This window comes from Spinacia oleracea, chromosome 4 (genome assembly GCF_020520425.1).
Source record: "Spinacia oleracea cultivar Varoflay chromosome 4, BTI_SOV_V1, whole genome shotgun sequence".
NCBI classification, from domain to species: domain Eukaryota; kingdom Viridiplantae; phylum Streptophyta; class Magnoliopsida; order Caryophyllales; family Amaranthaceae; genus Spinacia; species Spinacia oleracea.
The window spans coordinates 92,513,931-92,586,019 of record NC_079490.1 but is presented as its reverse complement, the minus strand read 5'-3'; the positions used below and the strand labels follow the sequence as shown (position 1 = coordinate 92,586,019).

At 37.6% G+C, this 72,089-nt stretch overlaps 3 protein-coding genes across 4 annotated transcripts; 1 reads left to right on the top strand and 2 right to left on the bottom strand.

Annotated features, from left to right (window-relative positions):
- Positions 1–14,052: 14,052 nt before the first annotated feature.
- LOC130471707 (pectate lyase 1-like) lies at positions 14,053–14,742 on the bottom strand. The gene is made up of 3 exons (XM_056841975.1): positions 14,453–14,742; positions 14,237–14,372; positions 14,053–14,094 (listed from the first exon to the last, which is right to left on the bottom strand). The coding sequence occupies exons 1-3, from the start codon at positions 14,740–14,742 to the stop codon at positions 14,053–14,055; spliced, it is 468 nt and encodes a 155-aa protein (XP_056697953.1).
- A 53-nt stretch (positions 14,743–14,795) lies between these two features.
- On the bottom strand, positions 14,796–15,360 carry LOC130471706 (probable pectate lyase 4). Its single transcript, XM_056841974.1, has one exon. It carries the CDS (start codon positions 15,333–15,335, stop codon positions 14,796–14,798), a length of 540 nt encoding a protein of 179 aa, XP_056697952.1. The 5' UTR covers positions 15,336–15,360.
- An 18,274-nt stretch (positions 15,361–33,634) lies between these two features.
- LOC130459187 (uncharacterized) lies at positions 33,635–37,919 on the top strand. 2 transcript variants are annotated; one of them, XM_056826389.1, is made up of 2 exons: positions 33,635–33,968; positions 34,502–37,919. In XM_056826389.1, the coding sequence occupies exon 2, from the start codon at positions 35,953–35,955 to the stop codon at positions 36,949–36,951; it is 999 nt and encodes a 332-aa protein (XP_056682367.1). In that variant the 5' UTR covers positions 33,635–33,968; positions 34,502–35,952; the 3' UTR covers positions 36,952–37,919. The 2 variants fall into 2 exon arrangements, with proteins under 2 accessions (XP_056682367.1, XP_056682366.1); XM_056826388.1 differs by having other exon boundaries at positions 34,502–35,952.
- The last annotated feature ends 34,170 nt before the right edge of the window (positions 37,920–72,089 follow it).

The following is a 72,089-nucleotide window of genomic DNA, read 5'->3' as shown; positions in this document are numbered from 1 at the left end:
ATGTATCCTAAATTATGCTAATTGTTATGTGGTAATTAATTTGGATTCCTGGCTTTATGGTTTTTCCGCATGAAATATATATGCTTTATATTTGTCATAACCTAACAAGGATTTCTCGCAACAGAAGAGAAATTTTTTGAAAGAGAAAGGGTGAGATAGTGAGTGAAAGAGTTAAAAAAAACACTTTCTCCTTATTTCTCTCTAAAAGTCCTTTTGAATTGTTTCTCCTTAGTTGAAAATGAGTGAATTAAGCAAAATTCTACTTCGATTTATGCAATTTTCGAAAAAAAGTATGATCAACATCAAGAGAATCGCAAGAGTGCATGATATTTCGATACTCCATAATTTTTCTGATTGAGATCAGTTTTTGAAGATTTTAAGATATTCATGATGCTGATGAGTTTTGATCTAGTGCTTACATATACTGTTCTTTTCAAATTGTAATGTTATTTTTAATAAGTTGATTTTTTCTGTCTCACTCCATATAATTTGTTCATAGGATGTTCTTTTAAATCTATAAAGAGTTCTTTTTTATACAGGTAATAATAATAATTATTATTATTATAATAATGTTTTTAATAAATCTATGTGTAACTAAATTATTAACTGAAGACACCTAAATTGTGTCTCCCCTATGGGATGATGACTATACTGTTATCCTTGTTAGGTGGTTTGTAACACCACGACCTCTAATTCAAGTATTAAAGCATAATTAGCAGCGGAATTAACCTAATTTGGTCGGGACATTACCTGCCGTAACTCCCTCTTGGGAATTACAAGGCAACCATCATATTCTAAGCCATTAAAACTCCAAATTAACATAATAATCCTTTATATTCCCAAAATTAAGGTACATCACTTACTAAAAGTCTTTAATTAAACTATTAAAGCATTAAGCATAAACTAGGTGAATAATATTAAAGTGAAATTCCTCGCAACTACTCGTTTCCATCGTTCCCCGCAGTACATAAAACAGAAAACAAAAACGGTGAGCCGAAGACTCAGTAACGAACTATTCTAGCAACGTAAATTCATTTCAATTCATTTTATTTAATAACACAGGGAGAATAGAATAATGTAAAACATTTTATAAAGTCCTATATTTAATTCATTCATAACTTTAGAGTGCACATGCTAGCCGTGGCAAGTATGACATGGTGGAACGTCTTCCACGATGGACCGCTGTCCATAAAACATGGGGCCTTGGCCCGAAAACATAAGAGCCTTGGCTCAATGAGCGGATGCCCCATGGGTACATGCATGACCGAGAATCGTAACCTGTGAACATATACTGCCAAACGGACTAGGTCTTTCACTTTCATTTATCATGTTTCGTTTAATTTTACATTTTAGCCTTTTTACTTCAGTTGAAGTAACATGTTTCCTTTGGATCATACGATCAAACATCCTTTCTTTCATGGTTTCTTATCAGCAGCATTTTATAAGAAATTCAATCAATCATTATAAGAAATTCAATCAATCATCTTATACGAAATAATTCCATCAAATCATATTATAATAAATAATTCAATCAAAACATAATTCATTTCCCGCAATTCAATAAAACATGTCAAAGCATTCAGTTCATAAATTCAATAATATTGTCATACTTTCATAAACACATTTAGAAGAGAATTGCGGGTACTAGCAATAGCCGTTACCTCACTTCCACGATTTTGCTAAGGATTTTCCTTGGTTCATTCGTCCTCAGCTCCGAGTCCAATTTCTTTCAAAATATTAAATAATTGAATTAGTACTGAATCCACAAATAATTTAAAATCAATATTTTATAAAATCTTAAATTTTATAAGTAGCGAATTTTGTAAATAACGAATTTTAATAAAATGTAATTCCGAAATTTAATGAAAATATCATTAATCTAATTTTCAATCAAAATATATATATATACATATATATATATATATATATTTATTTCATAAATCGTTTTTCATGAATATTATCTAAATTTCGTTTTTATAAATAAACTTAGTAACTTATTTCTTTAAAATCAATAATTAACCTGAAAAATATTAACAATTTATTAGTAAATAATTATATCTTAAAAAAATTATTAAAACATGCAAATTCATAATTTGAAATTCAGAAATTTACAACTTAGGTTTAACTCACCAAAAGGCCCAAACTGAAATAGCCCAACCTTGAATTGGGTTGGAGGAAATTGGAATTTAAAGTTTCATAATTGAAACCAAATTTTGGTTTACTACTTTACTGGGAAGGGAAACGAATAGGGGAAGGGGGTGAAGCAGAGGAGGGCACGAGGAGGAGGAACGAGAGGAGGGAGGAAGAAGGTGGCCAGGATGGGCGGCGCATCACCTGGAGGCCACGGTGATGGTGGTGGTTGTTCGGCGGCATAACAGTAAAGGGAGGAGGAAGGGGTGCGAACAAGGAAGAGAAAAGCAGGGGAGTTTGGGGTTGGTTTTTCGGTCAGTTTTGGGTGAAGACAAGGGCGGCTCGCCGTGGATTTTGGGGCGGTATTGGGTTTAGAAGGTGGTGAGTTAATTGCGGTGTGGTGGTGCGTGGTGTTGGTGGTGGTGCGAGCAAGGAAAGAGAAAAAGATACAGGGGAGGGAGCAGGGGATTCGTGGGAGAGGAGAGGGGAGACGGTGGGGCATGTGGTTGTGCTGGAGGGGGTCGACGGTGGTAGGGGTGGTAGTCAGAGGTGGTTGGTGGTGGTGTTGGGCGGCTGCGACAGTGGTGGTTGAGCAGTGGTGGTGGTTCGATTCAGAGAGAAACAAAAGGGGAAGTGAAGTTGGTTTTTGGTTTGATTTTTGATGTTCAATTTCAGAATTGAAACCGAATTTTGTAATTGAAGAAAAGGAAAGCAATTTGGACTTTGCAATGAATAGAACTGGTTTTTAGGGAAGAGGAGGAGGAAGAAAAATTCTCCACTCATTTGTACGTGGAAAGCAAGCAGGAAAAGAGAAAAGGGAATTTTGACTCTTTTAAGGGCAATTTCGTAATTTCACCAAATTAGGCCAATTTCAGAATTTTGTTGCTATTTTTGGAAACTACTAAAAATAGAAATGTTTAACTAAAATAATTCTTTATATAAATATCGTTAACGAAAAATAAATAAATTTTCGTTTATAAACTTATCGTTTAAATAAATCGTAAAAACGTTTAAATTAACGAAATTCGATTATTCGTAATTATTTAAAACGAAATCAAGCTAATAAATATATTTAATTTTAATAAATCAAGTTTAAAAATTTCGGGATATTACACTCTTACCCCCTTAGAAAAAGTTTCGTCCTCGAAACTGGAGCTCAGTCGAACTTGCCATTCTTAGAAATCTTAAATGACATACTTAATCGTTCTATTCGTCATTCATTGAAAACATACATGCCATAACCAATCATTTGATCTCAAGCATAAGCATGGTTGATACATTACACATTCACAGAAAACATAGTGATTCTTACATCATATCGTTCTTAGGCAACTATTTGAAGATATTTCGCTTTCATTGCTATTGGGCGTCTTTGCTTCAGGAACCTTGTCGTTGAGTTTCATTACTTTATTCGTTTTGATTTCGATATTCGATCTTTTCTTCTACGTTAAACAACTTCATTGACCACGTTTGTTGCAGGGGTTTGAGTCCAATCACGTGACTAAAGATACATCGCTAGACATGTGACGTTGCTACTTATCCTTTATATTTTAAGTCAACAAACCTCAGATTGTTTGAAGAATGCTAAGCCATCAAGCGTGCCTTTATCAGAAACAATCTAGCTCCCAGAAAACTTAGTTCAGACTACCTGGTCCTATATACATGTCATATGTTGATTCTCTAATCTCAACCCCATTGCATTGTTCAATCATTCATAATTCTTTTCAAATTTCTAACATTCACCGATATCATCAACCTTATGGAAAAATTAATTCCCGAATACTTATTTTGGTAGAATTCCTCAATATTCATGTGTCAACTCAGATGGGTCTTTTATCATAACTCATGTTGGGTTCATAACATTTCTGTTTAACTTCTTAGCTTCCTTTATAGAGGCATATCAATAATCCTTTAGTCCTCCAACACACGTTTCTTTGATTTCACTTCAAAACAATGATGTTCAACATTCTCTCTGCTAAGTCAAATTCTTTCAACAATGGAGGGCTCAATCCAAATTACGTGACTTGATCCTTGAACATAGCCTGGTTGAGGTTTCTACATATACTCAAAATATGCGGTAGATACTTTAGCATAGATTTTTTTTTTTAGGTGGTTCACTCTACATTGTCATTTCATATCTTTCGAAACTACTTTCTTGCCAACTTGACATTTTTCGAAACTTCCTGAACTCCTGTATTTTCCTCAAATTTTTTTATTGGGTTCTCCATAATTCTTAAACTATCCATAGGTAGGTTTACTAAATGTATCAAAGCACGAGTCTTAATTGTGATTCATCAAGATCTCACATATAATTGATAATCCAAAAATAATTTCAGCTAACTTTATGGTATTTGGTTTACAATCTCTAGTATGTTCTTAATAGTTCAACGAACTCTCAAAAATACTTTTGCACCAATTCCATTGGTACTGGATATATGACGCATAATAGTTTATCTTGATCCTCAATAATACTCATACATCATCGTTTCCTTGCACATAATATTGGGGTTCCCAAAGTAACACGTTCATGTTATCATTATTAAAACGATTTCCTCAAATTCACTCATCTAAAATCTAAAATCTTGTTCTCTTATAATAAGTCTATCATGTTTCTTCTCGAAATATATTTGGGCACTTACGACAGGCAAGTAAAATTTCCTTTCCATAACTGTCTGATACTTCCAACTTCCATCTTTTGTCTCTTAGCCATTGTAGAAATCTACCCTCCTTTTGCAACAATTAACTGTCAATATTCTTCATATTTGTTAACCTATCATCCTTACATCACATCATTCCAACATGCTTGAACCTCTTTAGGTTACCTAGTACTCAACAACTTACACATATCAACCTATTTGGTACAAACTCTAAACATGTATGACAAATAATAAATGAAGGAATATCAACGAGTATCATACATAATAATTAGAAGAGAGAATTACATGGACCATTGGTATCATTTCTGCATTTCTCATGTAGTTTCGTCATAGGATCTACTTCAGTCATGGATTTCTGAGGCATGCTAACAATGTCATTGGTTCTATGGTCGTTGTCAATAGACAATCTTTTAGTACGTGTGGCTGACGGTGATAACTCGGACTAATCCTGAACCTAATGGTCATAACTTCCACAACGATCATTTGTTCTTAGGGCAAATCCTTAATTCGTACTTCCTTAATCTCATAATTTAAAGTTGGCCTCGCATTCAAGCAAACGTTTCCTTTGTCCTTAAGGAACTTGACTTCCATAACAAATATTTCCTTAGTCTCATCAATCAAAGTTGGTCTCGGTACTGACTTAATGCATTTAAACAAACATTTCCCTTATTCTTAACAACTTAATTTCTAGGTTTTACAGATCATCTTGGTTGGCTCGCAGAAAGGTGGGATCGAATTTAGGTAAGATTTTGACTCAAGCATCTACAATAACATTAGCTTTTCTAGTAGGGTATTGTATATCAAGATCATAAGTAAGGTAGTTCTATTCAGGGACTTGAAGTTGGCGAGAGAATCATCTTTGACCTTCCTGATCCATTTTTACACATCATATTCCATGTTTAGAAGTATTACTATAAATAACAAATCTCTCAGTTCCGGATGGAAGACAAGGATATAGGCAATTGTGATACGTCTCTTAAGTTCTCGAATTGCAGATTCACAATCATCGTTCCCCATAAATTTGATATTCTTTCCAACCAATCGGATTGTGGGTAAGGCAACCTTAGAGAAATCTTAAATAAATCTTCGATAATCTTCAGCTAAACCCATAAAATTTCATACTTCAGGAACATTGGTTGGTCTAGGGTATTCCACGATTGCTTTTACTTTCTCATGATCAACAGATACACCTTTCTCAAAAATAATATGACCTAAAAACGATATTTCCTTAAGCCAAAATTTACACTTTGACAACATAGCACATAACTGGTTTTCAATCAACATATCTAACACTTTTCTCAGATGCTCCTCATGTTCCTTATTACTCTTAAAATATACCAAAATATCATCAATGGAAACAACTACAAACTTATCAAGGTATGGTTTGAAAATGCGGTTCATTAAATCCATAAATACAGCTGATGCATTAGTTAACCCAAAAGGTATTACAACAAACTCATGGTGACCATAGTTGGTTCTAAAGGTTGTTCTTGAAATATCCTCAAGTTTATTATAAAGTCGATGGTATCCAGACCTCATATCTATCTTTGGAAACACTTTTGTACCTCGAAGTTGGTCAAACAAATCATCAATGCGGAATAAAGGATACTTATTCTTGTCCAACTCTCTATAATCTATGCATAACCTCGATGTTTCAACATTTTTCCTCATAAATATGACAGGGCTCCCAAAAGCGATGCACTCAGTTGAATATACCTTTATCTAAGTAAATCATCTAATTGATTCCTCAATTCTTTGCAACTCAGTTGATGTCATTCTATAAGTGCTTTAGGAATAGGGGTGGATCTTTGTGATTACTTTAATGCTAAAGTTTAATTCTCTCGGTGGAGGCATACTAGGTTTCTTTTCCGGGAAACATATTCACAAACAATAGTTGTGTCAGTGAGTGGTGATCGACAACACTACAAGGATAACCAGAAAAATTTACCATCGGAGCTTTCAAAGCAGTGACAATTTGCATCGTTGGTTTTCTTACTAACTTATGGAATGCAATCCTATCCTCATTTGGTGTTTTGGTCACACTATGCCTCAAACAATTAGTGTTAGCTTTATATTCAACCAACTTATTCCCAAAATTACATCAGATCTAGATGGGTCAAAGGATACTAAAACTCAACTTTCTCTAACATCATATGACAATTTCTAATTCACAATCACTAGGAAAGAAAACACTCATAATTGCATCGATATGGCATAATCATTGTGAACAGATTGCTCGTTGCGAGCCCTTGGTGACATCATTCATAGCCTCGATAGACAACATTTAACAAATTGAAGCAAATAAATCGTAGAAAAGAAACCCATTCATCCCGTTCCTACACTCACACTCATATTCATTTTAACTTAACAAAGTTTTAAGAGTATCCCATTTTAAACTTATTCTTTAAAACTCTTTTACTTAAAGCCTAATGAATTCTATTATGTGCAAAACCCGTAAGGTTTAGCACTTATGCCCAGAACCTTGGCTCTAATAGTAACACCCCGACCTCTAATTCAAGTATTAAAGCATAATTAGCAGCGGAATTAACCTAATTTGGTCGGGACATTACCTGCCGTAACTCCCTCTTGGGAATTACAAGGTAACCATCATATTCTAAGCCATTAAAACTCCAAATTAACATAATAATCCTTTATATTCCCAAAATTAAGGTACATCACTTACTAAAAGTCTTTAATTAAACTATTAAAGCATTAAGCATAAACTAGGTGAATAATATTAAAGTGAAATTCCTCGCAACTACTCGTTTCCATCGTCCCCGCAGTACCTAAAACAGAAAACAAAAACGGTGAGCCGAAGACTCAGTAACGAACTATTCTAGCAACGTAAATTCATTTCAATTCATTTTATTTAATAACACAGGGAGAATAGAATAATGTAAAACATTTTATAAAGTCCTATATTTAATTCATTCATATTTAGAGTGCACATGCTAGCCGTGGCAAGTATGACATGGTGGAACGTCTTCCACGATGGACCGCTGTCCATAAAACATGGGGCCTTGGCCCGAAAACATAAGAGCCTTGGCTCAATGAGCGGATGCCCCATGGGTACATGCATGACCGAGAATCGTAACCTGTGAACATATACTACCAAACGGACTAGGTCTTTCACTTTCATTTATCATATTTCGTTTAATTTTACATTTTAGCCTTTTTACTTCAGTTGAAGTAACATGTTTCCTTTGGATCATACGATCAAACATCCTTTCTTTCATGGTTTCTTATAAGTAGCATTTTCTAAGAAATTCAATCAATCATTATAAGAAATTCAATCAATCATCTTATACGAAATAATTCCATCAAATCATATTATAATAAATAATTCAATCAAAACATAATTCATTTCCCGCAATTCAATAAAACATGTCAAAGCATTCAGTTCATAAATTCAATCATATTGTCATACTTTCATAAACACATTTAGAAGAGAATTGCGGGTACTAGCAATAGCCGTTACCTCACTTCCACGATTTTGCTAAGGATTTTCCTTGGTTCATTCGTCCTCATCTCCGAGTCCAATTTCTTTCAAAATATTAAATAATTGAATTAGTACTGAATCCACAAATAATTTAAAATCAATATTTTATAAAATCCTAAATTTTATAAGTAGCGAATTTTGTAAATAACGAATTTTAATAAAATGTAATTCCGAAATTTAATGAAAATATCATTAATCTAATTTTCAATCAATATATATATATATATATATATATATATATATATATATATATATATATATATATATATATATATATATATATATATATATATATACATATATATATATTTATTTCATAAATCGTTTTTCATGAATATTATCTAAATTTCGTTTTTATAAATAAAACTAGTAACTTATTTCCGTAAAATCAATAATTAACCTGAAAAATATTAACAATTTATTAGTAAATAATTATATCTTAAAAAAATTATTAAAACATGCAAATTCATAATTTGAAATTCTGAAAATTACAACTTAGGTTTAACTCACCAAAAGGCCCAAACTGAAATGGCCCAACCTTGAATTGGGTTGGAGGAAATTGGAATTTAAAGTTTCATAATTGAAACCAAATTTTGGTTTACTACTTTACTGGGAAGGGAAACGAATAGGGGAAGGGGGTGAAGCAGAGGAGGGCACGAGGAGGAGGAACGAGAGGAGGGAGGAAGAAGGTGGCCAGGATGGGCGGCGCATCACCTGGAGGCCACGGTGATGGTGGTGGTTGTTCGGCGGCATAACAGTAAAGGGAGGAGGAAGGGGTGCGAACAAGGAAGAGAAAAGCAGGGGAGTTTGGGGTTGGTTTTTCGGTCAGTTTTGGGTGAAGACAAGGGCGACTTGCCGTGGATTTTGGGGCGGTGTTGGGTTTAGAAGGTGGTGAGTTGGTTGCGGTGTGGTGGTGCGTGGTGTTGGTGGTGGTGCGAGCAAGGAAAGAGAAAAAGATACAGGGGAGGGAGCAGGGGATTCGTGGGAGAGGAGAGGGGAGACGGTGGGGCATGTGGTTGTGCTGGAGGGGGTCGACGGTGGTAGGGGTGGTAGTCAGAGGTGGTTGGTGGTGGTGTTGGGCGGCTGCGACAGTGGTGGTTGAGCAGTGGTGGTGGTTCGATTCAAAGAGAAACAAAAGGGGAAGTGAAGTTGGTTTTTGGTTTGATTTTTGATGTTCAATTTCAGAATTGAAACTGAATTTTGTAATTGAAGAAAAGGAAAGCAATTTGGACTTTCCAATGAATAGAACTGGTTTTTAGGGAAGAGGAGGAGGAAGAAAAATTCTCCACTCATTTGTACGTGGAAAGCAAGTAGGAAAAGAGAAAAGGGAATTTTGACTCTTTTAAGGGCAATTTCGTAATTTCACCAAATTAGGCCAATTTCAGAATTTTGTTGCTATTTTTGGAAACTACTAAAAATAGAAATGTTTAACTAAAATAATTCTTTATATAAATATCGTTAACGAAAAATAAATAAATTTTCGTTTATAAACTTATCGTTTAAATAAATCGTAAAACGTTTAAATTAACGAAATTCGATTATTCGTAATTATTTAAAACGAAATCAAGCTAATACATATATTTAATTTTAATAAATCAAGTTTAAAAATTTCGGGGTATTACATGGTTGGTACAACTCCGTGTGGAAGTCCCGATTGCTAAAACACACTCCAAAGTCCAAGATCCAAAGTCCAATTCCCGAGACCATTCCCTTACGGAACTCGGTACAAAATTTAATTTCCAAAAATCAATTTCAAAATCCAAAGATAATCTCACCCAATGGACCTCTCCATTGGGTTTACAAGGACTTTTCCAATCAAAATGACACTAAGCAATCCAAATTCGGGCCCCGACCTACAAAACCGAGCAAGCCGGGCCTCGTCCCTTAAAACTGAATTCAAAAACCTGAAAACAACTAGTTTTTAGTCGCAAAATCAAAGCCTTAATCATTAAGCAAAAGCTACGTACCAAAGTTCGTACATTTCGTACTATGATACAAAAGACAAATGTAAGGACAACGTCATCGTCCTTGCGTTGGCGTTTCCTGTGCCACGTCAGCGGCGCCAGACGCCAGCCCCTGCGCTGGGCGCAACTGGCATTTGGCGTTTAGCCATCTAATTTGCTATTAAAACCCTGATTTCCAAGCATTTTAGGGCACCAAATCAGAATCAGAACGTCGTAATTTCGAAATTCAATCTCAAAATAAAAATACAAAAATCAACTTTCAATCCTCAAATTCCTATACAATTCCAAGTGTTCTAGCAATTGGGAGCTCTAAAAGGAATTCCAACCTAACCCTAACTAGGTAATTCCGGATCCCCACTCAAATCTACAATGCTTTCTATTCTTCTACCTTTCTAATACAAAAATCCAACGATGTTACCATTTAGGGTTCATGCCTTTTGGTAACTAGGAAAATCATACAAAGGTGTCATCTTTGGGGAGGTTTCACTCTTGAAACCCTCTCCAAATGATTGTCCAAAAACACCATTACCATTATGCCATACAAGATTCAATTTTTCTTCCAAAATGATTAGTAAAGTTTACACTTTTGCTCTCAAAAGTGTCACTTACTACAATCACATATTTTTATAAAAAACCAACACTTTCTATTATTCAAGTACAAAGTTATGGATATATTCCATGATGTTTAAGGTTGTTTGTAATCACTTCCTCAAACTAGAATCACTTTCAAGTTATGGAGCAAATTAAAGGTGAAGCCTTTTCAACATTAAAAGGTTTAATCTTTGAGATTCAAGACTCCACATTTCAATGTTCAAATACAAGTTTCATTTTCAAGATTCTATGATGCTTAAGGTTGTTTGTAATCACTTCCTTAAACTAGAATCATTTTCAAGTTATGGAGCACATCAAAGGTGAAACCGTTTTAACATTAAAAGGTCTAACCTTTGAGATTCAAGACTCCTAAGTTCAATATTCAAGTTCAATATACAAGATTCAATATTTCCAGTTCAACTTCTATAACCCAAAATCTAAGACACTTTTGGATGAGAAACTTGTCCTAAAGTTGAGATTTTAGACTTGAATCCGTGTCGGACGCACTTATTATTAAGTAGTCGTTTGACGTTCGGATCTCAAATACAATAGTACAATCTCAATACCGCAATTTCAATATCGTCATTTCAATATCGCAATTTCAATATCGTCAATTCAATATTACACCTTTCAATAACGCATTTCAATATCGTACCTTTCAATATCACATTTCAATATTGCACCTTTACTATTGCTATTTCAATTTCGCACTCTTTACTCACCTTTTTTCAAGGTGATGTGGTTTTGTACACACTTTCAATAATTCATTTACTTATTGTGATGGTACTTTACTTGTTTATTGCTTTCACCACCTCACATGATAAATCCAACAAAATACAAAGTTAGGCCACGCTTAACAAAGATAATTTCTTAGACAAACCGGCCTTAGGTTCCCTCAAATTAACTTTAAAGCAAAGTGGTCACAGTACAAGTAGAAATTCTATGTGCTAAATTCAAATTAGTTCAAACCCACATAGTGTCATGACTAGGGTTATTTGAAAATGCTATTTTCCATGTACTCAAATACAATTTTTAAAGCTCGCGGAATAAGCATTTCGTTCCCTTGCCCGGATCTCACCCATCAGTTCCTAAGATTCAATGCCTTATCCACTAAAGAGTCAACTTTGGTCTTTCCAAACGGGACCCTTAAAATTGTTTGGTGGCGACTCCTTCGAAATCCAAAAACGTACAAAGCCTTCCGTAGGGGAAAATACAAAAAATGAAAGTACGAGAAAAAAACCCCCTACAATTCTGGCGACTCTGCTGGGGAATTCTGATTTCAAAATCGATTATACGAGCATGCTTTGAGCAACAAGCCACTGCCATGCTCAAGTTCTGGATGCCAGCTCCGGCGCTGGGCGCAGACCCCTGCCCTAGACGCCGCTGCCTGCATCCAGCACAGTGGCTTCCAGTGGCTGGTTGCCCATGCTGCCCAAGTTTTCGAGTGGGATTCCGTTCTGGTTTTAAATTTCGAAGGACACTCCCAAACCTTGAGAACGAATGTCGAAAAACGAGCTTTTCAAATACAATATTCGAGTACAATTTTAAATTTTCAATTTCTAGGCATGTCATGCATATTTCGAAAACCATATTTGTGCAAAACGAATTTCTACCTTGCCCAATACGGATGTGTTCTACATTCGGGCTAGCCCCGGGGGCAACGAGATGGTGACTCTGAAGGAAATAATGCCCTTGGTCTAAGTATGCATTCAATGTTAAGTATAATAAATACGGTTCAGTATTAATTAATTATACAAGTTAATAATTTAGTGAGAACAAGTGAACTGTATGCCTAGCTAGAGGCCGCTTCAGTTCAAGTGGAATTAATAATATTAATCCACAACTTACTCTTGACTGAACTCTTAGGGTCACACAAATAGTACGTGAACGAATCAAGTATTTAAGTGAATTAAATACTCCATTTATGGATATTCGGAATCGACGGATCTCGGTTCCAGTGGGAGCTGAAATCGTCAAAAGGCAAATTATGAATACTCCGGAAACGATGATATTGCCGGAAACGGAAATATGGATCGTATCGGAAATATAAAATATATCCAAGTCGTAGATGTTGCCGGAAACGGAAACATGGTACGTATCGGAAAATATTATCGGAAATTGAAATATTGCCAGAATCGGAAATATTGCCGGAAACGTAAATATTGTCGGAATCAGAAATATTATCGGAATCGGAAATAAATTCCGGAATCGGAAATATTAAATATTTGTTCGAAACGAAAATTAATTCCGGAATCGGAAATATTCAATATGTTAGGTTATGATACATATAAATGAATATAAATCATGCGGAAAAACCATAAAAGCCAGGATTCCAAATTAATTGCCACATAACAATTAGCATAATTAGGATGCATACTCTTTGTAGCGCGCCCTCCCTTGCTGCGCCCGAACCGAACAAGAACAAGTCTTTAGAACTCCAAGTGTCGTCCCTCCGTAGAAAGTCCACAGCACGTCCGGATCCGCCTTAAGATTGACTAACTAGAATCTCCCTTAAGATTCTAATATTTTCGGCAATATGCACTAGAGGAAAACTCCTTATAAGTGGCTAATCAAAAATTGCCCTTATACAACAAGAGCAACCTTTGACAAAAAAAAAAGTTAATTTTTTTATTTTAAAAAACGAAAATTTGGAACTAAGTTTAACAAGAGCAGCCTTTAACATTAAACACAAACTCACGTAATCTTAACACAAACTTCACCATTTTCTCTCTCCTAATTTTGATTTTTCTCACTCCATCTGTAGTTCTCTGCAACTCCGTCGTTTCCATTGTTCTCGAGAGCTTGAATTTCGGCGGTGAGTTAAAGTTTAGTACCCTAATTGGGCTAAAAATGCTCCAAAAACTGAATTTAAGGGGGAATAACTTCACTGTTAGATTAGTTCCACCCCCTTGTCATCTCCCTGCTCTTTCTCGTACCGGCGAGCTCTCATCTCCCTCCTCATTCTCCACCGGCGAGCACGCCCACTTTCTTTACAACCTTGAATCAAACGATTTTTTATTCTTGAGTTTTTTCCCTAAATTTTAGGGTTCTTGAAGATTGTTCTTCGATTTCTTGCACCTGGTAATGGTAGAAAATCGATCTTTGGCTCATATTCTTGGAGTCAATGGAGGTTTTGGCCAAGCAACTGGACATTGTTCTTGAGATTTCCATAATTAAATTTCTACCGAATTCTGGTATAGTTCTCTTGTTCTTAATCCTTGTTTGGTGTGGATTGTTCTTCGGATGTTGCAATCTGGTATTTGTAGAAATTTGCATATGTAGAAATTCTGATATTGTTGCCATTTTTGTTGGTATTTGTTGGAGTTTGTTTTTGAATGGTTTAGTTCCAGTTTTTGGATCCAGTTGCTAGTGCTCATTTAAGTAAAAGGGATTACCTCTTTAGATCCAATTTTTGGCGCAACAAAGAGGTTGGACTGGCTCTTAACGCTAGGGTTCATGCTTCCTCCTATAGCGTAAATTTCCCATCCTAGGTATAAGTTGTTAGCTACATGAGCATAACCATGACGAACTCTGCAGAAGCATAAAATGACATTATATTAAAAAATGCATCCCAAGATATTAATAGAAGAAAAGAAAAGAAAATGTAAGACCTTGGCATGCGTTGGTTGAAGTTGGGACCAAAACGGTAGTAGACAACAATGACCTTCATGTTCTTGTCGTCATTGTAATCATCATCATGGCCCAGGAGCATGACCTTGTCATGGTCGCGGAACCAGTTGTTGGAGATGGTAATGTTGGTGGAGCCAAGGGTTACATCAATTAGACCATCCTCACTCCTGTAAAGGGTGTTGTGGTCTATCCACACCTTTGTTGAGCCTAACAACCTAATGGCATCCCCGTCCATTTGACTAATTGGCATCAACTTTGCGCCAGGTCCCATAACTGGGCCTGCTGGTTGGGTTCGACAATGGTGAATTCGCAACCCGTGGATTATCACATTAGTAACCTAACAATGCCATGGACATTTAAAATATGCGTCAAATTTGAATCATTAGATAGATTCCAAATGGAAAAAGAGTAGTGTAAGTAGAAATAGAATACCTGGTAGAGCAAGAGGCATCCATTGGTAATATGAACAACAACACCTCGGCCATCAATAGTTGTATAGTTTCCAACAAGAAGAGTCCTTTCAAGTTTAATGTACATGTGTTTCTGGAAAGAGATCCATACTTTCCCAGGTATCATGGTCACTCCATATCTAAGAGTTCCCAGCTTAGGACTTGTGGGGTTATCAGTAGGATCAGTGACCACATATTTCTTTACGTCTTCCCAAATGTTGTTGATCTTCTTACCTGCAAAGCCTGCTGAGCATTTTGCAATCTCTTCCCTGTTGTTCAACCAATTAGGGTTCCTTCGCCAACAACCGTCTATGGAATTAAATGCTGCCCGTCCTGGTCTCTTACCCAAACAAGACTCTGGTCCCATGGCTAGTAAAATTGACAAAATGGCTATATAAACCATTTTACTAGCCATGTTTTGTTTGGGTAAGAACCAGTATCAGAGGCTGTTTTGTTTATTATGTTGGGCGTTAAAGAATTATTATGAGATATCAGGTATTTATTAGATCAGGTAACCGGTGCTTAATAAAGTTTGTTAGTTTATTAGTTCTAAATAAGCTATTTTAAGTAAATTAACAGTTGAATACTAAACTATATTATAGGATAAACTGATTGCTATACTACGTAATCATTTTATTTTTGTGGTTGTATTGACAACTACCCAAAACTTACTAGCTACATTCTAGCACCTGTCTCGTCTAGGTATTATTATGTTAGGACCTAAAAGAAATTTATCAGTTAAATTTAGGTCGGATCTGACCGTGTTTAAAGAATTAGAGAAGACTTATCCATGTTTGTTTTCCGTGTATGAACCTTTTTACCTCAATTTATTAATTTTTATAATCAGACATTTATAAGTAGACTTCATAAACTAAAGTTATATTATGTCTTGAGCATTTTATGGTTCATCTAGCTTAGGATTCTCTTTGAATAATCTGGAAAGTTGCTTAGTTGGGCTTGAACTATAAGTTTGTTTAACATGTTCATTGTTTCTTTTAGAATCAGATTATGTAGTAGATTATGGCTGATATGTGTAGCCGGCTAAAATGGCTGATATGTGTAGATTATGACTGGTACTATTATTCTGACCAGGTTAGAGAATTTGTTTGACTGCCTGTGTTGTTTAATATTTTGTTAGGGTTTTGTTTTGTTTTTTTGACAGTTGATACAAACAGAGTAAAAATATTACAACCCATTCCTTATAGCCCCACAGGCCAGATCATGAGCTCTAGCTATCCTATTTGTATCACACTTGACATCACAACATTATTCATACAACTTGTTGTCTTAAATATGTCACTACATATAGAAGCTACTTCAAAGGAGCAATTAGGATATTAGCGTAGTTCTGTAACTAGATTAACACTATCAGTACACATAGTCACATCCATAAAGCCTCTTCGTTTAGCTTCTATAATTCCTTGCAGCATTGCTAGAGCTTCAGTAGCTAGAACATTACAGCTAAAAACTCGCGCAGCTCCTTCTTCAACTACTCTCCCATCAGCAACTATATTCCAGCCTATTGCCGCTTCAATACTTGCTTTCTTCTTAATCTTCTTCCATGCTCCATCTACTGTGACTATTACTGGGCAATTACTTGCCCTACCCTTGATGCACACGATGTTTTGCCCATTTGCTCTTGTTTTAGCCATATTATTGTTCTCTCCAATGTTTGCTAATCTTTTCCTGTCCTCCTTAGCTTTAAAAGCCACACATTTCAGCTCAACTATATTTTTCATAATATTGTCTGGATGTAGTGGAATGTGTTCCAAGTCTGGGTATATCTGGTGATTTCTGACTTTTGTGAATCCTCATAAAAAAGAGGAGCTATTGATAGTATTGTTGGATTAGATTTTGCAAGAACTATATCTTGATGATTATAATACTTTAGATGCAATGATTGTTCTCCCTAAACATTAGTTTTCTTGTGATTGCACAGTAGTTTAGCAATAATGCCAGTCACAGCTTTGTCTCCTCCAGAAGGGAACACGACATTGTTGTGAGTATAATAAATCGGTGTAAGAATACCCTTGTTATCATCCATTTCCAGTTTTTTTACACCAGTTTATAATAACATATATGTAGGTTTTTATCAGAGATAGTATGCAACTTTTGTATTGTTATTCTGACTAAAATAGTTATATGTCATATTTGTATGAACAATCATTGACTAGTTTACTTTCTTGATGTTAGAACGATAGACCGGAGGAACAATCATTGACTGGTTTAATTTCTTGATGTCAGAATTTTCTTTCTCTTTCCTTCTATCATATTTTCTCTTCTCCCCTAAAATACTAAGCCTGCCTCTTCCAAAAGCCCTATAATTCAACTTCTGGTATCTGAATTCTAATGGTATTCTACCTTTATCAGAAGGAATTCTCTTACGTGTGCCACCTTAGTTACACAATAACATTACTCCATACATTATATTCCATATTAATAGAATCATTATAACAAATCAACTGAAAATATTTTCATACTTAACAAAGCTAAAAATGAGTAAGTTGATAAATTTCTTCCTAGGGTTTAGTATTTCCATAATTTAACCATTTACTATACGCGCTAGGAATATCAGTGTTCAATTTCTTTTGTAGATTTTTGGGGGAGGTATAGCTGCAAAGGGATTCAAGGCTTCAGGTAGTTATGGTGGATTGAGGGCCCAAGGACAGAAACCAGACCTTGCTCAGGTCACTTGTAATGTAAATTCTATATCAACAGGTTTCTTTTCTTTCTTATGAGTCTGACATACCTATTTTTATTTTCTGATTAGTTTTGATTTCAAAACACATGCTTCTTCTTATCCAGAATGTCTCGTCTCTCTTATGATTAATGTTGGGTTTTTTTTTGTTTCTTGTTTCTATGGTCTATTTTGACTTGGGATTTTTTTTGGGTGTGTCTTGTGTATTCTGATCTAGTTTTTTTTTTTGGTGCCCTATGCTTTTCTGTTTCAGTTTCAGCTAGTTAACACTTGCAATCATTTGAGATATCAAATAATGAAAAGCTTTATGAATCGAATCTGATTTCGAAGAATGTGGTAAAGTCTGATTCTTTAAAGGGATCTAAGACCAAATATCTTTGTCTTTTGTTTGTGTATCAGTCAGCAAAATCTGTTTCAAAGACTGCAAATGTTAATGGTCATGTCTCCGAATCCTCTATGTATGTTGTAGCTACCTTATACCTTTGCTTGTTAAAATATGTCAACTGAAATATTTTTTATTGTTGTTCTTGCACTTACACAACCTAGGTTCTAATTAGCTTCTAAATAACTTCAGAGTTGTTGATGTATGTCCAAAGCCTGAAAAAGAAGTGTTTCCTGAGGTTGAGGACATGGCTGATTCCAAGGATTCAAATCAGTATTGTTCTTACCATGAAGAAAGCGATGATTCCACTGTTATTACAAGTGGTGTACTGTTTAACGTCTTCAGTTCAATATGAAAATTGAAGAGAAGATCCATGCGAAAGAGGAAGAAAAAAATAACTTGTAGCCCATGTCTAAGGTATTGATACTCAGCTTTCTGGACACATAGTTCATCTATATGGTTATAGGTTTCTTGGTTTTGTTTCTATATAAGTCAGTCCTGCTAATGGCTCACTGTTCTATCTTTTTTCGGTGCCAAACAGGAAGACTGTCAATGTTTTGGGCGTTCTAGCAGGTGTAGCAAGTCAAGCACTTGACAGGACTGGATTTTACTTCAGTGGAAAAGCACCTACTGTGAAAAAGGGAGCTACTCAGTTACACAGAACTAGCACTCAAAGGTACAGATTCTATCTGTTCAACATCTGTTAAGGAACTTTTGCCAAAAAAAAAAAAACATCTGTTAAGGAATTTGGCTAATGTGAGAACTTGGTTGTTTTTCTGTTACCTATGTGCATTATCGTTAATGGCGTCCTATATTTAAATTAGGTAGTTAATTTTCTACAGATATTATTAAGGTGTGGAATTACATTATTCGATTACAAATCATAGCTAGTTTTAGTTAAAGGTTTTGGTATGGAATCTTTTGTTTTGTATTAAGACATAAATTTTTAAACGATTGTTGTTTCTTCACCATTAAGGTGGCTATAATGAGTTGTGCCAACTCTTTTATCAACGGTGAATATTGTTGTTAAGGCCATTAGCCTGAAACAAATAATTTCTTTCATGGTTTGATAATATTTGTTAGGTTTCGAAAATGCCATTTTTGGCCATAAATGACCTATATCGACCCAAATGACCCATAGGGGTGCATAACGAACTCGAAATGAGTTTCATAAATATATAACTAATCATATGAATCATGACAAAAGTTTAGAATGTGGATATAGGTTCGTTTGTTGGTAGTTGGGATCGAAAATTTCATTTTTGGCCATAAATGACCTATATCGACCCAAATGACCCATAGGCGTGCATAAAGAACTTAAAATGAGTCTTATAAACATATAACTAATCATATGAATTATGAAAAAGATTTAGAAAGTGGAAATCGGTTCGTTTGTTGGTAGTTGGGATCGAAATTGCCATATTTGACCATAAATGACCTATATCAAATGACCCTTAGGCGTGCATAATGAACTTGAAATGAGTCTTATAAACATATAAATAATCATATTAATCATGAAAAAGGGTTAGAATATGGAAAGAGGTTCGTTTGTTGGTAGTTGGGATCGAAAATTTCATTTTTGGCCATAAATGACCTATATCGACCCAAATGACCCTTAGGCGTGCAATACGAACTTGAAATGAATCTTAGTACACTCAGAAAGTTGTTTTCGCGACCTATATAATTTCTGTTTTTGCATATAAACTTAATTTAATTTATTGGTTTGCATGTACGTTGTTCTTTTAAAGGTTTTCAAAACTCCAAGGGAGGGGCCCTTCACCAAAGAGGAGTTGGTTGAAGTTCAAGACAAGTGGGCTACTTACTTCAACGATTGTGAATTACCCTCAGTGTAATAATTAGAGCAGGCTTGTAGTTATCCATGACTCTTACATTATTTTGTTATTTATCGATTTAATTAATTACATTTGAATTAATTCGGAAATATTATTGGAAATTTGAAATTTATATCATTATTGAGGAATGTCAAGATGATGTTTGGTGAAACAATATTCTATAAATTATAATGCAGAATTTTATATTGCAAAATATTAGGGATTATATTGCAGATTTTTTTTTTTTTTTTTAAAAAAAAAACTCAAAAGTTGCCCTTGTTTGCAACAAGAGCAACTTATGTGAAGCTTATAAGTTGCCCTTGTTTCAAACAAGAGCAACTTATGTGAAGCTTATAAGTTGCCCTTGTATGCAACAAGGGCAACTTATAAGTTTCACATAAGTTGCCCTTGTAGCAAACAAGGGCAACTTATAAGATTATAAGTTGCCCTTGTTAAGGGCAACCTTTGATAATTTCACAAAAGTGACCCCCCATATGTTGCCCTTACAATTGGCAACTTATAAGCCTATTTTAAGGGCAACTTATGATGTTTTTTCCTCTAGTGATGGGCAATAAATGTGACTAAATTTTTCGCTCAAAATTCTTACCTTTGAATACTTAAAACTCGTTGTAAATTATGAGCTTTGATCTCATATTTATAGGCTATGGAAAAAGTAATCGAATCCTACTAAGATACGAATTAATTAAATAGAATCCTATCAGAACTCTTATTAATTAATTTATCCTTTTAGGATTAGGAATTTAACATCAAACGAATCCTATACGTTTTAGGTTTCGTATGTGAACACAAACACACACGCACGCACAGCAGCCCACGAGGGGCGCCATGCGCGCGCGCACGCTGAGCCCGAGCAGCGACGCAGCCCACGCGAGCTACGAAGCCCACGAGGCTGCCACAGCCAAGGCTTGCGCTGGGCCTGCCTTGCGCTGGGCCTGGCGTGGCCTTGGGCTGTTGTGTGGCGCGCCTATGCTTGCTGGACGTGGGCTTGGCTTCGCGCTGGGCCTTCGTCTAGCAAGCTCGTCCGATGCTAATTCGTACGACGCGCTTCCGATTAATTTCCCGATTCCGGAATTCATTTCCGATACGAACAATATTTAACATTTCCGATTCCGGAATTAATTTCCGTTTCGAACAAATATTTAATATTTCCGTTTCCAGAATTATTTTCCGATTCCGATAATATTTTCCGATTCCGACAATATTTCCGTTTCCGGCAATATTTAAGATTCCGGCAATATTTCCATTTCCGATAATATTTTCCGATACGTACCATGTTTCCGTTTCCGGCAATATCATCGTTTCCGGAGTATTCATTTATTTGCCTTTGACGATCTCAGCTTCCACTGAAACCAAGATCCGTCGATTCCGAATATTCATAGATGGAGTATTTAATGCCATTAAATACTTGATCCGTTTACGTACTATTTGTGTGACCCTACGGGTTCAGTCAAGAGTAAGCTGTGGATTAATATCATTAATCCACTTGAACTGAAGCGGCCTCTAGCTAGGCATACAGTTCACTTGATCTCACTGAATTATTAACTTGTATAATTAATACTGAACCGCATTTATTAGACTTACCATTAAATGCATAGTTGGACCAAGGGTATTATTTCCTCCAGTCTCCCACTTGTCCTTAGGGACAAGTGTGCATTTCCTAATTCATTTGTCACTTGATGCTTGCTCTTGAACATAAGGTAAGAGTTGTCATCCTTATTATGTCCAGAGGTGTTTCTCGGTTTCAGAGTTCAACTGATCAAATAAACAGATAATCATAGCCTATGATTCATCTGAGCACAGCCATGCATTTTACAGTTTCTAGCTCTCCGAGTGGCGTTGTACAACTTTCAGCATCTCATCCCGATTTATGGTAGGACAATCCCAATCTTGCGATCTTGAGATTAGACTTTGTTTGATAGGTGATTACCCGAGCGTTGCCTTTATAGCCTCCTTTTACGGTGCGACGGTTGACAACGTCAAAGTAACCAGTTCTCAAACAAGTAATCTCAAATCACTCAGGTATTGAGGATTAGTGTCTAATAATTTTAAGAAATGTACTTATGACAGATTTTCATCTCTTACAGTAAAGTTTCATAGGTCTTTCCGATACTAGTCTTCCCACAGTAAGTATCTATGCAAATGATTGCGACATTGCCATGTCCACATAGTTCAAGAAACAGAACTAATAGTCATCTTGCATTCTAGTCGTCTAACGTTTTCTATGCGTCCATCTTTATAGAAAACTCCGACCAGGGACCATTTTCAACTTTTGACATTCAAGTTCACTTGATAGACATTTCTTAGTCATAGGACTGGTCCTGACAGTATATCTTGAATATATTGTTAAATTGAAAGGACTCATCATTTAATACTAAACCAAGATTAAATGGAATATGAAAATACATTTCATATATGATAAATGTTCAACCCCAATGTTTTGCAACCATGGGCCTCTAACCCATCTTTAAAACAATTAATGGAATTCAAAGCTATGCTTGATTTCCAGTGCCACAACGTGAGTGTTGTTTCTCACTTGTTGCATAGGTTTAGTTATCATGCTTTGCCAATCTTAATATCCTTTTCATCGAATGTTCTTCGAGATAGATGATAAGATCTTTTGAGTTTGTTTATTTTGTGATCTAGTCTTTCTTTCTATATTAGTGGTTCTATGCATTTTGCAATGAAGAACCATTAAGCTAGCAGACAAGTGATCCACCCAAGTTCAGAGAAGAACTCCTTTACATAAACAACCCTGTTTTATTGCTTCTTAGGCAATAAGTACTTTTACTTCAACTGTGTAGGTTGCTAGTGATGCTTTTTTTGGATTTACTTATCCAAGCAGTTCATAGATATGTGGAAGACTTTCCATTTGTATCTTAGAACATAGAAATTAATATTTAGTTTCCCACGCAACAACTCATGGTCTTCAATCCATGTTGCCATTTCAAAACACTATGCTCTATAGCTCGTCCTTGCCAATGGTTAACTCCAAAGGAATCTTGCTTGATCCTTTGCCAGTGTTTATGCGTGTAGCATCAATATTTAGCATATCTTTATTTCCTTGAATCAAGAACTTTTCTTATGTACCTTTTCAAATACCATAAGTTTTTATTGATCTCAATCTAGTTGATCTTCACTTAGATCAATTAGAGACTGGTATATGTTCGTCATGCCTAAAGTCATACGATACGTTTTTGGCGATCCTTATATTATATCATACATGATAAATTCTTTTGCAGAATAATTCCCAATTGAATTCTATTCATGTAACTTTAGCTCATCTAGTTTCAATAGATACTAAATCCAGCTAAATTCTTTGACATATAATATAGGTTAAGAATCTCACTTAGATCCTTTGATGTTTAACTTAGTAAATGCTTATACATAGTTCAAACATCCTTTACTTAGATTTATTCATATGGGTCGAATGTCTCCAATGGAGTCTTTCGTGTTTGATTTAGTAAATGCCATTACTTAATCCAAAACAATATTATAAGATCTTTGTAAATAGATCTTAATACCCAGTATGTACTAAGTTTCGCCATGGTCCATCATTGATGAATAATTTCAAATCTAAGTCATTAGCATTTGAATGTTATTTCACAATAGAGAGATATGTGTGCGATACATATAGGACCAATTAAGTTTTACGTACTCCCACTAAACTTCTTATATATCTATAAGAATCATATACATTTTATGAAACTAAAATACTTATTAGCTTCACTAAAATACAGTTCTAATTCCCAATTGATTGCTTAAATCTGTACTTAGATTTCATAAGCTAGCTTTCCTTTTCAAGCATTTATTTGGATCCACAAATCCTATGACATACCATGTACATAGTTTCTTGCAACATTTGATTGAGGAAGATGTTTTGTCATCCAATTGCCATATGTACCAATATGCAATCATTGCTTGAATTATAGACTTGAGCATTAAGATTATGCATGAGGCTTCAACACAATCCATGCCATGAATTTGCTTGTAACCTTTAGAAACTAATCTAGCTTTGTGTGTGAACACAATTCCATGTTTGATAGTTTTTATCCTTAAAACAAACTTGCAACCAATAGGTGTGAAACTATTCTTGCAAATCAACAAAAATTCAAATTTGTCATCAAAACATTGAGTATGTTTTATGGCCTCTAACCATTTAAAACATTGAGTCTATATATGGCCTCTAACCATTTTAGGGAATCTAGGTTTCGTCATAGCTTTCTTACAAGTCACAAACTCATTAATCTTCATAATAGTTTGACTGCAAGTTGTAGGTTTCCTCACTATCTAATAGAAGAATCTCATAGTTTCATTGACCTGAACTTTATGTTTCTTCACTATCTAATAGAAGAATCTCATAGTTTCAGTGACTTGAACTCTATGTCTACTTGGGTATAGAACATCAAACAATAGAATATCAACAGGAACTTTGAGAGTCCTTTGAATATTCTGTTCTCCTTGAAGCATTTGTAAAGTCTTCTAAGAGATGTCTATTCTTAAATCCACTTCTAAAGTCCTTAAAGACGTGTTCGGATTTTCTAAAGAACTGCGAAAAGCCTCCGGAATGTCCGTTTATGTTTGTTGTTCGCCTCGAATACTTTTGAGGTCTATTTTCTCCCACTTGTCATTTTGGAAAGGAATCTCCAAAAGGACATTATTTCGAGCAAACAAACATTATGTTCTAAAAAATTCGTGCTAGAAACAATACCCTTGTGTCTCATTTGAATAAATCACAATGAAACATATATCTATACTTGGGCCTTAGTTTGTTGAATAACAAACACTAAGCTCCCACTGAGTTTAGCAACTCTTTAGATATATATATTATTGAAAAGATATTCTGAAATTACTTTTCAATAGCTTTGACGAATTTGGTTTAGTTTGGTGGTAGTTGAGCATTTTGTTTTAGAAATTATAGGAAAAGTCTTTATGATTCATCATTGATCGAATCAAGTACTAATTGACTTCGATCATTCCAACTTAGATATGCCATATCTTATGGAGCTAGATCGTGAATACACAATCATTGATGATCTTGGTCTCAAGTAATCATTAACATGATCTATCCTAGATCTTTATGATTTCTTACCAAGTGGATTTTATACTTCTGAATCTTTGAACTAGCCAAACGGATTCAAACTTGTATTACTTTGAGTAAATAAATCCATATTAACTTAAATCTAGGTGAAATAATAAAGTCATAAAATCTTTCTTTAGCTTTGAACTCTATTGTCTAGGCATTCTAACAATAGTTCATATCTTTTGTTACTTTCAACAAGTAAGACTAGCTTGTCTTGAGTTGATCTAGAAATCAATCAACTTTCAAAAGTCCATTAAAATAGAGCTTTTGAATGTTAACTTGTTGACATGGTCTAAGTAACAATACTAAAGGTTTGTGGAACTTAAATCAAAAGATTGATTTGAACCTAGTAAAGTTCTTATTGTTAAAGAGTTGTTTGTTTTAATCAAGCATATTGACTCAACCCAAAAATGACCATTTCATTCAAATAAAGAAACAAACATTGTTTTTGTTTTTCTTGAATGTGAGTCTTTCTGTGTTTGAAACAGAAATTTAGGTATGCTGATTATGGAACAAAATAGCCATTAAGTTCCAGCCTTGAAAGGACTTAAAACAAACTAGATGACCCTACAACTAATGTAGCATTGCCATGCTTCATTTTTCACTTGTAGGTCAATAGTGTAGCCTAGCTTCCATTATTTGAGTTATTACCGAAGTAAGAACCTCAAGCGGTATATGATACCAAGGAAGTTTGATTGCTAGGTCACTTCTCTTTAAACATAAACTTTTAGGTAGAAACGGAATCGTAAATTCCTTTCCTTTGTTCCTTGTTTTCCTATTTCTTGTACCCTTTCTAATAGCCTTAAGAATTGAATTCTCTAGTGTTGACTTTTATACTTTGTTTAGACATGTCCAATGTCACTCCAACAAAGTTCTTACCATTTTATTTATGTTGAATATTCTTTTTCAACTAGATGATCTTACCAGAAGCTTCTAAAGTTCTCTAAGCATCGATCTATTCGAATGTCTAGGGACTAGACTCATTCGAGAATTAAATGGACAAAGATATTAGGTTGTTAACCATTGGTAAAGCTGAGCGTTTAAACTCAATGCTTTATGATCTCAAAACTACGTTGTATTTTGAATTCACAAGCACCAATCGGTTTGCCATTCGACTTTGATACTCGAAAACAACCATAAAAGTCGCTAAAAGAAACGTACATTTAAATTGCTCATTTTTTCTCATTTCCGTGAATCGTTCTTGGATTCACTACCAATCGAGGAAATTTACTTTTACCTTTCTAAAAGGATTTACTACAGTGCAAGATATTTAATTATAAAAAATAATTGAAACATACATTGAAGCATGCAAAGTCTAAACATTTATCATGAGTAATAACTTGAAAATTAAAGCAATCATGCAATTTAAACAAGTTATTGGCATTTTATTCGAATTTATTGTTCCGGCAGGTGTGAATAAAATGATTCCAAGATCCTTAAATCATTGAAGAATTAAGCACATTATGTATTTAGACTCAATTCTAAAATATTTTAGGTAAGCAAAGCCTTTGCTAATAGTCTAGAAACTAATCTTGGTTGATAGGTACGTCTAAGAACTTATTAGGTAAACCTATCCCGTTTGCCACGACATAAAAGGACTCCTTACTTATATCGTTGAGTTTCACCAAACCTAACATGTACTCACAATTATTTGTGTACCTTACCCCTTTAGAATCAATAAGTAACACCTCGTTATGGCGGAAAACTATTACTATGATTGATGTAAAGGTTAACTAAGTAAGTGTTATTTTGGCATGGCACCTTTTAACTCAATTTTTAAGTTTGGAACTTAAGGCTCTTACTATGTTGATTAGATTTTAAGTGAAATAAAATCCTTAATCATGCAACATAATCAAGCCATAATCTCATGCATAATTAAGACATATTTAAAACAATAAATAACTTAAAACATGCATAAGATATAAATGTGATCTAGTATGGCCCGACTTCATCTTGAAGCTTCAACTTCAAAGTCCGTCTTGAAAATGGATTGGAAACTCCGTCTTGAATTTCACCATGGGAGGCGCCATTTTCTTCAAATAGGATAAGCTATAATTAAACTAATTACAACTATTTGATGGTACGCAGACCATATTTAAATTGAAAACAAAACTTTGGTGCATTAGACCAATTTTACATTCAAATTAATGGTACGCAGACCATATTTTCTATCCTATTTGGGCCATACTAGTCACTTTTCAATAACCTGCAAAACAGTACATATACAATATATACAATTCACCCATTCATTATCATGAATGGCCCACATAGCTGGTTAGTAGAACTAGTTATGCATCACATAAATATTTGCAGCAATTAATCAAGGGCACCAATAATCTACCAATTATTCAGTCCTTATTAATTCAAATCAAGCTGTTTTAACCTTAAAGGAATGTAGACCTAATCAAGAGTTTATGACTAAAATTCTCCCACTTGAACCAATAAATTCATTTGCTTTACTAATCTTAAACATAAAAATGTATTTCCTAGTCTAACCGGAAACATACAAATTTAATTAAAATTTAAAGCTCATATAAATTTATAATTGACTCCATTTAATTTATTTTCAGTTGAATTAAATGAATTTAAATTAATTCAAGGTTTTAATTTTAGTAAAATAATTAGTATAAATTAAAATTTATAATAATTAGATTATTCAAAATTAAATTCCAAGAAAACAATTTAAATTACGAATTTTAAAATTAATTAAAAACGTTTCCGAACTGAAAATTCAAAATAAAAATTAAAATGAATCAATCGGGTCAAGACAAGGCCGTGGGCATGCGCCCATGCCTCGTCAAGTCCAACAAGAAACAAACCCCTTGTCACTCGATTGATCGTACTGCAAAGCCCAAGCAACAACGCACCAATGCGGCAGGCCCAATGAGCCACGTTTGCGCGCAGCCCACTCGCCCATCGCCTTGGCGCGCTGCTGGGCAACGCTTGCTGGACAGGCCAGCCAACGCTGCCCGCATGCACGTTGTGCTGCGCTTGTCGCTGCCTTGGATGCTGCCTTGGTGTGCTTGGTGGGCGAGGCAACGCACGTTGTGGCGCAGCATCCATCGCTGCCCACGCGTGCTTGCCTTGCTCGCTGCACCGCTCGCCCATCGCCCCACACGCGTAGCGCAAAGCCCCTAGGCAGCCATTGCCTTGTGCATGCCACGCTCGTTGCTCGCTGCATTCGTACCGCATGGGCGACGAGCTCCCTTGCTCGTCGTCGCATGCCCGCACTATACAACACCCCTTAAGGGTAACATGTAGCGTCCATTGCTTTGTGCGTGCAACTTTTATGAGCGAATTTCATAAAAAATTAAACTTTTTAATTCAAAATTAATGACAAATTAATAAAACATATTAATTTCATAATTTTAGGGCGAAAAATAGAAAATTTATTAATCAATTAATTTCCGATTATCATGGATTCAAATCTAGGCCATAAAAATTTAAAATTTATCATAAATTAACAATTTTTATGGTGGTTTTTAATCATGGATACCTAATTAAATCGTTAATTAATTATGAAAATCAAATCAATTCTAAATTATTCGAATTTCAACAAATTAATTACAATTACAAATTAGGTTGTATATTTAACAAGCTTAGGCATTCAAATTTGTTAAACATATACAGTAGGTCAATCAAAAATTCAAGATTTAACAACAAGAATCGCAAATATTTAATTTAACATCTTAAAATTACAAACTTTTGCGTTCGAAAAACTAAAATCTCCGAAAAGTCATGGTTAGGCTTCGAATTTGGGAATTCTGGGTTCGGCCGAAAAATAGTTCTTTTTGTCAAAATTTTAGAATGCCTTTTACATGCGGAATTGACACAAAAATCACTCGATTTCGTTGAGTAACGAAGAAACTGCCGAAAAACTGCGTACATATAATTAAATAAACGCAATTTGCAATTAATTAACAATTACGAAAATTAATCACCCCTTTTAATTCTTTGCAAATTTGTAAAATTTAACCATGTTAAGCAATTATTATGGAATTAATTAGAGGCTCGTGATTGTTGGGGAATACAGTTAAACATAATAACATGTGCGGAACAATCCCCAAAGCCAGGAAACATGTATAAAGCACAGATTAAGCAAACTTACATTCGAAGCGTGTTTTCCACAATAATATGTCAACGAACACGAACAAAGAACTCCACTTGTCGTTCCTCTACTTGGTTCACCGACACGTTCAGATCCGTCTTGATTATCGTAGCTTAGACAATCGATCAAGATACTTTGCCTTTTGGGATGAACACACTATGGAGGCATAGAGAGAATTAGGGTTCTCTGTTTTCTCCTAGGGTTGTGTGTAATCTGAATTATGATTGTTCTAAGTTGGAAATTAGGTTGTAAGGTTATTTACATAACCTTACTAACCGACCAAGCCAAGAGGCAAGGCCGGCTAGCAAGCCCCGCGTGAGACAAGCACAGCGAGCTGGGCCATGGGGCTCGCTGCTGTGGCTGTGTCGCTGCTTCGGCCCGCGCGCACACGCGCAGCTTTGCTCGGCCATGGGCCAGCGCTGCCGTGTTGCCTTGGTCCTTGCTTGCTTGCCTAGTGCGCGCCCATGGGCCTCGAGTGCTTCGTGCACTCGGCTCGTGAGCCGCTCCTCGTATTCACGATTAAATATATTTCCGATATATTTATTTATCGTTTCGTATACGACGAATCACCGTCGTACGATACGATTTATTCGTCTCGCCTAGCTTACGAATATTCGCGACACGATATACGATTCCGATGCAAGGTCGTATCGTATAATACGTTTCCAACTTAAATCCCGAAAAGCTATTAAATGAATTTCCGATTCATTTAATCCGGTGATCTGTTACGTGTCATTGGTGTCACCTTGTAGGTTCAGTCAAGAGTAAGTTGTGAATTCAATATCCATTAGAACTCACTGGTCGGAAGCATTGCTCCAGCTAGCTGTTCCGATCACTTGATCTCACTGAATTAATTGTTCGCAATTAATCTGAACCTTGGTATTAGACTTAATGCACCTTGGGTGAAGGACATATTTCCTTTAGTGATACCACTGTTAGGTTATGATACATATAAATGAATATAAATCATGCGGAAAAACCATAAAAGCCAGGATTCCAAATTAATTGCCACATAACAATTAGCATAATTAGGATGCATACTCTTTGTAGCGTGCCATCCCTTGCTGTGCCCAACCAAACAAGAACAAGTCTTTAGGGCACCAAGTGTCGTCCCTCTGTAGAAAGTCCACAGCACGTCCGGATCCGCCTTAAGATTGACTAACTAGAATCGCCCTTAAGGTTCTAACATTTTCGGCAATATGGGCAATAAATGTGACTGAATTTTTCGCTCAAATTCTCACCTTTGAATACTTAAAACTCGTTGTAAATTATGAGCTCTGATATCATATTTATAGGCTATGGAAAAAGTAATCGAATCCTACCAGGATACGAATTAATTAAATAGAATCCTATCAGAACTCTTATTAATTAATTTATCCTTTTAGGATTAGGAATTTAATCATCAAACGAATCCTATACGTTTTAGGTTTCGTATGTGAACACAAACACACACGCACGCACAGCAGCCCACGAGGGGTTCCATGCGCGCGCGCGCGCTGAGCCCGAGCAGCGACGCAGCCCACGCGAGCTACAAAGCCCACGAGGCTGCCGCATTCATGGCTTGCGCTGGACCTGCCTTGCGCTGGGCCTGGCGTGGCCTTGGGCTGTTGTGTGGCGCGCCTATGCTTGCTGGACGTGGGCCTGGCTTCGCGCTGGGCCTTCGTCTAGCAAGCTCTTCCGATGCTAATTCGTACGACGCGTTTCCGATTAATTTCCCGATTCCGGAATTCATTTCCGATACGAACAATATTTAACATTTCCGATTCCGGAATTAATTTCCGTTTCGAACAAATATTTAATATTTCCGTTTCCGGAATTATTTTCCGATTCCGATAATATTTCCGATTCCGACAATATTTCCGTTTCCTGCAATATTTCAGATTCCGGCAATATTTCCATTTCCGATAATATTTTCCGATACGTACCATGTTTCCGTTTCCGGCAACATCTACGACTTGGATAATATTTATATTTCCGATACGATCCATATTTCCGTTTCCGGCAATATCATCGTTTCCGGAGTATTCATTTATTTGCCTTTGACGATCTCAGCTCCCACTGAAACCAAGATCCGTCGATTCCGAATATTCATAGATGGAGTATTTAATGCCATTAAATACTTGATCCGTTTACGTACTATTTGTGTGACCCTACGGGTTCTGTCAAGAGTAAGCTGTGGATTAATATCATTAATCCACTTGAACTGAAGCGGCCTCTAGCTAGGCATACAGTTCACTTAATCTCACTGAATTATTAACTTGTATAATTAATACTGAACCGCATTTATTAGACTTACCATTAAATGCATTTTTGGACCAAGGGCATTATTTCCTTCACAATATTGTTCGAATCGGAAATGAATTACAGAATTGGAAAAATAATCGGAAGCGCGACGTGCGAAATAAACATCGGACGAGCTTGCTAGACGCAAGGCCCAACACGAAGCCAGGCCTGCGCCTAGCGAAGCCGCGCACAGCAGGCGATCCAGCATCCCGCCAAGGCACGTAAAGCCCAGCCAAGCAAGCACGCAAGGCCAGGCCCAACATGCGGCAAGGCCAGCAAGCTGGCGCGCCCCTCATGGGCTGCGTTGCAGCTGCTGGGCCGAGCCAGCCCAACGCGCGCGCTGGCAAGCCCCTTGCGGGCTGTTCGTGCGTGTTGGTATGTTCGTGTATGTTACGAATCCTTAAGCTTCTAGGATTTATCCGATTATACTATTTTCCTGAAACTACTAGAATTAGTTGTTGAGTCAAACACTAAAATAAATAGATTTAATTAGAATCTAATTCTAATAAAATTAGATAAGTTGAATCCTAGTAGGTTTCTAGTTCCGATAATCCTACCCTATAAATAGGTGATGGCAATCACAATTTATAATACATCAATTCAAGTATTCATATAGTTTTAAGTCAAAAACTAAAGTAATAATTTGCCACAAAATTATAAACGAATAACATAATATCTTAGGCTAAATTCTAGTTAATTGAATCTAAGGCGGATCCAAACGTGCTGTGGACTATCTACGGAGGGACTACACTTGGAGTCCTAAACTTGTTCTTGTTCGGTTCAAGAGCAGCTAGGGAAGGCACGCTACAAATGTATGCATCCTAAATTATGCTAATTGTTATGTGGCAATTAATTTGGATTCTTGGCTTTATGGTTTTTCCGCATGAAATATATGTTTTATATTTGTCATAACCTAACAGTGGTATCACGAGCCTCTAATTAATTCCATAATCAATTATAGTTAACATGGTTAAATTTTATAAATTTTCAATGAATTAAAGTGGTAATTAATTTCAATTTTTGTAATTAATTGCAAAATCGTGCGATTATTTAATTATATGTTCGCAGGATTTTCGAAGTTTAGTTAATAATGGTCGGAATCGTATAATTTTATAGTGAATTTCGCACGTAAACGACGTTTTAAAATTTTGAATATAATAAAAGATTTGATGCCGAATCCAGAATTCCCAAATTCGAAGCCTAACTATGACTTTTCGGAGGTTTTAGTTTTTCGAACGCAAAATTTATAATTTTTTGGATGTTAAATTAAATATTTGCGATTCTTGTTTGTAAATCTTGAATCTATGATTGACCTACTATATATGTTTAACAATTTTAAGTTTAAATAAAACTCCTATGTATATACCAATTTTATATACTTCGTATTACATTAGATTAGTTTTTTTTATTTTGCATTGAATTTTATTTTAGATTTTTTTTAATCATGAGAGTGTTGGTTTTTGGATGAAATTGTATATGCGTAATAGTAATAAATTAATTAATAAAAATATCTGCGTGACACTTAATTATTTATCTACGTGGAATTCGACTTTTTTATTTAATTCAAAATTAATTTTGAAATCATATTTTTCATTGGCCGAAACCATTAGATTTTCTAGGTGGCGCACTAATATTGGATTAATGTTTGATTATAAATTGATTTTTATTTATTTTATTTCAGATTAGTGTTTGATTTTGGATGAATTTTGTTTTAGATTTACTTTTTAATTATTAGAGTGTTTGATTTTAGATGGAGTTGTATATATTAGTAATTAATTAATTAAAATATCTATGTGGCACCTAATTAGTTATATACGTGGCAATCGATTTTTTTTAATTCAAAAATAAATAAGGAATTTTATTTTTCATTGGCCGAAACCATTAGTTATCTTATGTGGCGCTCTATTAATTCAGAAAATATGCCTATTGGATTATTTTTTGATTTTAAATTGAATTTTATTTATTTTATTTTATTTTAGATTAGTGTTTGGTTTTGGATAAATTTTATTTTAGATTTATTTTTTAATTATTATAGTGTTTGATTTTTGATGGAGTTGTATATATTAGTAATTAATTAATTACAATATCTACGTGGCACCTAGTTAATTATCTACGTGGCAATCGATTTTTTTAATTCAAAAATAAATTAGAAATCTTATTTTTCATTGGCCGAAACCATTAATTAGTAATCCTATGTGGCGCTATAATAATTCAGCAAATATGCCTCCTATATATATATATATATATATATATATATATATATATATATATATATTTATAAAAACAAAAGACTGTTTATAATGAGAACAATATCACGAATTAAAAGAAAAACCTAGGTTTACACCTCCAGCCATCTCTTTCCGTCTTGCCCCTCCTCACCTCGTCACCCACAATTTAGATGAATTTGATCGTTCTCCCACTTCCCAAAATTAGTAAAATATGTTTAAGCCTTTTGCACTTCTTCGCACACCTCTTTCTACCGCCGTATTTTCTCTGCTTCAAGTGGGTACAACCCAATTGATCAACACTACAATAATCTTCACCGCAATCTATGTACAACCATATTAATTTCAATCCTTAATTATACATTTTTTGCGCCAAGTTTTGGAGGAAAGATAGATTGTTCCAGGGTTCGTCGATTCCGGTAAAGTCATACGAGTTCTTATTGTTTGACTTGTTGTTCTCTTTGCCTTGTATATCTTTGATTTATTTTATTGATATTATTTTTTAGGATCCAATATGAATTCGTTGTTCAATAATGTGGGTTTTAATTTGTTCACTGTTTTCACGGTTAATATGCATTTTTTGTTCGTCTTTTCGTAAAATAGTGTAGTGATTTGTGTTATATTCGAAAAATGGTAGTTGTGAAGTACAGAGTAGTATTATTGCGAAGGAAGAAATTGACTTTGTTGTTAGTTCTTATAGTAGCCGTGGCCTGATGCTAATCTGGTTAGTTGGGAAACTCATGTTGATTTTGGGAATTTAATTTATTTTGGTAAAACCTAGGTTTGATGGTGACTTAGTTTTTTTGGGTTTTTAATAAATGTTCTAAATCTTCTAATCTAGATCCCTTGTTTGCTTGTAACTTTTTAACTATCATATGGTATTCGTTCTACTTAAATTATAGCGTACTCCGTACTAAAATTTCTCTATTTGTTATCTTTTGATGTATTGCAGATCAGTCAAAGAAATGAGGAAGATATGCAGCAATTTATGGAACAGTTTTTCTAACTTCCACGGAGTTCGTAGATTTTGCAAATACTTTTTGTAGTAATGTGAATAAATAAAATGTACATATTTATGTATTTGAATTCCTTATAAAGTCAATACTTCGTATTTAGTTTGAATGTAAGAAATTGTGCTTTGTAATATTCACTTGCAACAACAAGAAATATGAGAGAGAGAAAGAAACATGAGAGGCCCAAGTTTTCTAGAGAGAGAGAAAACCCTAAGTTGGTCTAGCCCCCTTCCCAAGCTCAAATTCATTTCTGATATGGGTTTTGCCTTGCAAAACCTTTCGTCTTCCTCCTTGTCCTCTTTTGTGAAAGAGATTCCCCATGAAATCTCTAGACCAAGCCTTAATAGGGGTAATTATGGCTTCTATGGTTGTGGATTGGTGCCTCGTTTGTATCGAGGTAAGCTTCCACTGTTCCGACTTCCATCTTGGCTTCATCAACAAGGCATCGAAGATCCAAGGGTGGAGAGCAATGCTGAGTCATCGGATCTTGGGTTCTGCAACAGTAATGATGGTTTAGGTGGGTTAATTAAAGGTGTTACTCCACTAATGCAATTTCACCGTCCTAATTGGGCCAATAGGAGCGTTTCTCTAAGTTCAGAAGTTGCAAGATCTTCTCTTTTCTCAAAAATCACCCCAGGGAAGTTTTTCTCTAAGCTTTTCATTGCCTTTTCGATTCATTTCTGTCATTTAATACTTGTTTTCGCGTTTTTTCAATGCATGCAAATTGTTGGTTTGTGTTTCGTTTTAAGCTGGGTGATGATTACACTTTTGTTGCATTTGTTTTGTGTCATTCTAGATCCTTCTGAGTCTAAGACTTGTGTTAAGTGTTTTTTCTGTGCAACCTTTGATCTCCCTAAGTCTTTATTTCACTTCTATAAATACTGTCCGAATTTTTTTAGTGTGTGCAATTTCATTTCTCCCTTCAGTCTTTTCCAAACTCTTGCTCTCTTTTCTTCTTGCCTTGTGTTTAAGTGGTCTAAGTTCTCCCTTTTAGCTTTAATTCTCAGTAGTCACCTTGGTATTTTGGTTTTAATGTCAAACAATCCTGTGGAGTCTAGCTATGCCTCACTTCTTAAGAAGAACCCTCATTCATTTTCCAATGAATCTAAACTTGCCAGCTTACCTAGTAATCCAGGTTCTACCAGCTTCTTCAGCCACTCCACCCATAGCTTATTTCTCCTGGGAGGTAGCAGTTCTGATTTTGATCCCAATTCCTCACCTAAGGACAGTTCACACAATACTGCACCATAGGTTCCTAGTTCGAATAATTCCACCATCACTCTAGATGCCCCTAAGCTTGACCATGATAAAATCAAACTAATGGAAGCAACCTATTTGTTTGGGAAAGTGTGGGGGGGAATTTGTGCCTTAAGTTGCTATTATTGCTAGGATGAAGAGAGACTGGAATTTCATGAGAGATGAGGTTGGGAATGGGTGGTTTCTTATCAAGTTTTCTAACCCTTTGGACAAGGATGAGGTGTGGGAGAATAGACCATTCAAGGCTAAGTTCAACTCCATTACCCATGTTGATCAATGGGTGAAGATTCCCTTCATTCCCACTGAATACTGGACTTGGCACTACCTTAATCAAATTTCTAGTTGTGTTGGTCAGCCCATTAAGTTAGATAAGTTTACTTCTGAAAATGCTGAGAAGGGTCAATTTGCTAGAGTGTGTCTCAACCTCAATATAACCAAGCCTGTTCCTAGGTCTATTACTCTGAACTTTGGGTATGATATTCAGGAGTTTTTTCTCTCTTATGAAGGAGTCTGGGAAGTGTGCCTTCTTTGTGGAGACCCCAAACACTTTCTTAATGCCTGTCCTAAAAGACCTCCACCTTGTCTTGAGCTGGTTGTTGCTCAACTGGATGAGGCCAAGCTGTCTATGGGGGTACCTGGTGAAAGTGAGGGTCAAGTTGCTCCTTCTGATTGGCTGACTGTGGTGCCAAGAAGGAGAGCTAAACCCAGAGGTAACCTAAGGAAAAATCAAGCCAAACCTTACCATCAACCCTCCCCTGTTCATGCTAGGCCAGTGCCTTCTCCCACTCAAGGGACTGGTGCTGGCTTACCTGTCATCCCTCTGGCTAATAGTTTTCAGGGTCTCCAGGATTTCCAAGTGTCTACTGGTGACACTATTACTTTAAACCCTCCTGCTGTCCAACCCTATGAGGACATCCTGCCTGATTTTGACCCTCTAGAGCTTGCTCCCCAAGGTGTTAATGATGTCCAAGTGGATGATGAGCTAGATATGGACTTGGAAATTTATGATGGTGATGGGTTTGATGAAAATGACCCCATGTTTTCTGACTGCACTCCCCCCATTGAAGCTGAAAATACTAAGAGGAGGAAGAGAGATGTTGGTGATCTCTCCCCTTCACCTTCTGCTGGATGATCTGTTTGTCTAGGTTACACTTGTATTTTGGGATGGTGGATATTTCTGTGATTCTTTTTGGCCAGTTGTTACTGGTAGTTATGCCTTTAGGGTTTAGTAGTTATGTGCTCTACTTTTCTTCATGGTTAATGTTCTACTACAGCTTTTTTTATTACATCTTTTGTAAACCTGTAGTTAGCAAGTTAGTATGGCATGTAGCTACTGCAGTTTCTATAAGTCTATTGAAGACTTCAAGTGTAACTGTTTGTTATATCAATGTTAATTTGGTTTTAACTAATGTTGTCCCTGGTTGGTGCTGCTTATGTTGTTGTGTGCCTTGGACCCATTGTTTCTTTTATTATAAACCGTGGAACAGATTTCATGCCTTGTTCAGGGTTATGGTATTCCCTTGGACCACTTCCTGGTACCAATTCAGATGGAGGAACCTTTTCTCTAGGAAGCTCTTTGATTGGAACCTCTTAGTTGTGTTCAAAGGGGACCTTTGGTCCTTATCCTATGATGCTGTAAGAAACAGTCCTTGTTTCCTACCTGAGGATTCTCTTATTATGATTAGCTTGCACTACTCCACTTTATGTTTGGTTCTCTGCTCTGCTTCTTTTCCCCTTTGGCCAAAATTGCTATTTTTGTTATGCTTCTTTTGGCTAACTCAACCTGACCTGACTCTTGTCCTCAGATGGATGGATGCTTACCTTTACAAAAATCAGGCTTTGCTCTCGTACTTGTGGGGTTTGGACAACCTATATTGCTCTTCCTGGACTGCCACTGGTGCAGTCTTGGTTACAGTTTCATAGGTAACAATTTATTTATATCATAAGTGGGCTCTTGTGTACAATTCTTTTGTTCTAGTCCTCTTGGTTTTTGTTTTTGTTTTTGTTATTTGGAACCGGACTTTGATCCGCATGGAACTTTATGGGCTAAAGGCCTTGTGTCTATCTATATTTTGATTATGAAAATAATCACATGGAATATCCAAGGAGGTAAAAAACTCCAAGCAATTGGTGACACTAAACATTATATCACTACCTTCAAGCCAGATATCTTATTTGTCCAGAGACTATGACGTCTAATACTACAAGTAGAAATGTAATCAAAGGCTTCCGCTTCCAAAAAAACATAATTATTGACCCTATTAACCATAGTGGTGGTTTATGGGTTTGTTGGAACAATGACTCCATTTTAGTACAAAACTATACCCTAGTTGATAGATGTGCTCATCTTAACGTCTTGTATAAACCAACCAACGAACAAGTTCTAGTCTCAGGAGCATATTTTCCAGCGTAAAACATAGATAAAGATTCTTTTTAGGAATCAATGTCTATTTTCTATGAAAACATACATATCCCTTGGATTTTAGTAGGTGACTTTAACGAACTCTTACAACCTACGGAAAAACTTGGGGGCAACCCAGTCACACAAAATCAATGCCAAAGACTTCCACGGTTCATCACACGTACATACTCATCAGATGTAGCTTGTCTGCAACAAGCTTTTTCCTGGAAATCTCAATCCCACCCAGGGTTATATCAACGTCTAGATAGAGCCATTGCAAGCAATAGTTTTACCGACAAATTTCCTAATGCAACAATTAAATATGGAACTTTTACTACTTCAGATCATGCTCCAATGTTCTTTGACACAAATTCTAAGGCTATGATGATAAACAGAATGTTCAGGTTTCAAAACTCTTGGACTTTAGAAGAGGAATCAACCAAAATCATTAAAACTAAACGGAACTCTAGTATTCAAGGATCAAGGTTTTTTAGAATAATAACTAAACTAACCAACATTAAGGATAACTTAAAATTATGGGCCAAACAAAAGTACTCTCATAAGACTATGCAACTTAAAGACAACGCAGATAAAATTCAAGAACTAGAAGACAAGCTAATAACCCAACCCTTCAACCCTATATGGCAAAATCACCTCCTTAGAATGCTTAAACAACGAGAGAAAATTCTAATGCATAGGCAACACGTCTGGAAAAGCTCAGGCAAGAAAATCTGGCTAAACCAAGGTGATAGAAATACTAAATTTTTCCACCAACTTATGAAACAACGAGCTGCAAAGAACCACATTTACAGACTAAAAAACTCTTAGAACCAATGGGAAGAGGGCCAAGAAACGTCCAAAATATTCTGTATGAATCGTTTAAAGATAGGTTTAAATCGTCCGTACAACCTGGTCGTACCTTTAACCTTAAATTCCTTCCTCAATTAGTGACTAACGTTGAGTTAGGAAGTCTCATTGCCCCTTTTTCAGACAATGAAATAAAAGAGAGCTTCTTTAGTATGAATCCATTAAAAGCACCAGGTTCGGACGGGTTTGGTCCCAAATTTTATCAAGCATACTAGAAGACAATCGGTCTTGAAGTAACAACAGCGATTAAGAGCTTCTTCTCCCACGGAAAACTTCCGCCTTTTCTTAACCATACTCTTATAGCTCTAATCCCGAAAAATGACAATCCCGAGAACCCAAATCACTTTAGACCAATAAGTCTTTGTAGCACTATTTATAAAGCCATCTCTAAACTTTTGGTCTCAAGGTTAAGTCCTATTCTGCAAAAACACATCAGCCCTTTCCAAAATGCTTTCACCCCTGGTAGGTCAATTCATGATAACCTCCTATTGGTACAGGAAATTCTAAATGTTTTTAAAAAATCAAAGTCCAAAACCGGTTGGTGCACATCAAGCTTGACATGGAGAAGGCCTATAACAGAATAGAATGGGATTTCCTCTAGGCAGCTCTAGTCAAAATGGGCTTTCCGGAAACCCGGATCAACTGGGTTAAAGAGACCGTAACGACGGTTTCCTACTCCATTAAAGTCAACAAATCAACGACTAAAGTCTTTACCCCGTCTAGGGGTCTAAGGCAATTATCCCCGTATCTCTTTATTATATGCATGGAAGTTTTTATAATCATGCTAAATAATGCTAGTGCTAGGCCTCGCTTGGGTTTGGGCTTTAAAGTAGCACCTCAGACTACCAGAATTCCCTGCCTAATGTTTGCAGATGACAACCTTCTCCTTTGCAAAGCTACTAACTCTGCATGTCAAAACTTACTAAAAGTCATTACAGACTTCTGTAAGCTGTCAGGACAACTTGTTAACTTCCATAAAGCGGCTATTATTTTCTCAAAGAACATCATCCACACAAAGAAAGACTCTCTAGCTAGTATCTTCAACATGACTAAGTCCGAGGCACTAGGTAGATACCTAGGTGCTCACTTCTCAAGTTTCACCACTACTAGAGAAGATTACCTACGTATTATGCAAAAGAATGAAAACCATATTAATTCTTGGCAAGACAACTTTCTATCCAAAGCAGGAAGGACGACTCTCATCCAAAGTAACCTAGAGGCTCTCCCCTCCTATATCTGCTCCTCCTTCCTTCTACCACGTAAGACGTGCCTTCAGCTAGACGGTATACACCGTCAATGCTTTTGGAACCAATCCAAGTTAGGTAATGCCCTTCCGCTTATCGCTTGGAATTTTTTTTGTCAACCTAAGGACTAGGGTGGGCTAGGACTAAGGCAGACTTACCCTTTAAATAGAGCCTACATCGCTAAGCTAGGTTGGAAAATCCTTACCGATGTAAACAACCTTTGGGCAAAAATTATGAGAAAGAAATATCTTCAGAATAACAATTTCTTTTCAGCTAAAAAGAAAATTAGAGACTCTCCTATTTGGAATAGCATTTTAAATCAACGAGAGATTCTTCATAAAGGAATAAGATGGAAGCTAGGAAATGGGAAATCCATCAACTTTTGGAGAGATAACTAGATTGGGAAATATGCCTTAATTGACCTTCCTGATATCTCGCCAAATACCATCATGGAAGGACTTACAGTTAATTTTTTCATAGATGAAACCAAAAGCTGGGATATAGGAAAACTATCTTCTGTTCTTCCACCTGAGATTGTCCAAAAAATAAAAGGAATACCAATTCTAGTTAACGATCTACCGGATAATCCTATTTGGGGATGTACAAACTCGGGTGAAATTTCAGTAAAATCAGCAACCTGGCTTGCACACGATCTTCCCAAATCTAGCGAAAAATGGAAGTATAAATGGATTTGGAAGCTTAATATAGCGCCAAAACTGAAAGTTTTTCTATGGCAAATCTGCCACAAAAGTATACCAACTAAAGAAATTCTCTTCCATAGAAAAGTAGTCCCGTCAAGTTGCTTCCAAGATGTAATCTTGCTAGTGAGTCTATAAACCACATCTGTCTCACCTGTGAACACTCAAAGAATGTTTGGTCACATAGGTTAACAAAGAACTGGCTAGACTTCTCTTTTCCTTTGAATTTTTTTTAAAACCTTAGACTACCTTAGACGTAACCAGGATAATCTACAGAAATTCATTATCTTACGCTGGACAATTTGGAAAGAACGGAATACCTTGGTTTTTTCTAACACTAATGTCTCTCCTTGTCGTTGCTATTTTAAAGCCTTCAATGCTTTTAAAGAATGGGAGTTTAGGCTTCTTATCGATTCTCATCAACTTAGAGGTACCCCTTTCACCACCCATCCTTCACCATCCAACCAGCCAACCACTTCCCCACCCATCTTAGTGAGGTGGTTTCCGCCCCCTACGGGCGCCTTCAAACTAAATTTCGACGGGTCACGCAAATCCTCTCAGCAGCAGGGGGAATCATTATCAGAGACAGTACTGGGAAAGCAGTTGCAACCAAAGCTTATAATTTTGGCAATTCACAAGTCTATATGGCAGAAGCCCTAGCGCTACATAAAGGCATTCAAGAGGCAATCAGTCTAGGTATTAAAGACATCCACATCGAAGGCGATAATTTACTTGTCATCAACTCTCTTAAAGGTACTTGGAATCCTCCTTGGAAACTATAAAACATAATCCAAGATAGTAAGACTCTACTTCAGCATTTTAATTCAGTCCACATCAAGATCACATGTCTGTTGACTTAATGGCTCTTCATTGCAAAATGCGTAGAACCACTAGTGAAGTAAGAAAGACTAGATCACATAATAAACAAACTCAAAAGATCTTATCATCCTATTTCAAAAGACATTCGATGAAAGGGATATTAAGATTGGAAAATCATGATAACTAAACCTATGCAACAAGTGAGAAGCAACACTCACATTGTAGCACGGGAAATCAAGCATAACTTTGAATTCCATGAACTGTTTTAAAGATGGGTTAGAGGCCCATGGTTGTAAAACATTGGGGCTGAACATTTATCATATATGAAATGTATTTTCATATTCCATTTAATCTTGGTTTAGTATTAAATGACGAGTCCCTTCAATTTGACGATATATTCAAGATAGACTGTACGGACCAGTCCTGTGACTAAGAAATGTCTATCAAGTGAACTTGAATGTCAAAAGTTGAAAATGGTCCCTGGTCGGAGTTTTCTATAAAGATGGACGCATAGAAAACGCTAGACGACTAGAATGCAAGATGACTAGTAGTTCTGTTTCTTGAACTATGTGGACATGGAAATGTCGCAATCATTAGCATAGGTACTTACTTTGGGAAGACTATTATCGGACAGACCTATGAAACTTTACTGTAAGAGATGAAAATCTGTCATAAGTAAATTTTATTAAAATTATTAGACACTAATCCTCAAAACCTGAGTGATTTGAGATTACTTGTTTGAGAACTGATTACTTTGACGTTGTCAACCGTCGCACCATAAAAGGAGGGTATTACGGCAACGCTTGGGTAATCACCTATCAAACGAAGTCTAATCTCAAGATCGTAAGATTGGGATTGTCCTCCCATAAATCGGGATGAGATGCTGAAAGTTGTACAAGGCCACTCGGAGAGCTAGAAACTGTAAAATGCATGGCCGTGCTCAGATGAATCATAGGCTATGATTATCTCTTTATTTGATCAGTTGAACTCTGAAACCGAGAAATACCTTTGGACATAATAAGGATGACAACCTTTACCTTATGTTCATGAGCAAGCATCAAGCGACAAAGGAATTAGGAAATGCACACTTGTCCCTAAGGACAAGTGGGAGACTGAAGGAAATAATGACCTTGATCCAAGTATGCATTCAATGTTAAGTCTAATAAATGCGGTTTAGTATTAATTAATTATACAAGTTAATAATTCAGTGACATCAAGTGAATTGTATGCCTAGCTAGAGGCCGCTTCAGTTCAAGTGGAATTAATAATATTAATCCACAACTTACTCTTGACTGAACCCGTAGGGTCACACAAATAGTACGTGAACGGATCAAGTATTTAAGTGAATTAAATACTCCATTTATGGATATTCGGAATCGACGGATCTCGGTTCCAGTGGGAGCTGAAATCGACAAAAGGCAAATTATGAATACTCCGCAAACTATGATATTGCCGGAAACGGAAATATGGATCATATCGGAAATATAAATATTATCCAAGTCGTAGATGTTGTCGAAAACGGAAACATGGTACGTATGTAAGGTTATGATACATATGACAATTCATAAATAATGCGGAAACAACCATTAAGCCAGGAATACATATTATTTACACATAATCATTTAGCATAGTTTAGATGCATACTCTTTGTTGCGTGCCTTCCCTAGCTGCGCCCGAACCGAACAAGAACAAGTCTTTAGGACTCCAAGTGTCGTCCCTCCGTAGATAGTCCACAACACGTCCGGATCCGCCTTAAGATTGACCAACTAGAATCGCCCTTAAGGTACTATTATTTTCGGCACTTTTAGGCAAATGTGTGACTGAATTTTTCTCTCAAAAACTCACTTTGAATACTTGAAAACTCGTTGTAAATATGTGACCCTAGGTACTTATTTATAGAGTTTATGGAAAGGAATTATAATCCTATTAGAATACAAATCTATTTAATTATAACCCTACTAGGATTCTAATTAAACAAAGTTTATCTATTAGGATTAGATTTAATCATATTACGAATCCCGGTAGCCTTAGGATTCCGAGTAACACACACGAGTGGCGCACAAGCACCGCACGCCCGCACGCAGGCCTTGCGGCCCACGCCGAGCGCACAGCGCAAGGCCCACTGTCGCAGCCTTGTACGCGCGCGCGCCAAAGCTTCGGCTGGGCCTGGCTTTTGCGCTGGGCCTTGTCGTATGCTTGGCGTGTGGTTGTTGCGCTTGGCTTGCTGGGCGATGGCCCGACTTCGTGCTGGGCCTTCGTCTGGCAGGCCTCGTCCGATGCTAATTCGTACGATACGTTTCCGATTAAATTCTCGATTCCGGAATTCATTTCCGATACGAACAATATTTAATATTTCCGATTCCGGAATTAATTTCCGTTTCGAACAAATATTTAATATTTCCGTTTCCGGAACTATTTTCCGATTCCGATAATATTTCCGATTCTGACAATATTTCCGTTTCCGGCAATATTTCCGATTCCGGCAATATTTCCATTTCCGATAATATTTTCCGATACGTACCATGTTTCCATTTCCGGCAACATCTACGACTTGGATAATATTTATATTTCCGATACGATCCATATTTCCGTTTCCGGCAATATCATCGTTTCCGGAGTATTCATTTCTTGCCTGTGACGATCTCAGCTCCCACTGAAACTAAGATCCTGTTAGGTTATGATACATATGACAATACATAAATCATGCGGAAACAACCATTAAGCCAGGAATACATATTATTTACACATAATCATATAGCATAATTTAGATGCATACTCTTTGTTGCGTGCCTTCCCTAGCTGCGCCCGAACCGAACAAGAACAAGTCTTTAGGACTCCAAGTGTCGTCCCTCCGTAGATAGTCCACAGCACGTCCGGATCCGCCTTAAGATTGACCAACTAGAATCGCCCTTAAGGTACTAAAATTTTCGGCACTCTTAGGTAAGAAATTGACTGAATTTTTCTCTCAAAACTCACTTTGAATACTTGAATTAATCTCTGAAAATATGTGACCCTAGGCACGTATTTATAGAGTTATGGAAAGGGAATTGGAATCCTAGTAGGATACGAATTAATTAAACTTAGAATCCTACAAGAACTCTAATTAATTAATTTATCCTTTTAGGAATAGGAATTTAATCATATACTAATTCTAATAGTTTTAGGAATCATGCATGAACACAAACTCACACACACACGGCAGCCACGAGGGCCGCCCATGCGTGTGCGTGCGAGCAGCAGCCCACGCAGCGAGGCCATGGCCTTGGCGCGCGCTGGGCCTGCCTTGCGGTGGGCCTGGGCGCTGCCTTGGATGGGCGCGCGTTTGGCTTGCTGGGCGATGGCCCGACTTCGTGCTGGGCCTTCGTCCGGCAGGCCTCGTCCGATGCTAATTCGTACGATACGCTTCCGATTAAATTCCCGGTTCCGGAATTCATTTCCGATACGAACAATATTTAATATTTCCGATTCCGGAATCAATTTCCGTTTCGAACAAATACTTAATATTTCCGTTTCCGGAATTATTTTCCGATTCCGATAATATTTCCGATTCTGACAATATTTCCGTTTCCGGCAATATTTCCATTTCCGATAATATTTTCCGATACGTACCATGTTTCCGTTTCCGGCAACATCTACGACTTGGATAATATTTATATTTCCGATACGATCCATATTTCCGTTTCCGGCAATATCATCGTTTCCGGAGTATTCATTTCTTGCCTGTGACGATCTCAGCTCCCACTGAAACCAAGATCCGTCGATTCCGAATATCCATAGATGGAGTATCTAATGCCATTAAATACTTGATCCGTTTACGTACTATTTGTGTGACCCTACGGGTTCAGTCAAGAGTAAGCTGTGGATTAATATCATTAATTCCACTTGAACTGAAGCGGCCTCTAGCTAGGCATTCAGCTCACTTGATCTCACTGAATTATTAACTTGTTAATTAATACTGAACCGCATTTATTAGACTTAACATAGAATGCATACTTGGACCAAGGGCATTATTTCCTTCAGTCTCCCACTTGTCCTTAGGGACAAGTGTGCATTTCCTAATTCCTTTGTCGCTCGATGCTTGCTCTTGAACATAAGGTAAGAGTCGTCATCCTTATTATGTCCAGAGGTGTTCCTCGGTTTCAGAGTTCAACTGATCAAATAAACAGATAATCATAGCCTATGATTCATCCGAGCACGGCCATGCATTTCACAGTTTCTAGCTCTCCGAGTGGCCTTGTACAACTTTTAAGCATCTCATCCCGATTTATGGGAGGACAATCCCAATCTTGCGATCTTGAGATTAGACTTCGTTTGATAGGTGATTACCTGAGCGTTGCCTTTATAGCCTCCTTTTACGGTGCGACGGTTGGTCAACGTCAAAGCAACCAGTTCTCAAACAAGTAATCTCAAATCACTCAGGTATTGAGGATTTAGTGTCTAATAATTTAATGAAATTTACTTATGAAAGATTTTCATCTCTTACAGTAAAGTTTCATAGGTCTTGTCCGATACTAGTCTTCCCAAAGTAAGTATCTATGCAAATGATTATGACATTGCCATGTCCACATAGTTCAAGAAACAGAACTACTAGTCATCTTGCATTCTAATCGTCTAACGTTTTCTATGCGTCCAATTTTATAGAAAACTCCGACTAGGGACCATTTTCAACCTTTGACATTCAAGTTCACTTGATAGACATTTCTTAGTCACAGGACTGGTCCTGACAGTCTATCTTGAATATATCGTCAAATTGAAGGGACTCATCATTTAATAAACCACAAATTAAATGGAAAAATGAATTCTTTTCATTTATTGTGAATGATTAACCAATAATGTTTTACAAAGATTTAAACTCTAAAACTTTAAAACATTAAATAGAGACATCAAAGCCATTCTCCAATATGCTTGATTCCCATAGCTGCAGTGTGCGAGTTGTGCTTCGCCTGCGGCAGAGGTTTAGTTAATGGATCTGATATGTTGTCATCAGTTCCAATTTTGCTTATCTCGACTTCTTTTCTTTCAACGAACTCTCGTAGAAGGTGAAATCTACGAAGTACATGCTTGACTCTCTGGTGGTGTCTAGGCTCTTTTGCCTGTGCAATAGCTCCGTTATTGTCACAATACAGGGCTATTGGTCCTTTAATGGAGGGGACCACACCAAGTTCACCTATGAACTTCCTTAGCCATATAGCTTCCTTTGCTGCTTCATGTGCAGCAATGTACTCCGCTTCAGTTGTAGAATCCGCAATGGTGCTTTGCTTAGCACTTTTCCAGCTTACTGCTCCTCCGTTGAGGTAGAAGACAAACCCAGACCGTGATCTGAAATCATCTTTGTCGGTTTGGAAACTTGCGTCCGTATAGCCTTTAACAATTAATTCATCATCTCCACCATAGACCAGGAAGTCATCTTTGTGCCTTTTCAGGTACTTCAGAATGTTCTTGGCAGCAGTCCAATGCGCCTCTCCTGGGTCTGACTGGTATCTTCTCGTAGCACTGAGTGCGTACGCAACATTCGGGCGTGTACATATCATAGCATACATTATTGAACCAATCAATGATGCATATGGAATCCCATTCATTCGTCTACGCTCATCAAGTGTTTTTGGGCACTGAGTCTTGCTTAGAGTCATTCCATGAGACATGGGTAGGTAGCCTCGCTTGGAGTCCGCCATCTTGAACCTATCAAGCACCTTATTGATATAAGTGCTTTGACTAAGTCCAATCATCTTTTTAGATCTATCTCTGTAAATCTTGATGCCCAATATGTACTGTGCTTCTCCTAGATCCTTCATCGAAAAACATTTCCCAAGCCAAATCTTGACAGAGTTCAACATAGGAATGTCATTTCCGATAAGCAATATGTCGTCGACATATAATACTAGGAAATCAATTTTGCTCCCACTGACCTTCTTGTATACACAAGATTCGTCTGCGTTCTTGATGAAACCAAAGTCACTGACTGCTTCATCAAAACGTATATTCCAGCTCCTGGATGCCTGCTTCAATCCGTAGATTGATTTCTTTAGCTTGCATACCTTTTTAGCATTCTTTGGATCCTCAAAACCTTCAGGCTGTGTCATAAACACAGTTTCTGTTAAAATGCCGTTTAAGAAAGCAGTTTTGACATCCATCTGCCATATTTCGTAATCGTAATATGCAGCGATTGCTAACATTATCCGAATAGACTTTAGCATTGCAACTGGTGAAAAGGTTTCATCGTAGTCCACACCGTGGACTTGCCTGTAACCTTTTGCAACCAATCTAGCTTTGAAAACTTCAAGTTTCCCATCCTTGTCCTTTTTCAGTTTGAAAACCCATTTGCTTCCAATGGCTTGGTAGCCATCTGGCAAATCGACCAAATCCCATACTTGGTTTTCAGACATGGAGTCTAATTCAGATTGCATGGCTTCTTGCCATTGCTTGGAGCTAGGGCTCGTCATAGCTTGTTTGTAAGTCGCAGGTTCATCACTTTCAAGTAATAGAACGTCATAGCTCTCGTTCGTCAAAATACCTAAGTACCTTTCCGGTTGAGATCTATATCTTTGCGATCTACGCGGGGTAACATTTCTAGATTGACCATGATTCTCACCAGATTCTTCTAAAGATCTCTGAGTTTCATCCTGAATGTCATCTTGAGCATTCTCTAGAGTTTGTTGTTCGACTCGAATTTCTTCGAGGTCTACTTTTCTCCCACTTGTCATTTTGGAAATGTGATCTTTCTCCAAAAAGACACCATCTCGAGCAACAAACACCTTGTTCTCAGATGTATTGTAGAAGTAATACCCCTTTGTTTCCGTTGGATAGCCCACAAGGATACATTTGTCAGATTTTGGATGAAGTTTGTCTGAAATTAATCGCTTGACGTATACTTCACATCCCCAAATCTTAAGAAAAGACACATTTGGAGGCTTATCCAAGAAACACATGTTCAGCTCCTTCGCACTAAACAGAGGGTAGGCGTCCCACTGAGGTTCCATGTGGATCTTATGTGTTCATACTTTGATCGCCTAAGTCTACTAGGAACACCAATAAGCGAAAGGATGGCAGTCTCTATCTTGCTCAATTCACTACACAGTGGGTTTGGTCGCTTCAAGCAACTATACCTAAGTGAACCAAGAGAAGAAACAGTTGCAGAATTTGTTCACCTTGTCAGAAAGGCTGAAATAATACTGGACTGTGAAGCCAAAGATTTACTCAAGGCTAGAAGGAGACCGTTCAAGAAAGGTGGAAAGTCCAAGGCCAATGCTAAATCAAAGCAGGACAAGTCCACATCAAGCTGTCTTTATTGTGATGGAATAGGCCATTACAAAAGAGAATGTCCAAAGCTAAAGGAAGATCAGAAGAACGGAACAGTCGTTCCATCTTCAGGTATTTTCGTTATAGACTGTATACTTGCTAATTCAACTTCTTGGGTATTAGATACAGGTTGTGGCTCACACTTATGTTCCAATCCACAGGGACTAAGAAGAAGTAGAAAGTTAAGCAAGGGTGAAGTCGACCTACGAGTGGGAAATGGAGCACGGATTGCTGCATTAGCTGTAGGAACTTACTATTTGTCGTTGCCCTCTAGGCTAGTTTTGGAACTGGAAGATTGTTTCCATGTTCCAAGTCTTACTAAAAACATCATTTCAGTTTCTTGCTTAGATGCTAAGGGATTTTCCTTTTTAATAAAAGACAATAGTTGTTCGTTTTATTTTAAAGAGATGTTTTATGGATCTGCTAGATTAGTCAATGGACTTTATTTATTAGATCACGACAAACAAGTTTATAACATAAATACCAAAAAGGCCAAAAAGGATGATTCAGATCTCACCTATCTGTGGCATTGTCGATTAGGCCATATAAACTTGAAACGCTTAGAAAGACTTCAAAAGGAAGGAATTCTAGAACCATTTGACTTAGAGGATTATGGTAAATGCGAATCATGTTTACTTGGCAAAATGACAAAGCAACCTTTCTCTAAAGTTGGAGAAAGAGCAAATGAACTATTGGGTTTAATCCATACAGATGTATGTGGACCAATGAGTACAAATGCTAGAGGTGGTTTCAGCTACTTTATCACTTTCACTGATGACTTCAGTAGGTATGGTTATGTCTACCTAATGAAGCATAAGTCTGAATCCTTTGACAAATTCAAGGAATTTCAGAGTGAAGTAGAGAATCAATTAGGCAAGAAGATTAAAGCACTGCGGTCCGATAGAGGCGGTGAATATCTGAGCTATGAATTTGATGACCATCTGAAAGAATGTGGAATTCTATCAGAATTGACTCCTCCTGGAACACCACAATGGAACGGTGTGTCGGAACGGAGGAACAGAACCTTGCTAGACATGGTCAGGTCAATGATGGGTCAGGCCGAACTTCCATTAGAATTTTGGGGACATGCACTAAATACAGCTGCACTCACTATAAATAGAGCTCCGTCTAAAGCTGTCGAAAAGACTCCATACGAATTATGGTTTGGAAAGCCTCCAAATGTGTCTTTTCTTAAGATTTGGGGATGTGAAGTATACGTCAAGCGATTAATTTCAGACAAACTTCATCCAAAATCTGACAAATGTATCCTTGTGGGCTATCCAAAGGAAACAAAGGGGTATTACTTCTACAATACATCTGAGAACAAGGTGTTTGTTGCTCGAGATGGTGTCTTTTTGGAGAAAGATCACATTTCCAAAATGACAAGTGGGAGAAAAGTAGACCTCGAAGAAATTCGAGTCGAACAACAAACTCTAGAGAATGCTCAAGATGACATTCAGGATGAAACTCAGAGATCTTTAGAAGAATCTGGTGAGAATCATGGTCAATCTAGAAATGTTACCCCTGCGTAGATCGCAAAGATATAGATCTCAATCGGAAAGGTACTTAGGTATTTTGACGAACGAGAGCTATGACGTTCTATTACTTGAAAGTGATGAACCTGCGACTTACAAACAAGCTATGACGAGCCCTAGCTCCAAGCAATGGCAAGAAGCCATGCAATCTGAATTAGACTCCATGTCTGAAAACCAAGTATGGGATTTGGTCGATTTGCCAGATGGCTACCAAGCCATTGGAAGCAAATGGGTTTTCAAACTGAAAAAGGACAAGGATGGGAAACTTGAAGTTTTCAAAGCTAGATTGGTTGCAAAAGGTTACAGGCAAGTCCACGGTGTGGACTACGATGAAACCTTTTCACCAGTTGCAATGCTAAAGTCTATTCGGATAATGTTAGCAATCGCTGCATATTACGATTACGAAATATGGCAGATGGATGTCAAAACTGCTTTCTTAAACGGCGTTTTAACAGAAACTGTGTTTATGACACAGCCTGAAGGTTTTGAGGATCCAAAGAATGCTAAAAAGGTATGCAAGCTAAAGAAATCAATCTACGGATTGAAGCAGGCATCCAGGAGCTGGAATATACGTTTTCATGAAGCAGTCAGTGACTTTGGTTTCATCAAGAACGCAGACGAATCTTGTGTATACAAGAAGGTCAGTGGGAGAAAAATTGCTTTCCTAGTATTATATGTCGACGACATATTGCTTATCGGAAATGACATTCCTATGTTGAACTCTGTCAAGATTTGGCTTGGGAAATGTTTTTCGATGAAGGATCTAGGAGAAGCACAGTACATATTGGGCATCAAGATTTACAGAGATAGATCTAAAAAGATGATTGGACTTAGTCAAAGCACTTATATCAATAAGGTGCTTGATAGGTTCAAGATGGCGGACTCCAAGCGAGGCTACCTACCCATGTCTCATGGAATGACTCTAAGCAAGACTCAGTGCCCAAAAACACTTGATGAGCGTAGACGAATGAATGGGATTCCATATGCATCATTGATTGGTTCAATAATGTATGCTATGATATGTACATGCCCGGATGTTGCGTACGCACTCAGTGCTACGAGCAGATACCAGTCAGACCCAGGAGAGGCGCATTGGACTGCTGCCAAGAACATTCTGAAGTACCTGAAAAGGCACAAAGATGACTTCCTGGTCTATGGCGGAGATGATGAATTAATTGTTAAAGGCTATACGGACGCAAGTTTCCAAACCGACAAAGATGATTTCAGATCACAGTCTGGGTTTGTCTTCTGCCTCAACGGAGGAGCAGTAAGCTGGAAAAGTGCTAAGCAAAGCACCATTGCGGATTCTACAACTGAAGCGGAGTACATTGCTGCACATGAAGCAGCAAAGGAAGCTATATGGCTAAGGAAGTTCATAGGTGAACTTGGTGTAGTCCCCTCCATTAAAGGACCAATAGCCCTGTATTGTGACAATAACGGAGCTATTGCACAGGCAAAAGAGCCTAGACACCACCAGAGAGTCAAGCATGTACTTCGTAGATTTCACCTTCTACGAGAGTTCGTTGAAAGAAAAGAAGTCGAGATAAGCAAAATTGGAACTGATGACAACATATCAGATCCATTAACTAAACCTCTGCCGCAGGCGAAGCACAACTCGCACACTGCAGCTATGGGAATCAAGCATATTGGAGAATGGCTTTGATGTCTCTGTTTAATGTTTTAATGTTTTAGAGTTTAAATCTTTGTAAAACATTATTGGTTAATCATTCACAATAAATGAAAAGAATTCATTTTTCCATTTAATTTGTGGTTTATTAAATGATGAGTCCCTTCAATTTGACGATATATTCAAGATAGACTGTCAGGACCAGTCCTGTGACTAAGAAATGTCTATCAAGTGAACTTGAATGTCAAAGGTTGAAAATGGTCCCTAGTCGGAGTTTTCTATAAAATTGGACGCATAGAAAACGTTAGACGATTAGAATGCAAGATGACTAGTAGTTCTGTTTCTTGAACTATGTGGACATGGCAATGTCATAATCATTTGCATAGATACTTACTTTGGGAAGACTAGTATCGGACAAGACCTATGAAACTTTACTGTAAGAGATGAAAATCTGTCATAAGTAAATTTCATTAAATTATTAGACACTAAATCCTCAATACCTGAGTGATTTGAGATTACTTGTTTGAGAACTGGTTGCTTTGACGTTGACCAACCGTCGCACCGTAAAAGGAGGCTATAAAGGCAACGCTCAGGTAATCACCTATCAAACGAAGTCTAATCTCAAGATCGCAAGATTGGGATTGTCCTCCCATAAATCGGGATGAGATGCTTAAAAGTTGTACAAGGCCACTCGGAGAGCTAGAAACTGTGAAATGCATGGCCGTGCTCGGATGAATCATAGGCTATGATTATCTGTTTATTTGATTAGTTGAACTCTGAAACCGAGGAACACCTCTGGACATAATAAGGATGACGACTCTTACCTTATGTTCAAGAGCAAGCATCGAGCGACAAAGGAATTAGTAAATGCACACTTATCCCTAAGGACAAGTGGGAGACTGAAGGAAATAATGCCCTTGGTCCAAGTATGCATTCTATGTTAAGTCTAATAAATGCGGTTCAGTATTAATTAACAAGTTAATAATTCAGTGAGATCAAGTGAGCTGAATGCCTAGCTAGAGGCCGCTTCAGTTCAAGTGGAATTAATGATATTAATCCACAGCTTACTCTTGACTGAACCCGTAGGGTCACACAAATAGTACGTAAACGGATCAAGTATTTAATGGCATTAGATACTCCATCTATGGATATTCGGAATCGACGGATCTTGGTTTCAGTGGGAGCTGAGATCGTCACAGGCAAGAAATGAATACTCCGAAAACGATGATATTGCCGGAAACGGAAATATGGATCGTATCGGAAATATAAATATTATCCAAGTCGTAGATGTTGCCGGAAACGGAAACATGGTACGTATCGGAAAATATTATCGGAAATGGAAATATTGCCAGAATCGGAAATATTGCCGGAAACGGAAATATTGTCAGAATCGGAAATATTATCGGAATCGGAAAATAATTCCGGAAACGGAAATATTAAATATTTGTTCGAAACGGAAATTGATTCCGGAATCGGAAATATTAAATATTGTTCGTATCAGAAATGAATTCCGGAACCGGGAATTTAATTGGAAGCGTATCGTACGAATTAGCATCGGACGAGGCCTGCCGGATGAAGGCCCAGCACGAAGTCGGGCCATCGCCCAGCAAGCCAAACGCGCGCCCAGCCAAGGCAGCGCCCAGGCCCACCGCAAGGCAGGCCCAGCGCGCGCCAAGGCCATGGCCTCGCTGCGTGGGCTGCTGCTCGCACGCACACGCATGGGCGGCCCTCGTGGCTGCCGTGTGTGTGTGAGTTTGTGTTCATGCATGATTCCTAAAACTATTAGAATTAGTATATGATTAAATTCCTATTCCTAAAAGGATAAATTAATTAATTAGAGTTCTTGTAGGATTTTAAGTTTAATTAATTCGTATCCTACTAGGATTCCAATTCCCTTTCCATAACTCTATAAATACGTGCCTAGGGTCACATATTTTCAGAGATTAATTCAAGTATTCAAAGTGAGTTTTGAGAGAAAAATTCAGTCATATTTCTTACCTAAGAGTGCCGAAAATTCTAGTACCTTAAGGGCGATTCTAGTTGGTCAATCTTAAGGCGGATCCGGACGTGTTGTGGACTATCTACGGAGGGACGACACTTGGAGTCCTAAAGACTTGTTCTTGTTCGGTTCGGGCGCAGCTAGGGAAGGCACGCAACAAAGAGTATGCATCTAAACTTTAGACCAGACGTTGGGACGCCTCAACAAAGAACATGAACCTCAGTGGGACGCCTACCCTCTGTTTAGTGCGAAGGAGCTGAACATGTGTTTCTTGGACCTCCATCCTATAACACCTGTTGGGAGAACCAACCTTTAGACCAGACGTTGATTCAATCAACTCATGGACGTTCAGGTCCCTGTCCTCCGTACTTCCACGACAGATATCCCTCAGATTCTTGATGAGCGTAAAAGGTTCATAAGCTACAAACCTTTTAGCCCAATCATCAGGGATATTGTTCAGCAAGAGACTCATAACCTTTTTGAGATCCGCATCCCAGGCGTAAAATCTCTCAGGGGTCATGTCTCTGGCATAGTAGCTTGGCATGGGTTGTGACAGTACATACTCAAGTCCATTGAGTTTGACTATTTCAACTAGCTTAGCTTCCCATTCAAGAAAGTTTGCCAGGTTCAGCTTGACCATAAGCTCAGAACCCATGATGATGTTTTGATTGTTGTTTGCCATATTAAAACTACAATTGAAAAGAATAAACAAATAAATAATCATTCACAGTTTCTCTTAATAAACTTAAAATCTAGCATACATGCATAATTCAATGTTTATTAAGCATTTTATTCAAGTTATGTGTTCCGGCAGGTGTGAATAAAATGATTCCAAGATCCTAAAATCATTGAAGAACTAAGAACAGTTGGTCGACTTAATCCTAAAACATCTTAGGTAAGCAAAAGCCTTTTGCTAATAGTCTAGAAACTATTCTTGGTTGATAGGTACGTCTAAGAACTTTATTAGGTAAACCTATCGATTTTGCCACGACATAAAAGGACTCCTTACTTATATCGTTGAGTTTCACCAAAACTAACATGTACTCACAATTATTTGTGTACCTTGCCCCTTTAGGACCAATAAGTAACACCTCGCTGAGCGAAAACTATTACTAGATTGATGTAAAGGATATCCAAGCAAGTGTATATTTTGGCATGGCACCTTTTAACTCAATTTTTAAGTTTGGAACTTAAGGCTCTTACTATGTTGGTTAGATTTTAAGTGAACTAAAATCCTTAATCATGCAACATAATCAAGCTTTTGATCTCATGTATTTTAAGACATATTTAAAAGCAATAAATAACTTAAAACATGCATAAGATAAATGTGATCTAGTATGGCCCGACTTCATCTTGAAGCTTTGACTTCAAAGTCCGTCTTGAAAATCTCCGTGGGAGGCACCATTTTCTTCAAATAGGATAAGCTATAACTAATTACAACTATTTGATGGTACGCAGACCATATTTGAATTGAAAAATAACTTTGGTACTTTAGACCAATTACATTCAAATTAATGGTACGCAGACCATATTTTCTATCCTATTTGGGCCATACTAGTCACTTCATAACCTGCAAAACAGTACATATACAATATATACCATTCACCCATTCATTATCATGAATGGCCCACATAGCTGGTTAGTAAAACACATTATGCATCACGTAAACATTTGCAGCAATTAATCAAGGGCACCAATAATCTACCAATTATTCAGTCCTTATTAATTCTAATCAAGTTGTTTTAACCTTAAGGATTTGTAGACCTAATCAAGAGTTTTATGACTAAAAGGGCTCCCACTTAAACCAATAAATTCATATGCTTTACTAATTTTAAACATAAAAATGTATTTCAAGTCTAACCGGAAACATACAAATTTAATTAAAATTTAAAGCTCATATAAATTTATAATTGAATCCAAAAAGTTTAATTTCATTTCAGTCGTATTTAAATTATTTCATGATTTTAATTTTAGTAAAATAATTAGAATAAATAAAATTTATTATAATTACAATATTCAAAATTAAAATTCAAGAAAATAATTTAAATTATTAATTTTAAAATTAATTAAAATTACGTAAACTGAAAAATTTCAAATTAAACATTCAAAACGATCTAATCGCAACGCAAACACCCTACGCATTGCACGCCCATGGGCCGCACGCACACAACCATCGCTGGCCATGTGCGCGCAGCCCATGCGCTCGTCGCATAGCTGCTGCATCTTCCATCGCAAGCCATCGCACGCTATGGTGCTCGCTGCGCGCGCGCCAGCGCTCGACGCACGCGAGCCATCGCTCGCTGTGCGCGCTCGCCAGCGCTCGCTGCGCGCGAGCCATCGCTCGCTGTGCGCGCGAGCCATTGCTCGCTGTGCGCGCGAGCCATCGCTCGCTGTGCGCGCGAGCAATTGCGCGCGATCAATCGCTGGGCGCAGCGCTCGTGGCACGCGAGCTTGCGCTCGCTGCGCGCGAGGCTGCGCGCGCTTGCGCGAGGCAGTGCGCGTCGTGGCGCAGCTCGCTTGCTGCCCACACGCGACTGCCTTGGCTTGCCTTTCGCCCATGCCCATTTGTTCATAGCTCGTGGCCCACGACACAAGGCAGGGCTGCTGCCTTGTGCTCGTGCACCATGCCCTTGCTCATTGCATTCGTGCCGCACGGGCGACGAGCTCCCTTGCTCGTCGTCGCATGCCCGCACTATACAACACCCCTTAAGGGTAACACGAAGCGTCCATTGCTTTGTGCGTGCAAGTTATATGAACGAATCGCATAAAAATTAAAATTTATATTTAAAATTAATGACAAATTAATAAATAATATTAATTTCATAATTTTAGGGCGAAAAAATCGAAAATTTATTATCCAATTGATTTCCGATTATTATGGATTCAAGTCTAGGTCATAAAAATTTAAAATTTATCATAAATTTACAATTTTTATGGTGGTTTTTAATCATAGGTTCTAATTAAATTATAATTAATTATGAAAATCAAATTAATTCTAAATTATTCTAATTTTCAACAAATTAATCATAATTACAAATTAGATTGCATAATTAACAAGGCTAGGCATTCAAACTTGTTAAACATATACAGTAGGTCAATCAAAAATTCAAGATTTATCAACAAGAATCGCAAATATTTAATTTAACATCTTAAATTTACGAAATTTTGCATTCGAAAAACTAAAACCTTCGAAAAGTCATAGTTAGGCTTCGAATTTGAGAATTCTGGGTTCGGCAGAAAAATACTCTTTTTGTCAAAAATTTAGAATGCCTTTTACATGCGGAATTGACACAAAAATCACTCGATTTGGATGAGTAACGAAGAAACTGCCGAAAAACTGCGTACGTATAATTAAATAAACGCAATTTGCAATTAATTAACAATTACAAAAATTAATCACCCCTTTTAATTCTTGCAAATTTGTAAAATTTAACCATGTTCATGCAATTTAGATTATGAAAATAATAAGGGGCTCTGATACCACTGTTAGGTTATGATACATATGACAATACATAAATCATGCGGAAACAACCATTAAGCCAGGAATACATATTATTTACACATAATCATATAGCATAATTTAGATGCATACTCTTTGTTGCGTGCCTTCCCTAGCTGCGCCCGAACCGAACAAGAACAAGTCTTTAGGACTCCAAGTGTCGTCCCTCCGTAGATAGTCCACAGCACGTCCGGATCCGCCTTAAGATTGACCAACTAGAATCGCCCTTAAGGTACTAAAATTTTCGGCACTCTTAGGTAAGAAATATGACTGAATTTTTCTCTCAAAACTCACTTTGAATACTTGAATTAATCTCTGAAAATATGTGACCCTAGGCACGTATTTATAGAGTTATGGAAAGGGAATTGGAATCCTAGTAGGATACGAATTAATTAAACTTAGAATCCTACAAGAACTCTAATTAATTAACTTATCCTTTTAGGAATAGGAATTTAATCATATACTAATTCTAATAGTTTTATGAATCATGCATGAACACAAACTCACACACACACGGCAGCCACGAGGGCCGCCCATGCGTGTGCGTGCGAGCAGCAGCCCACGCAGCGAGGCCATGGCCTTGGCGCGCGCTGGGCCTGCCTTGCGGTGGGCCTGGGCGCTGCCTTGGCTGGGCGCGCGTTTGGCTTGCTGGGCGATGGCCCGACTTCGTGCTGGGCCTTCGTCCGGCAGGCCTCGTCCGATGCTAATTCGTACGATACGCTTCCGATTAAATTCCCGGTTCCGGAATTCATTTCCGATACGAACAAAATTTAATATTTCCGATTCCGGAATCAATTTCCGTTTCGAACAAATATTTAATATTTCCGTTTCCGGAATTATTTTCCGATTCCGATAATATTTCCGATTCTGACAATATTTCCGTTTCCGGCAATATTTCCATTTCCGATAATATTTTCCGATACGTACCATGTTTCCGTTTCCGGCAACATCTACGACTTGGATAATATTTATATTTCCGATACGATCCATATTTCCGTTTCCGGCAATATCATCGTTTCCGGAGTATTCATTTCTTGCCTGTGACGATCTCAGCTCCCACTGAAACCAAGATCCGTCGATTCCGAATATCCATAGATGGAGTATCTAATGCCATTAAATACTTGATCCGTTTACGTACTATTTGTGTGACCCTATGGGTTCAGTCAAGAGTAAGCTGTGGATTAATATCATTAATTCCACTTGAACTGAAGCGGCCTCTAGCTAGGCATTCAGCTCACTTGATCTCACTGAATTATTAACTTGTTAATTAATACTGAACCGCATTTATTAGACTTAACATAGAATGCATACTTGGACCAAGGGCATTATTTCCTTCAGATCCGTCGATTCCGAATATCCATAGATGGAGTATTTAATGCCATTAAATACTTGATCCGTTTACGTACTATTTGTGTGACCCTACGGGTTCAGTCAAGAGTAAGCTGTGGATTAATATCATTAATTCCACTTGAACTGAAGCGGCCTCTAGCTAGGCATTCAGCTCACTTGATCTCACTGATTTATTAACTTGTTAATTAATACTGAACCGCATTTATTAGACTTAACATTGAATGCATACTTGGACCAAGGGCATTATTTCCTTCAGTCTCCCACTTGTCCTTAGGGACAAGTGTGCATTTCCTAATTCCTTTGTCGCTCGATGCTTTCTCTTGAACATAAGGTAAGAGTTGTCATCCTTATTATGTCCAGAGGTGTTCCTCGGTTTCAGAGTTCAACTGATCAAATAAACAGATAATCATAGCCTATGATTCATCCGAGCACGGCCATGCATTTCACAGTTTCTAGCTCTCCGAGTGGCCTTGTACAAATTTTAAGCATCTCATCCCGATTTATGGGAGGACAATCCCAATCTTGCGATCTTGAGATTAGACTTTGTTTGATAGGTGATTACCTGAGCGTTGCCTTTATAGCCTCCTTTTACGGTGCGACGGTTGGTCAACGTCAAAGCAACCAGTTCTCAAACAAGTTATCTCAAATCACTCAGGTATTGAGGATTTAGTGTCTAATAATTTTAATGAAATTTACTTATGACAGATTTTCATCTCTTACAGTAAAGTTTCATAGGTCTTGTCCGATACTAGTCTTCACAAAGTAAGTATCTATGCAAATGATTATGACATTGCCATGTCCACATAGTTCAAGAAACAGAACTACTAGTCATCTTGCATTCTAATCGTCTAACGTTTTCTATGCGTCCAATTTTATAGAAAACTCCGACTAGGGACCATTTTCAACCTTTGACATTCAAGTTCACTTGATAGACATTTCTTAGTCACAGGACTGGTCCTGACAGTCTATCTTGAATATATCGTCAAATTGAAGGGACTCATCATTTAATAAACCACAAATTAAATGGAAAAATGAATTCTTTTCATTTATTGTGAATGATTAACCAATAATGTTTTACAGAGATTTAAACTCTAAAACTTTAAAACATTAAACAGAGACATCAAAGCCATTCTCCAATATGCTTGATTCCCATAGCTGCAGTGTGCGAGTTGTGCTTCGCCTGCGGCAGAGGTTTAGTCAATGGATCTGATATGTTGTCATCAGTTCCAATTTTGCTTATCTCGACTTCTTTTCTTTCAACGAACTCTCGTAGAAGGTGAAATCTACGAAGTACATGCTTGACTCTCTGGTGGTGTCTAGGCTCCTTTGCCTGTGAAATAGCTCCGTTATTATCACAATACAGGGCTATTGGTCCTTTAATGGAGGGGACTACACCAAGTTCACCTATGAACTTCCTTAGCCATATAGCTTCCTTTGCTGCTTCATGTGCAGCAATGTACTCCGCTTCAGTTGTAGAATCCGCAATGGTGCTTTGCTTAGCACTTTTCCAGCTTACTGCTCCTCCGTTGAGGCAGAAAACAAACCCAGACTGTGATCTGAAATCATCTTTGTCGGTTTGGAAACTTGCGTCCGTATAACCTTTAAAAATTAATTCATCATCTCCACCATAGACCAGGAAGTCATCTTTGTGCCTTTTCAGGTACTTCAGAATATTCTTGGCAGCAGTCCAATGCGCCTCCCCTGGGTCTGACTGGTATCTGCTCGTAGCACTGAGTGCATACGCAACATCCGGGCGTGTACATATCATAGCATACATTATTGAACCAATCAATGATGCATATGGAATCCCATTCATTCGTCTACGCTCATCAAGTGTTTTTGGGCACTGAGTCTTGCTTAGAGTCATTCCATGAGACATGGGTAGGTAGCCTCGCTTGGAGTCCGCCATCTTGAACCTATCAAGCACCTTATTGATATAAGTGCTTTGACTAAGTCCAATCATCCTTTTAGATCTATCTCTGTAAATCTTGATGCCCAATATGTACTGTGCTTCTCCTAGATCTTTCATCGAAAAACATTTCCCAAGCCAAATCTTGACAGAGTTCAACATAGGAATGTCATTTCCGATAAGTAATATGTCGTCGACATATAATACTAGGAAAGCAATTTTGCTCCCACTGACCTTCTTGTATACACAAGATTCGTCTGCGTTCTTGATGAAACCAAAGTCACTGACTGCTTCATCAAAACGTATATTCCAGCTCCTGGATGCCTGCTTCAATCCGTAGATTGACTTCTTTAGCTTGCATACCTTTTTAGCATTCTTTGGATCCTCAAAACCTTCAGGCTGTGTCATAAACACAGTTTCTGTTAAAACGCCGTTTAAGAAAGCAGTTTTGACATCCATCTGCCATATTTCGTAATCGTAATATGCAGCGATTGCTAACATTATCCGAATAGACTTTAGCATTGCAACTGGTGAAAAGGTTTCATCGTAATCCACACCGTGGACTTGCCTGTAACCTTTTGCAACCAATCTAGCTTTGAAAACTTCAAGTTTCCCATCCTTGTCCTTTTTCAGTTTGAAAACCCATTTGCTTCCAATGGCTTGGTAGCCATCTAGCAAATCGACCAAATCCCATACTTGGTTTTCAGACATGGAGTCTAATTCAGATTGCATTGCTTCTTGCCATTGCTTGGAGCTAGGGCTCGTCATAGCTTGTTTGTAAGTCGCAGGTTCATCACTTTCAAGTAATAGAACGTCATAGCTCTCGTTCGTCAAAATACCTAAGTACCTTTCCGGTTGAGATCTATATCTTTGCGATCTACGCGGGGTAACATTTCTAGTTTGACCATGATTCTCACCAGATTCTTCTAAAGATCTCTGAGTTTCATCCTGAATGTCATCTTGAGCATTCTCTAGAGTTTGTTGTTCGACTCGAATTTCTTCGAGGTCTACTTTTCTCCCACTTGTCATTTTGGAAATGTGATCTTTCTCCAAAAAGACACCATCTCGAGCAACAAATACCTTGTTCTCAGATGTATTGTAGAAGTAATACCCCTTTGTTTCCTTTGGATAGCCCACAAGGATACATTTGTCAGATTTTGGATGAAGTTTGTCTGAAATTAATCGTTTGACGTATACTTCACATCCCCAAATCTTAAGAAAAGACACATTTGGAGGCTTTCCAAACCATAATTCATATGGAGTCTTTTCGACAGCTTTAGACGGAGCTCTATTTATAGTGAGTGCAGCTGTATTTAGTGCATGTCCCCAAAATTCTAATGGAAGTTTGGCCTGACCCATCATTGACCTGACCATGTCTAGCAAGGTTCTGTTCCTCCATTCTGACACACCGTTCCATTGTGGTGTTCCAGGAGGAGTCAATTCTGATAAAATTCCACATTCTTTCAGATGGTCATCAAATTCATAGCTCAGATATTCACCGCCTCTATCAGACCGCAGTGCCTTAATCTTCTTGCCTAATTGATTCTCTACTTCACTCTGAAATTCCTTGAATTTGTCAAAGGATTCAGACTTATGCTTCATTAGGTAGACATAACCATATCTACTGAAGTCATCAGTGAAAGTGATAAAGTAGCTGAAACCACCTCTAGCATTTGTACTCATTGGTCCACATACATCTGTATGGATTAAACCCAATAGTTCATTTGCTCTTTCTCCAACTTTGGAGAAAGGTTGCTTTGTCATTTTGCCAAGTAAACATGATTCGCATTTAACATAATCCTCTAAGTCAAATGGTTCTAGAATTCCTTCCTTTTGAAGTCTTTCTAAGCGTTTCAAGTTTATATGGCCTAATCGACAATGCCACAGATAGGTGAGATCTGAATCATCCTTTTTGGCCTTTTTGGTATTTATGTTATATACTTGTTTGTCGTGATCTAATAAATAAAGTCCATTGACTAATCTAGCAGATCCATAAAACATCTCTTTAAAATAAAACGAACAACTATTGTCTTTTATTAAAAAGGAAAATCCCTTAGCATCTAAGCAAGAAACTGAAATGATGTTTTTAGTAAGACTTGGAATATGGAAACATTCTTCCAGTTCCAAAACTAGCCCGGAGGGCAACGACAAATAGTAAGTTCCTACAGCTAATGCAGCAATCCGTGCTCCATTTCCCACTCGTAGGTCGACTTCACCCTTGCTTAACTTTCTACTTCTTCTTTGTCCCTGTGGATTGGAACATAAGTGTGAGCCACAACCTGTATCTAATACCCAAGAAGTTGAATTAGCAAGTATACAGTCTATAACGAAAATACCTGAAGATGGAACGACTGTTCCGTTCTTCTGATCTTCCTTTAGCTTTGGACATTCTCTTTTGTAATGGCCTATTCCATCACAATAAAGACAGCTTGATGTGGACTTGTCCTGCTTTGATTTAGCATTGGCCTTGGACTTTCCACCTTTCTTGAACGGTCTCCTTCTAGCCTTGAGTAAATCTTTGGCTTCACAGTCCAGTATTATTTCAGCCTTTCTGACAAGGTGAACAAATTCTGCAACTGTTTCTTCTCTTGGTTCACTTAGGTATAGTTGCTTGAAGCGACCAAACCCACTGTGTAGTGAATTGAGCAAGATAGAGACTGCCATCCTTTCGCTTATTGGTGTTCCTAGTAGACTTAGGCGATCAAAGTATGAACGCATAAGATCCACATGGAACCTCAGTGGGACGCCTACCCTCTGTTTAGTGCGAAGGAGCTGAACATGTGTTTCTTGGACCTCCATCCTATAACACCTGTTGGGAGAACTAAACTTTAGACCAGACATTGATTCAATCAACTCATGGACGTTCAGGTCCCTGTCCTCCGTGCTTCCACAACAGATATCCCTCAGATTCTTGATGAGCGTAAAAGGTTCATAGGCTACAAACCTTCTAGCCCAATCATCAGGGATATTATTCAGCATGAGACTCATAACCTTTTTGAGATCCGCATCCCAGGCGTAAAATCTCTCAGGGGTCATGTGTCTGGCATAGTAGCTTGGCATGGGATGTGACAGTACATACTCAAGTCCATTGAGTTTGACTATTTCAACTAGCTTAGCTTCCCATTCAAGAAAATTTGCCAGTTTCAGCTTGACCATAAGCTCAGAACCTATGATGATGTTTTGATTGTTGTTTGCCATATTAAAAACTACAATTGAAAAGAATAAACAAATAAATAACCATTCACAGTTTCTCTTAATAAACTTAAATTCTAGCATACATGCATAATTCAATGTTTATTAAGCATTTTATTCAAGTTATGTGTTCCGGCAGGTGTGAATAAAATGATTCCAAGATCCTAAAATCATTGAAGAACTAAGCACAGTCTGTCGACTTAATCCTAAAACATCTTAGGTAAGCAAAAACCTTTTGCTAATAGTCTAGAAACTATTCTTGGTTGATAGGTACGTCTAAGAACTTATTAGGTAAACCTATCGATTTTGCCACGACATAAAAGGACTCCTTACTTATATCGTTGAGTTTCACCAAAACTAACATGTACTCACAATTATTTGTGTACCTTGCCCCTTTAGGACCAATAAGTAACACCTCGCTGAGCGAAAACTATTACTAGATTGATGTAAAGGATATCCAAGCAAGTGTATATTCTGGCATGGCACCTTTTAACTCAATTTTTAAGTTTGGAACTTAAGGCTCTTACTATGTTGGTTAGATTTTAAGTGAACTAAAATCCTTAATCATGCAACATAATCAAGGTTTTGATCTCATGCATTTTAAGACATATTTAAAAGCAATAAATAACTTAAAACATGCATAAGATAAATGTGATCTAGTATGGCCCGACTTCATCTTGAAGCTTTGACTTCAAAGTCCGTCTCGAAAATCTCCGTGGGAGGCACCATTTTCTTCAAATAGGATAAGCTATAATTAAAACTAATTACAACTATTTGATGGTACGCAGACCATATTTGAATTGAAAAACAACCTTGGTACTTTAGACCAATTACATTCAAATTAATGGTACGCAGACCATATTTTCTATCCTATTTGGGCCATACTAGTCACTTCATAACCTGCAAAACAGTACATATACAATATATACCATTCACCCATTCATTATCATGAATGGCCCACATAGCTGGTTAGTAAAACACATTATGCATCACGTAAACATTTGCAGCAATTAATCAAGGGCACCAATAATCTACCAATTATTCAGTCCTTATTAATTCTAATCAAGTTGTTTTAACCTTAAGGATTTGTAGACCTAATCAAGAGTTTATGACTAAAAGGGCTCCCACTCAAACCAATAAATTCATATGCTTTACTAATTTTAAACATAAAAATGTATTTCTAGTCTAACCGGAAACATACAAATTTAATTAAAATTTAAAGCTCATATAAATTTATAATTGAATCCAAAAAGTTTAATTTAATTTCAGTCGTATTTAAATTAATTCATGATTTTAATTTTAGTAAAATAATTAGAATAAATTTTTTTATTATAATTACAATATTCAAAATCAAAATCAAAGAAAATAATTTAAATTATTAAATTTAAAATTAATTAAAATTACGTAAACTGAAAATTTCAAATTAAACATTCAAAACGATCTAATCGCAACGCAAACACCCTACGCATCGCACGCCCATGGGCCACACGCACACAGCCATCGCTGGCCATGTGCGCGCAGCCCATGCGCTGCGTCGCATAGCTGCTGCTTCTACCCTTCGCAAGCAATCGCGCGAGTTGGTGCTCGCTGCGCGCGCGCCAGCGCTCGATGCACGCGAGCCATCGCTCGCTGTGCGCGCTCGCCAGCGCTCGCTTGTGCGAGCCAGCGCTCGCTGCGCGAGGCATCAACGCTGGGCGCAGCACTCGTGGCACGCGAGCTTGCGCTCGCTGCGCGCGAGGCTGCGCGCGCTTGCGCGAGGCAGTGCGCGTTGTGGCGCAGCTCGCTTGCTGCCCACACGCGACTGCCGTGCCTTGCCTTCGCCCATTGCCCATTCGTCCATTGCTCATAGCCCACGACACAAGGCAGGGCTGCTGCCTTGTGCTCGTGCACCATGCCCTTGCTCATTGCATTCGTGCCGCATGGGCGACGAGCTCCCTTGCTCGTCGTCGCATGCCCGCACTATACAGCACCCCTTAAGGGTAACACGTAGCGTCCATTGCTTTGTGCGTGCAAGTTATATGAACGAATCGCATAAAATTTAAAAATTTATATTTAAAATTAATGACAAATTAATAAATTAATATTAATTTCATAATTTTAGGGCGAAAAATCGAAAATTTATTATTCAATTGATTTCCGATTAACATGGATTCAAGTCTAGGTCATAAAAATTTAAAATTTATCATAAATTTCCAATTTTTATGGTGGTTTTTAATCATAGGTATCTAATTAAATTATAATTAATTATGAAAATCAAATTAATTCTAAATTATTCTAATTTTCAACAAATTAATCATAATTACAAATTAGATTGCATAATTAACAAGGCTAGGAATTCAAACTTGTTAAAAATATACAGTAGGTCAATCAAAAATTCAAGATTTATCAACAAGAATCGCAAATATTTAATTTAACATCTTAAATTTACGAAATTTTGCATTCGAAAAACTAAAACCTTCGAAAAGTCATAGTTAGGCTTCGAATTTGAGAATTCTGGGTTCGGCAGAAAAAGACTATTTTTGTCAAAATTTTAGAATGCCTTTTACATGCGGAATTGACACAAAAATCACTCGATTTGGATGAGTAACGAAGAAACTGCCGAAAAACTGCATACGTATAATTAAATAAACGCAATTTGCAATTAATTAACAATTACGAAAATTAATCACCCCTTTTAATTCTTGCAAATTTGTAATATTTAACCATGTTCATGCAATTTAGATTATGAAAATAATAAGAGGCTCGTGATACCACTGTTAGGTTATGATACATATGACAATTCATAAATCATGCGGAAAAACCATTTAGCCAGGAATACATATTATTTACACATAATCATTTAGCACAATTTAGATGCATACTCTTTGTTGCGTGCCTTCCCTAGCTGCGCCCAAACCGAACAAGAACAAGTCTTTAGGACTCCAAGTGTCGTCCCTCCGTAGATAGTCCACAGCACGTCCGGATCCGCCTTAAGATTGACCAACTAGAATCGCCCTTAAGGTACTAAAAATTTCGGCACTTTTGAGCAAGGAATGTGTCTGAATTTTTCTCTCAAAAACTCACTTTGAATACTTGAAAACTTGTTATAAATTGTGAACCCAGGCCACATATTTATAGGGGTATGGAAAGAGAATTGGAATCCTATTAGGATACGAATTAATTAAATTAGAATCCTAATGAAACTCTTATTTAATTAGTTTATCAAATAGAATTAGGAATTTAATCATTAAACGAATCCTGTACGTTTTAGGTTTTGTATGTGAACACAAACACCCACGCACGCACAGCAGCCCACGAGGGGCGCCATGCGCGCGCGCGCACAGCCCGAGCATCGCAGCCCACGACTGCCACAGCCTTGGGCGCGCGCTGGGCCTGCTTTGCGGTGGGCCTGGCTCAGCCTTGGGCTGGCGTGTTGTGGCGCGCGTTTCCCTTGCTGGACGTGGGCCTGGCTTCTTGCTGGGCCTTCGTCTAGCAAGCTCGTCCGATGCTAATTCGTACGACGCGCTTCCGATTAATTTTCCGATTCCGGAATTCATTTCCGATACGAACAATATTTAACATTTCCGATTCCGGAATTAATTTCCGTTTCGAACAAATATTTAATATTTCCGTTTCCAGAATTATTTTCCGATTCCGATAATATTTCCGATTCAGACAATATTTCCGTTTCCGGCAATATTTCCGATTCCGGCAATATTTCTATTTCCAATAATATTTCCCGATATGTACCATGTTTCCGTTTCCGGCAACATCTACGACTTGGATAATATTTATATTTCCGATACGATCCATATTTCCGTTTCCGGCAATATCATCGTTTCCGGAGTATTCATTTCTTGCCTGTGACGATCTCAGCTCCCACTGAAACCAAGATCCGTCGATTCCGAATATCCATAGATGGAGTATTTAATGCCATTAAATACTTGATCCGTTTACGTACTATTTGTGTGACCCTACGGGTTCAGTCAAGAGTAAGCTGTGGATTAATATCATTAATTCCACTTGAACTGAAGCGGCCTCTAGCTAGGCATTCAGCTCACTTGATCTCATTGAATTATTAACTTGTTAATTAATACTGAACCGCATTTATTAGACTTATCATTGAATGCATACTTGGACCAAGGGCATTATTTCCTTCAAGGCTTACTTCCACTTTTGTATTTTATTCATTCTTGTATTTCGCATGTACATATGATTTATTATATATATATATATACTTTTTTTATTTGCGAATCTTTGGTGCAAGAATGTTTGAGCCTTCATTGGGCTTGCTAGGTTGCCTTTATCACATGAGGTCTCAACATGTAGCATTATAACGGTACTAAACTTTCAAACCAACGACAATTTTTGAAAAAAGAAAGGATTCCATATATTGTAAACAAAAATGAGTTCGTACAAGAGTGCACACGTACTAGACTAGCCGACTACTTGGGGGGTATTACATATGTATATTTTCTTATGTCTACACTTGGGGTTTTTTGTCCTTGTCAACTCGTGTCATACTCCTCTGTTGGGTTTGTGCCTTCATAAGTTTCTTGTGGCTATCCTTTTCTATGTATCTTTGGACTTTTAGCTTTACTCGTGCATGGGTCGGGGTATAGTGCCCTTTGTAATGTCTTTCCCTCTCGATGCGTTCCATGACTTTATTATTCCCCTCTCTTCTTTATTTTTTTTATTTTTTCATATTGGACCGAATCCTTGGTAAGGATTGCCTACGTATCCTTGTCAGAATCAGGTCGTGCGTAGTTCTTACTATATATGTTTTTTGAAAAGGGTGTTTATTACTCGTCTGCTACCCCCCAAAGTGTCCGTGATTCTTTTGGTAATTCGAAAAAGAAGTACGAAAACTTCTAGAAGCGGGAGGACTGGTGGCAGAAGAGAATGGCGCCCAGGTATGGGCGTTGGACAGATCGGCGTCCAGGTCTGGGCGTGACAAATTATGGCGCCCAGCCCTGGGCGTTGAAACTTAGTTCTTGCGATCTTTTCGTTTTCGTCGTTTTTATTTTATTTTAGTGAGTCTTATGCCGTTTAGAGTAGTGTGCAGAATGCTTGCTTATGAGTTTAATGTGTATTATTAAAATGCCTTAACTCCGGACTGAACTTTATTAAATATAATATTTTTTCAGTTGGTCTAAATTCGTGAGGTTAGCGAATTCCGCTCCATCTATGTCAGCCAATTGGACTGCACCGCCTGGTAGGATGGTTTTTACAAAGTATTGTCCGGTCCAATTAGGCCGGAATTTTCCTCGGGGGTCCGTGGTAGGTGCACGGACCTCTTTTAACACGCACCTTCTTTGATATTTCGAGGTTTGACTCTTTTATCAAATTGCCTTGCGATACGCTTTTGATACACTTGCACGTGATGTAAAGCTCTCAATCTCCGTTCGTCTAAAAGGACGAGCTCATCGTACCTAGCTTTGACCCAATCGGCCTCGGGTAACTTGCTTTCTAGGACGATCCGGAGGGAGGGAATTTCCAACTCGATTGGTTGGACTGCTTCCATTCCGTATACCAAGGAGTAAGGTGTTACCCCAATGGAGGTGTGGATTGAAGTTCGATAACCCCATAATGCAATGTAATTTGTTGGGCCAGTCTCTATAGTTTTCGGCCATTTTTTCAACTATGACTTTAATGTTTTTGTTGGCCGCCTCTACCGCGCCGTTCATTTGCGGTCTGTAGGGAGAGGATTTGTGATGTTTGACATGATATTTTTCGAGTAGGTCTTGGACTTCGGCCCTAAAGTGGGAACCTTGGTCACTTATGATCTCGTGTGGAACCTTGATCGACAGAATATGTTCTTTTGAAGAAAGCGAGATACATGCTTGGCCGTTAATTTTGCGTAGGAGACCGCCTCTACCCATTTAGTGAAGTAATCAATTGTGACTAAAACGTACTCGTGTCCCCCTACACCCGTGGGTGTTACTTTGCCAATTATGTCTATACCCCAGGTAGAAAAGGGCCATGGGGAAGTGAATGTGTATAGCTCTGAGGGAGGTAAGTGGTTAAGGTTACTGAAAATTTGGCATTTTGGGCAGGTTTTCACAAAGTGATGGCAATCGGTTTCCATGGTGGTCCAATAATACCCCGAGCGGGATATTTTTCGGGATAGCATTTTGCCGTTCATATGAGGTCCGCACACGCCGTTATGGTATTCTTCCATTAGTCTTTGGGCTTGGTTTTGGTGAACACAAAGTAGCTTGATTTTATTTGGCGTGTATTTGTACAATTCTCCCAAGATTATGCTCTATTGTGATGCGAGGAGGCGTAGGGCCCTTTGTGCTCGCGGGGAGGTGTTCGGGGGGGAATTCCCCACTTGTTTTATAACGAAGGATGTCCGTATACCATGGTTCTTCTTCGGTATTTTTAGGTTCGGAGTCTATGGCACAACAATAAGCCGGCTCTTTTCTTTGTTCGACCCGAAGGGTCATTCCGTCCCACTCATTCGGGATGTTGAGCATCGAAGCTAACCTTAGTGCATCCGTGAATTGGTTGTCGTCTCTTGGTAAGTATGTATACTCGATTTTTTCAAATTGCTCGACCATTTGGTCTAAGTGAGCTCGGTATTTTGAGAGACTAGTGCTTCGGACTTTCCATCTTTTGGATATGTGGTTGATTATTAGGGAAGAATCCCCGAAGACTTGTAGATGTTTGACTCCGAGGCTAACCGCGGCCTCTAGCCCGACTATGCAGGCTTCATACTCGGCGGCGTTGTTTGTGGCCTCGAAGTCAAGTTTGACGGAAATTGGTATATGGGCCCCTTCGGGACTGACTAGGAGAACTCCGACTCCGCATCCCTTTTGATTGGATGCTCCATCGAAGTATAGTCTCCAACAGTCGTCTCGTACCATCAGAAGTTCCTCGTCAGGGAGGATGTAAGCTTCCGTGGTTTCCTCATTCGTAGCATGTTCGGCCAGGAATTCGGCTACCGCTCTTCCTTTGATTGTTTTTTCTGGCATGAACTTTAGATCGAATTCTGAGAGTATGACTAGCCATCTGGATAAGCGACCGTTTAGTGCGGGCCTTTCGAACATGTATTTTAAGGGGTCTAGTTGTGACACTATATGAACGGTGTGGGCTAATAGGTAATGTCTGAGTTTTTTGGACGCCCAAACGAGGGCGAGGCAGGTTTTCTCAAGTTCTTTATATCTCGTCTCGTACTGTATGAACTTCTTGATCAAGTAGTAGATGGCTCGCTCGGATACATGTACACACTGTGAGAGCATAGCTCCCGCTGCAGTATCGGTGACGGTGAGGTATAGACGTAAAGGAATTCCGGGCAAAGGAGGGGAAAGGACGGGTGGTTTGCTTAGGTATTCTTTGATTTTATCGAAGGCAGTTTGGCATTGTTCATCCCATTCGACTTTTTCTTCTTCTCTTAATTTTTTAAATATTGGCTCGCAAGTCATGGTAAGCTTAGAAATGAACCTACTAATGTATTGCAGCTTTCCTAGGAAACCCCTTATCTGTTTTTCAGTTTTTGGTGGGGGTATTTCGGTAATGGCTTTAATTTTGGATGGGTCAATCTCGATTCCTCGTGTACTAACCACATATCCTAGTAACTTTCCGGAGGTTACCCCGAACACACATTTTTGTGGGTTTAGTCTCATGTTATATTTTAGGATTCGGGTGAAGAATTTCCTAAGTGGCGGGAGGTGACCGCGCCGGTCTTTAGATTTGACGATCATGTCGTCTACATAGACCTCGATTTCTTTGTGTATCATGTCATGAAGTAACGTGGTGGCTGTTCTTTGATAGGTGGCCCCCGCGTTTTTCAAACCAAAAGGCATTACAGTGTAGCAATATGTACCCCAAGGGGTAATGAAGGTTGTTTTTT

What these genes read in the sequence shown, in the direction of transcription:
- LOC130471707 (XM_056841975.1), bottom strand. Translation starts at nt 14,742, where the DNA reads ATGGGACCTGGCGCAAAGTTGATGCCAATTAGTCAAATGGACGGGGAT. An exon ending in TTCAACCAACGCATGCCAAG is followed by an intron (nt 14,373 to 14,452) that starts GTCTTACATTTT and finishes ATGCTTCTGCAG; the next exon opens with AGTTCGTCATGGTTATGCTC. An exon ending in CAAAAATTGGATCTAAAGAG is followed by an intron (nt 14,095 to 14,236) that starts GTAATCCCTTTT and finishes TACAAATACCAG; the next exon opens with ATTGCAACATCCGAAGAACA.
- LOC130459187 (XM_056826388.1), top strand. Translation starts at nt 34,737, where the DNA reads ATGAGAGGCCCAAGTTTTCTAGAGAGAGAGAAAACCCTAAGTTGGTCT.
- LOC130471706 (XM_056841974.1), bottom strand. Translation starts at nt 15,335, where the DNA reads ATGGCTAGTAAAATGGTTTATATAGCCATTTTGTCAATTTTACTAGCC.